Raw genomic sequence first — 60948 nt, 5'->3', positions numbered from 1 at the left:
TTCGTTTAATTTCTTGGGTTTTACATCATGATTTGATATAGCTTCTCATAGGTCAAGTATTACTGGCCCACTTTGCAAATTAATTAGTTGTATAAGTCTTGATTACACGTTAAAAGCAGGAATTCAAATCAACAATCTAATTTCACCACTACTTTAAATGGGGAATCGAACACGATTTCACCACTATTTTAAATGGGGAATCGAACACGATTTATAACAGTGCCTCTTTGCCACCATCTATTGGCAATAAATTGGACAATCCTTAGAAGAGAGATTTTTCCATGTACATTTGACAGTCCTTAGAAGAGAGATTTTTCCATATACCCATAACACAAGTCGGTGCATTACATGTCATAAGAGAAGAGGGAAGAAGTTATTTTTTTCAAGTATTATTCTACTTATATTATGACACGTGATATACCAGTCCATATTTTGTGTACACTACAATATACATATGGATTAGGTTGGCGTGACCAAATATAGAGGGCTATGTTTGTGTGAAAGAGTATGCACTATTGCTCCAACTCTTGGAAACCTTTGCTGATAGTCATGTCAACTGGCACATACTCCAAGTCTTTTGCCAACGTTCGCTTTCAATAGTTCTGTTAGGTATCGTTTGGTATGCAGACAGGACGAGACGGAATGGAACGGAGCGGGAGCAAAGATGCCCTCGGATGGAAACAAGGAGGAAGAAGAAGGAGACGGAGAGGTTATAATTTTGTGTTCCACGGATGTGGAATGAGTCGTTCCAGGGGGATAAGGTGGAACGAAAATTTACTCAAAACTCATCCCGTGGAACAGCTCGTTCCATCCGTTTTAGGCACACCAAACGTGGGACGGAACGCCTTGTCCCACTCTGTTCCGTCCCGCCTCATGTACCAAACGGTACCTTAGTGTTGGGCAATTCAACCATGCGTCAATGATTACGATAGCCTTAGGTGTGGATCCACCATCCAGCATGTTGTTCTGCGTGAGTCAACTTCCCTATTTATTATAGCTTTGTAATTGGGGATTTCATGTACCTAGATATCCTTATACATGTGTACTTATTTTCTCCTTGAGAGAAGAATACAACACAAAAATACAAACCCAAAAACTCTCATCAAGTTTTACACTTTTTAGTCGTGTGATTTCGATCCTTATTGGCATCTTCGTAAGCAATGGTGTATTTGTTTGGACCGCATTCGGAAAAAGGAAATCTAACGAAAAGTTCAAAAATACTTTAGTTTTAAAGAAAAATGACAAATAAAGGTATAACGAATAGTACTAGGGAAAGGTAAAAATGTAGTTTTTCGTTAAAAGTGAATAGTACCGGGGGTGTTTCGTTAAAACTCCCTTTGGAAAATGACTTACTACGCAACTCACATATATCATGAAGGAAATTTTGTTGCAGACAATTTTGCTAACTGGGGCTTGTCTTCTTCAACTTTAATTTCGGAAAATGATAAAGTGTAACTTCTTTTTTCGTTATCAATAAAATTTCCCTTGTACCGTCAAAAAAGAAAAAAAGTTTTACACTTTTATCTTGGTATCAGATTGGTCATTGTAACTCTTTCTATGTAGAATTATCAACAATTATTATTGGAGTAGAGTTTGCATATTAGCGGGGATGACATTGTCTTTGGTTGGAAAGTGACTATTCTAGTGTTATTTTTGCTTTCCAATCGACTGCTTTTGACACTCCTTGGCCTCTTCGTACGCAATGGTCTATTTGTTTAGATCACATTCGAAAGATGACTTTCTACATCTCTCACATATATCTCGAAGGGAATGTTGTTGCAGACAATTTTGCTAATATAGTTTCATCTTCTCCAACTTTGGCATGGCATGATTCCCCTCTGCTGGTGGCTCGTACTACTTTGTTTTCAGACTATGCTGGCTTTCCTCGCTTCCGCTTCTCAAATCAATATGCATCTCGACATACAGATTTGTCTCACTTTCTTATTTTATTTTCTTAACCCTGTGATCTTACTTAATTTGTTTTACAGGTTTAGACCTTTAGGTTTGGCTATAGAGGGGTTAGATTTCAAGTCCCCCCACCTCTTTTCCTTGTATCATTATTGTTTTCGTTTCTAGAAGGGTAAAAGATTATGTCCCCCTTCCTTTTCATGTGCTTTCTATCCTTTTTTTTATTTTTTATTTCTTCTTGTATTATGAAGGGTTAGGTTTACATCTCTCTTGACTAGGTAGAACTTTTTTTTATTATCAATAAAATTCCACTCGTACAATCAAGGTTTTCTATAATAAAAAATAAAAAAATAAAAAAAAACAACCTAAACCCAAAAAACTATTCATGTCGTGTAGCTTCCTTGGATGTCAGTGCCCTACACTTTGTTGATTGTCTTGTGTTTTGGACAATCATTAATCCTACACAGAACCAAAATTTACCCCGTGCCTGTTTGTGTGTTTTAAGTAGCACAATAATCCTAATTCTTGTCGTGTGGCTTATTCTTGGCAATCGATATTGAAAATCTTAAACCTAAGCCTACTACAACCATGGGAGAGAAGACAATATTGTCTTTTTTTTTTGTTTTTTGTTTTTTTTTTTATCAAGTATCTCTCTCTGTTGATTGGGATAATTCAGCAAATTCGAGAAGTGTCTAAATTGCTTCTAGAGATTGTGACCACATGCCACATGATGAGTCTCTCTTTCATCCATGATTCATCCTCCAACAGAGAGTGTTGTCATTGCCAATGGAAATATTATCTCAGATTAGAGGCTGGTCCAATTGCACTCACCTCATCTTTATCCTTACACAATACCTTGCTTTTTCCGGAATTATCAAATCATCTTTTATCAGTCAGTCATATTATCGATCAATTGGGTTATATCGTACTAATGTTTCCATTTTTTGCTTACGTCCGGATATCCAAACTAGGGTTGTAATTAGGCATGGTACTAAGAGAAGGGGGTTGTATTATGTCGACGATGTGGTTCCTAGGCTCCTAGCAGAGTAAATCAAGTACATAGTGGGAATGGTGACAAGATTAAGAAGATTTAGTTAAGGCATCGGCGACTTGGGCATGCCTTGTTTGGCTATTTACGGAAGTTGGTTATGTTATTATTTACTAGTATTTCAGACTCTGATAGCAGTCTACGTGTCATTCTTTCCCTATACGAGTTGCTAGAAGAAACAGAAAGAATTAAATTTCAGGTGGTTCAGTTGGATCTTTTTCAACCACTACGGGGTGACCCAGTGGTTGGGGATGAATTGTAGACCCGTATTCCACATGACATGTCCTGGGTTTGATTCCTACGTTGGTGAATTGCACGATGGTGGCTAAGGGGAGGCTGAAATGCCTATGTGAGTCTTCCCTACCCCCGGAAGAAGGGACTGTTGTGGCAAAGTCACCAGCTGGTCCCCTTTTATTAAAAAAAACAGTTGGATCTTTTTCTAATGACTCATAGTGGTTAGATGCGGCTAGAGAACAGGAAGTGGCTCTGATCACTTCATTAGTACCAATCCTAAGACCAAATGCTATCTCAAAAAAGTACATAGAAAGTTTTGAACGCTAACCTCGGGACCCTTAGCTTCATCTTACCCCTTTAGACAATACGGCTTGCTATAATCTTGCGACTCTCTTTGTTTCCTTTTTTTTTTTTTTTCCTAGAGAATCTTGACGGTATATTATAAAGAGTACACAATGAGATTTTATAGTACTAATATTTTTTTTTTAATATAAATATTATTTTAAAGTCCTTTCAAATAAATTTGGGACCATGTACAATTGCACCTCTTGGTCCCCCAAAGCCGCCTCTGCCGCAGTGGTTGTTTGGTCTCAGCCTTGCCCATACCTAAGTTCCCATTACCTATTCTTTTGTGTATATCCTCAATCCATTCACAAGACGCAAGCACGCAGCCAATCTGGAACTAGAGGAGTGAGGACGAACATTATTTGTTGGCATAAACAAATGACACAATAATGCACCAAAATTAGGAATTGTCATTGTACAATACCAAAGCTAACTATTGTTTTATTGGCAGACTATCGATATGAACAGGAACAAGCAATTTTTTATGTATTCGAACACAATCATATGGTGTTATTATTTCACTCAACTTATAATTTTGTTTTTTTTTTTTTTTTTTTTATCAATATACATAAGAAGTAAGATATATCAACCATGTTGTCCACCTTTATTATAACACGTAGAATAATACGCCACCTAACTTGTATTTTTAGTACCCATAAAAATTTCTCAACAAGAACAGCACATTCATCAATTTAGTCGTTGTGTCATACGGTTTATAATCAAAGAGAAATTTCATACAAAACTAATATCTCTCTTTTTTCATTTGTTTTAAGTTAAAGAATGAATACAATAATTTCAAAAAAGTGAACACTCCTAATATTAGGTTCACAAAATTAGATTTATATTGAATTTATTCATAAAATTAAGAGAAAAAGATATATTTTTTTGTCAGGACATCCCTCATCAAGTCCGATAGCGTTTGGGGTGGCTGATCCACTACGTTCAGAGCACTCTGATTATGATTATAAATTGGATGCTGCTAAAGCTGCTAGACAAACAATCAATACAGCTCAACTTTTTTACAACTCCATTTCAATTTTCGCACAAAACAAATATCATCATCATGGGGATGGGGTTTTACAACTCCATTTCTGCAGTGTTTTTGTCATCCTTTTTTATTCAGGCCTTCATTCTTCACTCTTGCCTTCCTTGTTTCGCCCTTCCGGGAAATGAGACAGATAGACTCGCTTTGCTTGAAATCAAAGCTAGCATAACTCATGACCCATTTAAAGTCCTGACTTCATGGAATGAAACCATCCACTTTTGCTCTTGGCATGGCGTTACATGTGGTCGTCGTCATAAGAGGGTCACAAGCTTGAGCCTGCTGTCCTTGGAATTTTTTTAATTTTGGTCTCCTTTTTCTCTGTTTAGCGGTCGATGAAAGCAGAGTGGGTAAGATCAGTTGCGCTGCAGCCTCACCCTCCAAACGCTACCCCATCACTTTGCTTCCCGGCGATGGCATTGGCCTCAACCTCGCCCCCTCCATCGATGGTTTCTTCTAATTCTGCTTCCGTTTTCTTCCTTTTCTCAATTTTATTTCAGGTGCCTGAGAAACGGTGGGAAAATTAAAAGGAAAAGTCTTTTAATTTTCCCATATTTCCTTTGGGTTAATGTTTAACAATTTGAGCTGCTCTGTGTGTTGTATAATCGAGAAATTTTGTTGGGAAATTAGTAATTATATAACATTTGGATATTTGTATAACTGAATATGTTTACATAAACTAGAGATTGATTTTAAGTATGAAGAAGTACCTATTGGTGGAGCTGACTTAGATTTGACTGGAGTGCCATTACCTGATGAGACCCTTTTGTCAGCTAAGCAATCGACGCAATTATTCTTCTCGAAGCAGTTGGGGGTAGGCCATGATTGTACTTCTCAATCCGTTTTATTTCTTAGTGATTATCCTTTTCAAGTGATATAATTTAGTTAATTCGATTATGGTTTTTGTTTCAAATTTTGGCTTCAATCTCTTTACTTTGATTCTAATGAATGAAGCGAATTGTTCTCAAAATTTCAAGTTTTTCATGAATATATGTTGCATTTCTTTAAAGCATGATTTGATTTTTTATTGTAAATTCAACATTTTGGATCTCTGTATGCCTTTTTATTATATTATTGCTCATTGGATCGGATTGATTTGGTTGCAGAATTTGGAATTTGTTGAGGGGGCCTAATGTTACCATTTATGAAGTCTGCGCTTTTTGAAGATAAGTAGTGATATTTAATTATTGTTTATTGCATTTTGTCAAATTTTATGGGAAATTTTCTGAATTAGGTATGTGCTTGATCCGAAAAAGTCTCTGAACATTGCAATTCTTGCTTATTGCATTGTGTCCAATTTGGAAGGTAAGTTGTGATTCTGTAAGGATGTATTGAAGGGCCATTTGTTTAGTTCGTTAGTGGAATTTCATTATTTATGTATTTCCGATATACTTGGTATAATTGATAATTAAGGTTTGAATGTCATAAGGTTCCCTTGGTTTATGATTGACAAATAAGAAGGAATTGAAGAAGTGGGTTTAGTCTTTTAGGTTAGTGGGGAGAACTGTTACAAAATTGTACTTCTTGTTATTGCAGGGAAATGAAACAGAATTGTCCCTTTTGCAAAATTATCGAGTGGTAGCAAATTTGCAGATTCCCTATTCAATTGAAGTAATTTGTTTCAAATTTTATTTGTCTTCCTCTAATTTTCTAAAAAAAGGATTGTTCTGTTGCAAAAAGCAAGGCGATGCTCCCATCTCTTCAAGACTTGAAGTTTTCTATATTCCCTGGCTTTATCTTCGAATTCAGGTATTTTGTTATTTGATTGCGTTGTATTTCTTGATTTGAATGAAATGGATGCATCTAGTCCCGCAATTAAACATGAATTCCATGGAGTCCCGTAAACTTAATCATAATTGGTACTTTTGAATAATTTTTTAAAGTTTTGACTGATCAAAACAGTTTCAATATACTTATTGTAAGTGCTATGGATAGTTGGTTTGATGTGGTTTATCGCTACTCAAATGACTACAAAACACTCAAGTAACATGTACAAATTTCTTCTGATTTCACAATTTCCATGAATAATTTATGCCTTTTGTTATGTTTACTTGATTTCTAGTATCATCATGGTACTCGCCAAATTGTGAATTCTGTGTTTTTCCACATCCAATTTCTAAAAATGATTTCCATCCGTCCAGGAATAAAAAATGAAAAGGCTTTTTAACCAAAATGGTTCCTGAGATTTGCATAACTCCTCACTTTGATCCCTGAGATTTCAAATCAATATAAGTGGTCCCAGAGATTGTTCACCATCCATCATTTTGGCCCTACTGTTAAGTGTCCCAGAGCTCTTGGCTGGAAGTTTGGGCAATTTTCAAAGATTCGTAACTCAATCGTTTATTAACCAAATTCGACTTATAATATATCAAAATGAAGATAGGAAAGTGTAGAATAAGATTATACATATTTGGAAGCCCAATGGTTGCCGGAGATGGTCGGAAAATAGCCTCAAATTTGACTAATCCGAGGGAAAACTGGAAAACTCGCTGGAAACTAGGTAAGCTCTAAACATTCATAACTTCATCAATACTCAACGAAAACAAGTGATTTAAAAAACGAAAATCATACTTCTCAATGAGACGAAGAGAATGATTTTTTTTTTTTCAACGGCTAACTTGCTGTGGTTTGGCCGAAAAATGGCTCGAAAGTCGCTGTCTTGGTCTCGAGTTAGCCACTTTCAAGCCATATTTCGGCCAAACCACGGAGAGTTAGCGGTTGAAAAAGACACCATGCTCTTTTCCTTGTCGAGAAATATGATTTTCGTTTTTGAATCACTTGATTTCGTTGAGTATTGAAGAAGTTATGGACGTTTAAAGTTTACCTAGTTTCAAACGAGTTTTCCAGTTTTCCCTCGGACCAGTCAATTTTGAGGCTATTTTCTGAGCATCTCTGGCAACCATTGGGCTTCCAAATAGGTATAATCTTATTGTACACTTTCCTATCTTCATTTTGATATATTATGGGTCGAATTTGATTAAAAAACGATTGAGTTACGAAGCTTTAAAAATTGCCCAAACTTCCAGCAAAGAGCTCCAGGACACTTAACATAGTTTTTAACGGAATGACCAAAACGATGGATGGTGGACAATCTCAGGAACCACTTCTATTGATTTAAAATCTCAGGGACCAAAGTGAGGAGTTGTGCAAATCTCAAGGACTATTTTGGCTAAAAAACCAAATAAAAATAAATAAATGATTTCCATATTGCACAAAATAAAATATAAGTATCCCGAATGAGATTGTAAATTTGGCTAACTTAGTGGTTTTGGGGATGCTGAGAACCAATTTTCAGGTCACATTCCCCCGGGTGTAGGAAAGCTTCACAAGTTATATCTATTAAATTTGAGTAGGAACTCTCTCTCTGGCAATCTTACATCCTCTTTCGGAAATTTAAGTCAATTAAATGAGTTAAGCTTAGAAGGCAACAACTTCCAGGCAATATCCTGCCAATTTTAATAGTGTGTCAGAATTTGAGGCTTTTATATCTTGGTGAGAACAGTTTTAGCGGTATCATATCGTAAGAAATCATTGGTCTGTTGAACTTGTATATATTTAGTTTACCTCAAGATCATTTTCTCGGCTCCCTACCAGAGGACGTAGGAATTTTAATAAATCTTGAGTATATAGATATCTTTGAAAACATGTTATTCAGTGAAATTCTGGCAAGTCTTGCTAGTTGTATAAACTTAGGGTACCTAGACATGCATGGAAATTTCTTCCATGGGACAATTCCATCAACTTTGAGTTCACTAAGAGTTCTTACATAATTGTATCTTTCTGACAACTTGTCAGGAGCAATTCCAGAATTCTTAGAACGTTTGAATTTTTTGGAATCTCTGAATCTATCTTATAACAATTTTGAGGGCATGTTGCCAATCAAGGGAGTGTTGAAGGAAATAGCAAGCTTTCGGGGGGCATATCTGAATTTCATTTGCCAAAGTGCAACTCTCCAGCATCCAAAAAAGGAAGGATTGAGCTTAACCATGAAATTGGTTCTGTCTCTCATTTGTGGGAATTTTGGAGTTATTTTTGCACTAACCTTTTTGTACCTTTAGGGGGCGTTTGTTGCGCCGGACTATCTCGGACTGGATTAGCTTCAAGGACTAAGCTGGACTGGCTTAGACTAGACTAAACTGGACTAACTTAGTGAAGCGTTTGGTGCAGTATTGGACTAAGAAGCTGGATAATAACAAATTCTAATATTATTTTATTTAATATATAAATTATTAATATTTTATTATGATCTTATCTTTTTCTCCATCTTTTCCTACCATTTCCGTCCCACTATTTTCCTCTCCCTTTTTTTTTCCTCTCAAACCTCTCAATTCATGTCTCTTTCTCATTCCTGGTCAAACTCCTTATTGATTCCAGTCTCTATTTCTCTGTCCTCCCTCCTTCTCTAGCTATGCGTTGTTCGAATGGAACCTCACGGCTCCAATTTTCCCGACGAGTTGCAGGTTTCCTAATGTGTTTTTTGGCCAACCCTCATTAAATTGGATGAAGTTAGCACCGCCAAAAAATTCATCACCATCCCTGGACCGAGATCTTAGCTTTGCATGCTCGAATTTGTCATGGATTTGAAGAAGCCCAAATAGGCCGAGACTTCCAGGCCATTTTTCGGCCACATTCGACCACCTTTTGGCCTCGATTCAAGTAAAATCGTAATCTTGTCACTCCCAGCTTCAATTTGGTATATTTTATATGAAAGTTGGTTGTGAAATGGATCTGAAAGAGAGTCGGGAAGTTAATGATTGATTTAGGTGACCGGCGATGACGAGGAGTCTGTCGGGAGTGGTCGTTGAGCATGACAAAGACGAGAAATAGAGGATAGTCTTAGCTAGTCCCATGGTTATTGGGGGGTCTCACTAAGACCTCTTAGTGAAGGGTTTTGTCCATGCTAGTCCCCTTTAGTCTCATTAATGTTAGTCCCAGCATGGAACAAACACAGTATTGGACTAATAGCTAGTCCAGTCCAGTCCGAGTTAGTGAGGGCAAACAAACGCCCCCTTATTGCTCACGGAGGGATAAAAAAGATCGCACTTCAAGTCATTTAGACAAATGTCCCCCGGTGTATCATAACAAAGTCTTCTAAGAGCAGTTTCACCGGAGCAACAAGAGGCTAGCACCCAGTGGAAAAAACAGGCTGGGACTCAGCCAATCCACTCCAGCCCGTGTGTTTGCCTGGCACCCAGCCCAAACTGGTCTCCAGACCAGCCCATTTTTGACAGACCTGGGGACCGGCCTGTTTGTGTTGTTAAGCCTGGCGCGTGTCCTACACGTGCGCGTCCTAGCGAGTATCAGACAACAAAATCAGAGATAGGGCCCAGCAGCGCAGGCGCATTAACCTCTCCCCCGGGTGGGCGACGTGGCCCAATTTCTACCGTTGGATTTCCAACAGTAAAAAAAATTTGAATTTCACTTTTAAACTGGACCGTCTGATCACAGATCAACAGTCCATGTTTTTTCCCCCAAAAAATTAAGAATTTCGCTTTTAAAAAATACAGAAAATTTTTAATAAATTCAGAAATTATTATTATTATTATTATTAATATTTTATTTTTTATAAATTCAGAAATTAAAAATAAAAATATTATTTTTTATTATTTTATAATAAAAAATAATAATATTTTAATAAAATGAACTAGGCTATTTTTTTAGGAGTGGAGATGCTTCTGTTCACTGTGGTCTATTACTGTTCACTTGAGTGGATAAATGGGCTGGATGCTAGCGCAAAGTCTTTAGGGGTGGAATTGCTCTAAGAGCAACAAATGGATTATCCTCAACCAACTTGGTCGGTATAGGTAGTTTTGGGTCCATTTATAAGGGAATACTTGAGCAAGGTTAAACTACAATTGCGATCAAGGTACTCAACCACTTTCGTTTAGCAGGGCTTACAAAAGTTTTATTTATGAGTGCGAGGCTTTCCGAAATCTTAGACACCGTAATCTTGTCAAAATAGTCTTAGTATGTTCTGGTTTTGATTATTGCGGTCACGACTTCAAGGCCTTAATTTACGAGTTCATGGCTAACGGGAGCTTGGAGGAATGGTTATATCCAATTCATACAATTGGTGAGACAAATGAGAGGCCAAGGAGCTTAACAATTTCTCAGAGTTTGAATATTGTTTTTGATGTTGCTATGGCATTGGATTATCTTCATCGTCATTGTGAGACGCCAGTAGTTCATTGCAACCTCAAACCTAGCAATATTCTTCTCAATGAGGATATGATTGCACATGTAGGTGACTTTGGGTTGGTGAGGTTCCTACCAAAAGTTGCTGAAACACTACGAAAAATATGGGCTTTGGTGTACACAAATGAAGAGTTTGTGTCTTTGAGAACACTGATATGGTGGAACAATGTTCATTCAATAAAGGATACAATGTATTGTGCCCAGTGTAAAAAAAAATGGATACAAACACATTATTGGGCACAAAGCCATGCCAAGTAGCACACATATATATAATTATTGGTCTGACAATTGTATGACAAAATACAGGCACAAAAACTTTTGGGTAAATTACACTTTCATACCTCAGGTTTGGGGTTTATTTCAATTTCTTACAACATCTTCAAAACATTTCACTTTCATACCTTAAGTATTATTTTATTTCAAAATAATACATCTGTTACATTTTCCATCCATTGATTCGTTAAGGGCTGACGTGGCTACCACATTTGTGCCATGTGGCTGCCAAATGTGTGCCACATGGCAAATTTTTTTTTTTTTTTTTTAAAAAAAAAACCTGAATCTTCTAAAAGAAGAAGAAGAAGAAGAAGAAAAAAAAAAAAAAAAAAAAACCCAACCCCCACTTCGTCTTCCCTCCTTATCCCCCACCCAACCTGCAACCTAGAAGAAGAAGAAGAAGAAGAAGTAGGAGGAAAAAAAAAAAAACAAAAACCCATGTTCATCTTCCCCAACCCCCCTTCCTTGCATCCCACCCCTTTCTTCCCCCTCCCGTCTTCCCCAAACCCACCACACCCATCCTTGGCACCCACCCTCGCACCTCACCCTCTTCCCTCCTCTATAAACCCCACTCCTTAAATCCACACCCATTGGGGAAGACGGGATCTAGGTTCATGGGTTTTTTTTTTGTTTTTTTCCTCCTTTTCTGGGTTGCAGATGGGATGTGTTTTTTTGTTTTTTGTTCCCCTTCTTTTCTGGGTTGCAGATGGGAAACATGAATGGGGGGAAGACGATTTTTTTTTGGGGGGGGGGGGGGGGGGGGGGGGGGGTTGGGGGGGGGGAATCAGGATCCTCTCCTGATCTAAAGATGAGGATCCTTTTGACCAAGGAATGTGGGCCGTTGAATGAAAATCCAACGGTTATAATTATTATAACTTTAAAGGGACCCCCTGTTCGTAGCCGTTGGATTTTCATCCAATGGCCCACACTCCTTGGTCAGGAGGATCCTCATCCTTAGATCAAGAGAGGATCCTGATCCGAGTGAGGGGGGTGGTTGGGGTGTGTGTGTGATGGGATCTCGGTTTCCTAGGTTTTTTTTTTTTTCTTTTTTTTTTTTTTGTTGAAGATTCAAAATAAAAAAATAAATAAAAATTTGCCACGTGGCGCACATTTGACGTGGCACAAATGTGGCAGTCATGTCAGCGCTTAACGAATCAATGGATGGAAAATGTAACGAATGTATTATTTTGAAATAAAATAGTACTTAAGGTATGAAAGTGAAATGTTTTGAAGATGTTGTAAGGAATTGAAATAGACCCCAAATATGAGGTATGAAAGTGTAATTTATCCAAAACTTTTAGCGTCTATAAATAGACAGTGGCACACAATTTGTTTGTGTATGTGGAACATGCGAACATCTTTTTGACGAATTGTGATGTTTCCATTTCTACTACTTGATCCTTCTTACAGTTGAGACATTGGATTTTGTTGTGTGTTCCATCTTGATTTTATGAAATTTTTTGATTTCTTTCAAATTTTGACATTTTCATTTTCAAAATAGAACGTATTGGGCACAATAACAAAAATTGGGCTAATATGGATGGGGAAAGTCATCTGATAACTTTTTCAGAACAGAGGCACATGATTTTTTTATTTGTGCTTACCACTTTGAGCACAAAACACCATATTGTACTCTATGATCAAGGGGCACACCCATAGAAGCACATATAAATACCGAGTTACAAACCATAAGCGTTCTCACTCCGGCGACTTGCTCTGTGTGAAGTATTTTGCAACAATGACAGACGATTGATACTTGACAGTTGACCTACACAAAGTCTATAATGAGATTTTACCGAAGGCTTTTAGTCAAGAAATGAGTAATCTCGAACCATTGATTGAGTGAGTTGAAAGAAATTCCAAAGTTGTTACTTGCACTTAAAAAAAAAAAAAGAAAAAAAAAATCATTATGGACTACTTTAAGTGCTATTTCTTCGTATATTTAAACTCATCATTAGTGTTGGAAAATAACAGATATTGGATACACAAACTAGTGCTTGACTGATGCCAAGTCCAGTAGGACTTCTGAGTAAGCAATTTGGTAGGCCTATAATAATTGGCAATGGAAAGCTATTTATGGGTCCGGATCTCTCCAACCAAATCCAATGATCCAGGTCCTTGAAATTTGATCAAACAGCTAAAAACAAGGGTCCCATTTAAAAGTTATAATAACTTTAGCCGTTAAATCAAATTTCAAAGGTACGGATCACTGAGTTTGGTGGGAGAGATCCGGAGAAGATCTCTTCCCCCATCTATGCATCCATTTTCCAACACTGAGAGACCATCAATAATTGACTGGACTAAATTATGCAGAAGAAATTTTCCAACACCAGCTAAAGTAGTTGTAGGCCAGTGCTATATATATTCCAAAAAGCAAGTTGAAGGCTGAAAACAGATGCATTTTAGCCAAACTAGTTCATCTGAAAATGATGATTTCATTTAATTTCTTGGGTTTTACATCATGATTTGATATAGCTTCTCATAGGTCAAGTATTACTGGCCTACTTTGCAAATTAATTAGTTGTATAAGTCATGATTACACGTTCAAAGCATGAATTCAAATCAACAATCTAATTTCACCACTACTTTAAATGGGGAATCGAACACAATTTATAACAGTGCCTCTTTGCCACCATCTATTGGCAATAAAATTTGACAATCCTTAGAAGAGAGATTTTTTCATGTACCCATAATACAAGTCAGTACATTACATGTCATAATAGAAGCGGAAAGTAGTTTTTTTTTTTTTTAAGTGTTCCTCTATTTATATTATAACACGTGATGTACCAGTCTATATTTTGTGTACACTAAAATATACATACGGATGAGGTTGGCGTGACCACATATAGAGGGCTATGTTTGTGTGAAAGAGTATGCACTATTGCTCCAACTCTTGGAAACCTTTGCTGACAGTCATGTCAACTGACACATACTCCAAGTCTTTTGCCAACGTTCACTTTCAATAGTTCTGTTAGTGTTGGGCAATTCAACCATGCGTCAATGATTACGATAGCCTTAGGTGTGGATCCACCATCCAGCAAGTTGTTCTGCGTGAGTCAACTTCCCTATCAATTATAGCTTTGTAATTGGGGATTTCATGTACCTAGATATCCTTAATCTTGTATACTTATTTTCTCCTTGAGAGAAGAATACAACACAAAAATACAAACCCAAAAACTCTCATCAAGTTTTACACTTTTTAGTCATCTGATTTTGATCCTTATTGGCCTTTTCGTAAGCAATGATGTATTTGTTTGGACCGCATTCAGAAAAATAAAAACTAACGAAAAGTCCAAGAATATTTTAGTTTTAATGAAAAATGACAAATAAAGGTATAGTGAATAGTGCTAGGGAAAGGTAAAAATGTGGTTTTTCATTAAAAGTGAACAGTACTAGGAGTGTTTCATTTTTGGAAAATGACTTACTACACATCTCACATATATCACGAAGGAAATTTTGTTGCGGACAATTTTGCTAACATGGGCTTGTCTTCTCCAACTTTAACTTCGGAAAATGATAAAGTGTAACTTCTTGTTTAGTTATCAATAAAATTTCCCTCGTATCCTCAAAAAAGAAAAAAAGTTTTACACTTTTATCTTGGTACCAAATTGGTCATTGTAACTCTTTCTATGCAGAATTATCAACAATTATTATTGGTGTAGAGTTTGCATACCAGCGGGGATGACATTGTCTTTGGTTGGAAATTGAATGTTCTAGTGTTATTTTTGCTTTCCAATCGACTGCTTTTGACCCTCCTTGGCTTCTTCGTACGCAATGGTCTATTTGTTTAGATCGCATTTGAAAGATGACTTTCTACACCTCTCACATATATCTCGAAGGGAATGTTGTTGCATACAATTTTGCTAATATAGATTCGTCTTCTCCAACTTTGGTATGGCATGATTCCCCTCTGCTGGTGGCTCGTACTGCTTTGTTTTCAGACTACGTTGGCTTTACTGGCTTCCACTTCTCAAATGAATGTGCATCTCGACATACAGGTTTGTCTCACTTTCTTATTTTATTTTCTTAACCATGTGATCTTACTTAATTTGTTTTACAGGTTTAGACTTTTAGGTTTGGCTATAGAAGAGTTAGGTTTCAAGTCCCCCCTCCCCCCCCCCCCCCCCCACCTCTTTTCCTTGTATCATTATTGTTTTCGTTTCTAGAAGGGTAAAATATTATGTCCCCCTTCCTTTTCATGTGTTTTCTATCCTTTTTTTTTTTTTCTTCTTCTTGTATTATGAAGGGTTAGGTTTACATCTCTCTTGACTAGATGGAACTTTTTTTATTATCAATAAAATTTCACTCGTACAATCAAGGTTTTCTATATAAAAAAAAATTTAAAAATAAAAAGAAAAGGATCTCGGCTTGTCTCTTTTCTGGAAAAAAAAAAAAAAAAAAAAAAACACCTAAACCCAAAAAACTATTCATGTCATGTAGCTTCCTTGGATGTCAGTGCCCTACACTTTGTTGATTGTCTTGTGTTTTGGACAATCATTAATCCTACACAGAACCAAAATTTACCCGGTGCCTCTTCGTGTTTTTTAAGCAGCACAATAATCCAAATTCTTGTCGTGCGGCTTGTTCTTGGCAATCGACATTGAAAATCTTAAACCTAAACCTAGTGCAACCATGGGAGAGAAAACAATAGTGTCTTTTTTTTATCAAGTATCTCTCTCTGTTGATCGGGATAATTCAGGAAATTCAGAAAATGTCTAAATTACTTCTAGAGATCGTGACCACATGCCGCATGATGAGTCTCTCTTTCATCCATGATTCATCCTCCAACAGAGAGTGTTGTCACTGCCAATGGAAATATTATCTCAAATCAGAGGCTAGTCCAATTACACTCACCTCATCCTTATCCTTACACAATACCTTGCTTCTTCCGGAATTATCAAATCATCTTTTATCAGTCAGTCAAATTATCGATCAATTGGGTTATATAGTACTAATGTTTCTATTTTTTTGCTTACTTCCGGATATCCAAACTAGGGTTGTAATTAGGCATGGTACTAAGAGAAAGGGGTTGTATTATGTCGACGATGTGGCTCCTAGGCTCCTAGCAGAGTAAATCAGGTACGTAGTGGGAATGGTGACAAGATTAAGAAGATTTAGTTAAGGCATCGGTGACTTGGGCATGCCTTGTTTGGTTATTTACGGAAGTTGGTTATGTTATTATTTACTAGTATTTCAAACTCTGATAGCACTCTATGTATCATTCTTTCCCTATACGAGTTACTAGAAGAAACAGAAAGAATTAAATTTCAGGTGCTTCAGTTGGATCTTTTTCAACCATCACGGGGTGGTCTAGTGGTTAGGGATGAATTTTAGACCCGTATTCCACACGACATGTCCTGGGTTCGATTCCTAGCGCTAGTGAATCGCACGATGGTGGCCAGGGGAGGGTGAAATGCCTATATGAGTCTTCCTTGCCCCTGGAAGAATGGACTGTCGTGGCAAAGTCACCAGCTGGTCCCTTTTTATTAAAAAAAACAGTTGGATCTTTTTCTAATGATTCATAGTGGTTAGACGCGGCTAGAGAACAGGAAGTGGCTCTGATCACTTCATTAGTACCAATCCTAAGACCAAATGCTATCTCAAAAAAGTACATAAATAGTTTTGAACGCTAACCTCGGGACCCTTAGCTTCATCTTACCCCTTTAGACGATACGGCTTACGTGAGTAATACGGCTCGTTATAATCTTACGATAGCGTTTGGAGTGGCTGATCCACTACGTACAGAGCACTCTGATTATGATTATAAATTGGATGCTGCTAAAGCTGCTAGACAAACAATCAATACAGCTCAACTTTTTTACAACTCCATTTCCACTTTTGCACAAAACAAATATCATCATCATGGGGATGGGGTTTTACAACTCCATTTCTGCAGTGTTTTTGTCATCCTTTTTTATGCATGCCTTCGTTCTTCACTCTTGCCTTCCTTGTTTCGCCCTTCCGGGAAATGAGACAGATAGACTTGCTTTGCTTGAAATCAAAGCTAGCATAACTCATGACCCTTTTAAAGTCCTGACTTCATGGAATGAAACCATCCACTTTTGCTCTTGGCATGGCGTTACATGTGGTCGTCGTCATAAGAGGGTCACAAGCTTGAGCCTGCCGTCCTTGAAACTTGCAGGATCTATATCGCCGCATGTTGGGAACTTGAGTTTTTTGAGAGTGATTGATCTCCGAAACAACAGCTTAGGCCATGAAATTCCCCCAGAATTCAGCCGCCTGCACAGATTGCAACACCTACGGTTAAACAACAATTCACTAAGCGGAGAAATTCCCACCAACTTGTCTCGTTGCTCTCAGCTCCTCTGGCTCGCTGTTAGTTACAATGTGCTGATGGGAAAAATTCCAAATGAGCTTGGCCTCTTGTCAAGGTTAACAGTTTTTGGCATACACTGTAACCACTTTACAGGGGGAGTCCCTACCTCTTTTAGCAATTTATCATCTCTTGAAGTGTTCGCCGTATATTCTAATTATTTGAGTGGCACTGTCCCGGATATTTTTGGCCGAATGACCAATCTTAGCTTTCTTGCTTTTGATGAAAATAGCTTTTCGGGTATGCTTCCTCCCTCAATCTTTAATCTCTCTTCTCTCATAGACCTTTATATGGGAGAGAACGAAATCCAAGGGAGTCTACCCTCAAACTTAGGTATGGTCTTTCCGAGTCTCCAAACATTTTTCATTTCCATTAACCAATTCAGTGGATCTATTCCTGTTTCATTATCAAAGGCCTCAAATCTATTTAGATTGGGGATGGAAGGTAACCACCTGCATGGAAAGGTCCCTCCGTTGACGAATTTGCATAAGCTTGAGTGGTTAAACCTTGCTGACAACCATCTCGGAAGTGGGGGAATTGATGACTTGACCTTTCTCTGCGATTTGAGCAATGCCACCCATTTAGAACTTCTCATCATATTTACCAACAATTTTGGGGGCACGTTACCTCAATGCATAGGAAACCTGTCTTCTTCTCTTAAAAATTTCCATATTGCTCAAAATAAAATATTAGGAAGCATCCCGAATGAGATTGCAAATCTGGCTAACTTGGATGTTTTGGTGATGGCTGAGAACCAATTATCAGGTCACATTCCCCCAGGTGTAGGAAAGCTGCACAAGTTATATAAATTAAATTTGGGTAGGAACTCCCTCTCTGGCAATCTTCCATCCTCTTTCAGAAATTTAAGTCAATTAAATGAGTTATACTTAGAAGTCAACAAACTTCAAGGCAATATCCCACCAAGTTTAATAGAGTGTCAGAATTTGAGGATCTTATCTCTTGGTGCCAACATTTTTAGCGGTATCATATCGCAAGAAATCGTTGGTCTGTTGAACTTGTATCGATTAAGTTTGCCTCAAAATCATTTTATAGGCTCCCTGCCAGAGAACATAGGAATTTTAATAAATCTAGAGTATTTAGATATCTCTGATAACATGTTATTCGGTGAAATTCCGGCAAGTCTTGTTAGTTGTATAAAATTAGAGTACCTAGACATGCATGGAAATTTCTTCAATGGGACGATTCCATCAACTTTGAGTTCACTAAGAGTTCTTACAAAATTGTCTCTCTCTCACAATAACTTGTCAGGCACAATTCCAGAATTCTTAGAACGTTTTGTATTTTTGGAATCTCTCGATCTATCTTATAACAATTTTGAGGGCATGTTGCCGATCAAAGGAGCGTTCAAGAATGCAACGGCGACATCAGTTGAAGGAAATAGCAAGCTTTGTGGGGGCATACCTGAGTTTTATTTGCCAAAGTGCAAACTCCAGCATGCAAAAAAGAAAGGATTGAGCTTAACCATGAAATTGGTTCTCTCCCTCGTTTGTGGGATTCTTGGAGTCATTTTTGCACTAACCTTTTTGTACCTTTATTGCTCACGGAGGGACAAAAAGGGTCAAGCTGCAAGTGATTCGGACAAATTTCCCCAGGTGTCTTACCAAAGTCTTCTAAAGGCAACAAATGGATTCTCCTCAACCAACTTGGTCGGTATGGGCAGTTTTGGGTCCGTTTATAAAGGACTACTTGAGCAAGGTGAAACTCCAGTTGCCATCAAGGTACTCAACCTCGTTTGTCGCGGAGCTTACAAAAGTTTTATTGCTGAGTGCGAGGCTTTCAAAAATATTAGACACCGTAATCTTGTCAAGGTACTCTCAGTATGTTCTGGTTTTGATTATCGCGGTCATGACTTCAAGGCCTTAATTTATGAGTTCATGGTTAACGGGAGCTTGGAGGAATGGCTGTATCCAATTCATACAATTGGTGAGACAAATGAGAGACCAAGGAGCTTAACAATTTCTCAGAGGTTGAATATTGTTATTGATGTTGCTATGGCATTGGATTATCTCCATCATCATTGTGAGACGCCAATAGTTCATTGCGACCTCAAACCTAGCAATATTCTTCTCAATGAGGACATGGTTGCACATGTAGGTGACTTCGGGTTGGCGAGGTTCCTACCAAAAGCTGCTGAAAATTCTTCGGGAAATCAATCAAGTTCTTTAGGGATAAAGGGAACTATTGGTTATGCTCCTCCAGGTAAATACACTTGGTAGTTTATTTTTTCTTAGCTAGTCTTTTAAAATTGGGAAGTATTTATTTTAAATTTTTCAAACATGAAATGAGCTTTTAGGCACTTCACTAGAAAATTAGAATCTAATGTTCTGAATTGTGGAATGCAGAATATGGCATGGGACATGAAGTGTGGACACAAGGTGATGTGTATAGCTTTGGCATCCTCCTGTTGGAAATATTTACAGGAAAAAGACCGACCGATGACATGTTTCAGGGAACTTCAAACCTCTATAGCTTTGTGAAGGCAGCTCTGCCTGAGCAAGTGGAAGAGGTTTTGGATCCCGTTCTTGTTCAAGAACTCAATCATCCTAATGCGGGAAGGGCAAGGAATCGCGTCCTAATCATAGACAATTTAATCTCTGTTTTAGAAATTGGTCTTGCTTGCTCAGCGGAGTTACCTAGAGAAAGATCGAACATCTGTGATGCTGTGGCACATATGTGTTGGATCAGAAACAAACTTCGAGCAAATGGGATATGTGAATAGAAGCTTATTGTTAATATGTGGTATAGTATGTAATAGTATTGATGTTATGCGAAAGCGTTATCGTATTTGTTGATCAATGCTTGCCAAGCAAACTTATTTGCATCGAATTATGCTTGAACAATGACATTCTAGATTTACCAAAGATTACAGGACGAACACTCTGAAAGAATTAAAAATTAAAATTAAAAAACAAAGTTGTGGAAAGTATTCATCAAATTTCAAACCTATGTTGGAGTTCCTGCTCTATGTTGATATGAAAATGTTCCATGGTAGTTTATTGCTTCTTTTTTTTTTTTTTTTTCCAAAAACCTCGACAGTACGAGGGAAACTTTAATAATAACAAAAAATAAATTACACCTAAGCGGGGAAACATAAACCTAACTCCTCGTAATACAAGAAAAAAGAATAAAAAATACATGAAAAATAAGGGGGACATAATCCTTACTCTTCTATAAACGAAACAATAAAGATACAAAAATATGCATTCATCAACATTTATCCGAGCATTCATCATCTACACAAATGCAGAAAAGAATTTGAGGCTGAGTTCAGTCATACTTACAGTGGGGATTGCCGAGAAGACCCCTGTGTTGCATGGAAATCCCCTTCGCTCACTCACTCTCATATTTCATTAAAATATTGTTTCACATATAAGTTTGGGGGTGGTCCAGGAGGAAAGGGATCCTCTACGGATCCCTGTTGGGAACCAGAACAAAAATACCAAGAGCAATACTGCAACTGACTTAAGCAAACTGGGAGAATAACTTATTTATTGAATAGAAACGTTGGCTATTATATAGCCTTACATAGTTAACGAAACCCTAAAAACAGCCCACGATCCACACTAACAGAAAGTGGTAACGTGCACGAGGAAATAGTCTACGTAGAACAAGTCTTCCTACATAATAGGAACTTATTGAAAACAAAACAATCCTAAGTAATAGAGTCCTACAACGAAAAGGACAATCAAACTTATCAATCCCTCCCTTAAACTTATTGTCATCAAACAGTTAGTTTATACTAACAATCTCACAAACCCCCAGCATATTTCGAACCTTTAACGGCTTAGTCATTATGTCTGCCACCTGATCCTCGCTCCCACAGTGAATCAAAGCAATCGAACACTCCTTTGTGAGATTCCTCAAAAAGTGATATCTCACGTCAATATGTTTACTGCGACCATGCATCACCGGATTCTTTGACAGCTTAATGGTTGAACTGTTATCACATCTAATTAGAGTACACGCCTCATTGTTGTACTCAAGCTCCTTCAGCACCCTCTTCATCCATACTGTTTGACATGCACACACTGCAGCTGCTACAAATTCTGCTTCTGTAGTAGACAGTGTAACAATAGGCTGCTTCTTTGAACTCCATGTCACAGCACCCGAACTTAGCAAGAACACATAACCACTGGTGCTCTTCCTATCCTCCACATCTCCTGCATAATCACTATCTGTGAAAGCAAACAGTCCATCATCTCCACCTTTCTTGTACTGAATACCATAATTCACCGTCCCCTTTAAATATCGAAGAGCTCTCTTTGCAGCCTGTAGATGAAGCTCAGTTGGTCTTGCCATAAATCTACTTAAGAGACTGGTGACAAACATCATGTCTGGTCTTGTGGCAGTGAGATACATTAAGCTTCCCACCAATTGCTTAAAGTATGTCTCATCCACAGTAATTCCATTCTCATCCTTACTGATCTTAAAACCTGGGACAATCGGGCTGCTTACTTCATCATTTTCCAACATTCCAAATCTCTTTAGGACCTCCAGGGCATATTTTTTTTGATATATGAAAATACCATCTGTTCTTTGAAGTACTTCAATGCCAAGAAAAAATCTCATGCTTCCCAAATCAGTCATATCAAATTCTCTCAACATGGACTTTTTGAATTCACACATCATGTCATTGTCATTACCAGTAAAAATTAAATCATCAACGTAAATACTTACAATGATGATCTTTCCTGCTTCATTCTTCTTTGTGAACAAATTTTGCTCACTGTCACACTTCTGAAAACCTTCCTTGATAAAATGAGCCTCGATCCGACTAAACCAAGCTCGTGGAGCTTGTTTTAATCCATACAATGCTTTGTGTAGCTTGTAGACCAAGTGCTCCCTTCCTTCCTTCTCGTAACCCCTTGGTTGCTCAATATAGACCTCTTCACTCAGCTCTCCATGAAGAAATGCTGACTTGACATCTAATTGGAAAATCCTCCAACCCTTTTGTGCTGCCAAGGCGATAATCATCCTTACCGTGTCCATTCTTGCCACTAGTGCGAAGACCTCTGTGTAGTCTATGCCATGCTTCTGTGAGTAGCCTTTGGCTACTAAACGTGCTTTGTGTTTGTCAATCTTTCCATGTTCGTTGTACTTGGTCTTGTAGACCCATTTGACGCCAATCTTTTTTGCTCCAATCGGCAACTCGTTTAAAGACCATGTTCTATTCTTCTCTATGGAGCTGATCTCACTGTCCATAGCTTGCTTCCATTTCTCTTCTTTCACTGCTTCTTCAAAATAGAGAGGATCTTCGGTTGGCACGATTTGAACCATGTGTACCTCGTCGTCACTTAGCCCTTCTCCAGTGATATAATCACTTAAGTAAGAAGGAGGACGTCTGACTCTTCCTTCATAAACCCTCCCTTCATCCTCGCCAAGTTCATTAGAACTTCTCTCCTCATTACCCTGTGTGTCTTCATTGCTCTCACCCACATTTCTTTCTTCTCTAGCCCCACTGCCATTTTCATCTTCATTTTCACTCACCCTTTCTTCTCCCTCACTGTTTTCTTCATTTTCTCCCCATTCTAAATCTAACATGATCTGTCCCTCATAACTCACATCCCAATCCCACTGTTTTTCTTCCTCAAAAATAACATCCCTGCTCACAACAATTTTCTTGGCTATAGGATCAAACAATCTATATCCCTTGGACTCCTCACTAACTCCCAATAAAACACAAGGAAAACTTTTATCATCTAATTTACCTCGCTTGACATCTGGAACGTGAACATGTGCTAAGCTTCCAAAGACACGAAAATGCTCGACTGAGGGTTTATTCCACTCCAAGCCTCTTGTGGAGTGATATCCTTCACTGATAATGTGGGACATCTATTCAGAACATAGATAGTCCAGTTCACCGCCTCTGGCCAGAACGTTTTTGGGAGCTTCTTATCAGACAACATAGAACGAACCATATTCATGACAGTTCGATTTTTCCTTTCAGCCACCCCGTTTTGGTGCGGCGTGTAGGCAGTGGTTAACTGCCTCTTCATTCCATTTTCTTTGCAAAAATTAGTGAATTCAGTTGAGGTGAATTCACCCCCTCTATCTGTCCGTAGACACTTGACACTTAGCCCTTTCTCCTTTTCCACCATTCTTTTGAAAAATTGGAAGCAATGCAGTGCCTCACTCTTTGCTGTCAACAAGTACACCCATGTTTTACGACTAAAATCATCAATAAAACATAAAATATACCTCCTTCCACTATTTGATATGGGAGAGATGGGCCCACAGATGTCTGCATGAATGAGCTCCAAAGGCTAACTTGCTCTCCACGTACTTCTTGTTGGCATGTCATTACGATGCTGTTTACCTTGAATGCAGTCTGTGCATATGATATTTGAGGTTTGAAGCTGAGGAAGTCCACAAACCATCCTCTTCTGTTGCAATGTTCTCAATCCCTTGTAGCTTAGGTGACCATATCTTCGATGCCAAAGATAAAATGGATCTTGCGAGCTTGTGTGAAGACACCTTTCTGGTGGGGCACTTGTAGAGACTGGAGTCTGAGCTAGCAGTATAAACATCATGTTCTTACTCATCTTAGTCTGAATAATCAGACCCTTAGTCGGATGATATATTTTGCAGGCTCCTTCTTTAATTAATATAGCCAAGCCCCTTTCTTGAAGTTGTCCTATGCTCAAGAGATTGTTTTTGAGCTCTGGAACATAGTACACCTCATTGACAACATGATTGATTCCATTTAAAAACAGCGAGACACTTCCCTTGCCAACCACATTCATCCTACTGTTGTTCCCCAATTTAACTGAATGAACAAAACTTTCATCTGGGTTTGTGAAGATATCTCGATCGCCACACATATGGTTGGAACATCCGGAGTCAAGAAACCAAGCATCAGTCCGTTCATGTACCTCAACATATGACATCAACAACATATCTTCTCCATTCACTTCTGCATAATTAGCCTCCTTATCCCATTTAGGACATTCATACTAGAAGTGCCCAAGATTATGACACTTGTAGCATTCCACCGTATCCTTGTTGAACACCTCTTGGCCTCCTCTTCCACGTCCTCGTCCTCTATGATTGTTGAAACCTCCCTCAGTTTTGGCATCAGTTGTTGCCTTCAGAGCTTGCTCCACACCGCTGCTTCTGTGAAACTTTTGCTCATGTACAGTGAGCGAGCTTTGAAGCTCATCAATGGTAATTGCATCCAAGTCCTTAGATTCCTCAATCGAACAAACTATATAATTAAATTTTTCCGTGAGAGATCGCAGGATTTTTTCACAGATAGTGACGTCAGTCATAGGCTCCTCATACACTCTCATCTTGTTTGCTACTGTCATCACTCTAGCAAAATAGTTAGTGATTGTTTCACTAACCTTCATCTCAAGTGTCTCAAAGTCTCTCCGTAGGGCTTGAAGAGTTGAGCGCTTCACTCGTGCATTCCCTTCATATTTCGTCTTCAGGGAATCCCAGATCTTCTTGGAGGTGTCTTTTTCCAACATCGTCTCTAGGATGCCCCTATCAATTGCCTGGAAAAGATAGTTTTTGGCTTTGAGATCCTTGAGTTTCACTGCATCAAGCTCTTTCTGTCGTGCTTCTGATATAGGTTGCGCCCCCTTTGTTGGTTCTTCATAACCAGTTTCAATCAAACTCCAATACTCCTTGCTGCGAAGGAAATTTTCCATGAGCATGCTCCAATGGTCATAATGACCATCAAAACGTGGAATGGAAGGCTGCACGAAGCTTCCTTCAGAAGTCATTTTTCCTTTCTTTCTCTCTTGTGTTTGAAGTCACTCAAAAGCTGCAGCTTTCCGGTTCTCAGGCCCCAGTGAGGGGCTCTAATACCAGTTTGTTGGGAACCAGAACAAAAATACCAAGAGCAATATTGCAACTGACTCAAGCCAACTGGGAGAATAACTTATTTATTGAATAGAAACGTTGGCTATTATATAGCCTTACATAGTTAACGAAACCCTAAAAACAGCCCACGATCCACACTAACGGAAAGTGGTAACGTGCACGAGGAAATAGTCTAAGTAGAAAAAGTCTTCCTACATAATAGGAACTTATTGAAAACAAAACAATCCTAAGTAATAGAGTCCTACAACGAAAAGGACAATCAAACTTATCAATCCCTTCCTCTTAATCCACCAAATCAGGAAATATGTGCCATTGAAATTTGATCCAACGGTTAGGGCCCATTTAAAGCTATAATAACTTCAACTGTTTGATCAAATTTCAATGGCATGGATCCCCTGATTTGGTGGATTAGGAAGAAGGGATCCGCAGAGGATCCCTTTCCGGTCCAGGCAACACAAAGGTGGACATTCATCAAATCCATGTCACAGATCCAGTATTTTTGCTCAATATATGTCACATGGAGGCATGCAAGCACACAGAAAATTACATGAGCATTGACAAAATTTTAGGTCTGTGAATGCATGAGAGAAACATTTCACAAATCCGTATGACTTTCAGAGATATTAAACCATGCTTAATTTTAACGCAGTGGAGGGATTTGATTTACCTTTCATTTTGTAGATCCGAGTTCTTGCAGCCATCTTTGCTGTGTGTACAGCAGCTCCATGTGTAAGCCATTGCTCCTTGCAGTTCCTATTCCCCTTGGCCTTACTCGGATTCCCAAGTCTACCTACAGAAAACATGCATGCATTAGTCAGAATTTCGTTTTCATTTGACCTTTGGTCATGAAAACGAAAGGGAGAAATGGTTGGATGTATTTTTATTTCAGATATCGCCAAGTGGAGACCATAATCGCAGAGAGAATGAGAGCTCTTTACTTTACCTCGGTTTTCAGAGAGGAATGCACGATGGTGACAATTTGGGTTCCCTTTTTGACAGAGACGGAGATGGATTCAAGTTTTGACGTTCTGGGTTGAAGATAGAAGCTAGGGTTTCAGTTCTATGACAGAGAGAGAGAGAGAGGAAATGAAGGAGATAGCCTTCACGGCTCTGGGCTCGTGGGTAGACAGAGAGGGGTTCCCAAACGGCGCTAGTTAGGACAGATGAAGAAATGGGCCTCTGGTTCATGCTCCCTGTCACGGGTTCAACTCTCCAGAGCAATGAAATTCTGCTTCTTTTCCCAATATTTTGAACGAATGGACGTAGTAGAGATAAATCTCACAATAGAGTCTTTTCTATTTATTGTTGTTTAGGCACTAATTCATGAGTTATTCTTTCACAATTAGCACGTTCACACCAACATGATTTGTGGGGGTAAGATTGAAGCACTTGCTTTCCGTCTGAGTTTTTTTTTTGTTTTTTTTTTTTTGTTTTTCTTTTTTTGTTTTTTTTTTTTGTTTTTTTTTTGTTTTTTTGGTTCTAAAGAAAGCAAAGTTTAGTTCTTGTTATAAATAGAGTAATAATTGTTCCACCCGAGACTTTGCTTAATAACCGCGTTAGTCTTGCCTAATCAACAATGATTATTGCGTCAAACAGTAAAGTCTTAGCATGGGGCAAGGTGATTAGTTGGTTTCGTATCCTTTTCCACTCAAGTTAGTAAGTCCTTAGGGGTGTTCTACACTAGTGCCCTAAAGCCCTTGTGGTTTGGGAGTCATTGACCTAAAACTCATTACATGGGTTGGATCGAAAGTTTAAGTGAACTAACATTGCAAAACCACCACTATTACTATAAAAAAAATTGAAAAATCGAAAAGAAGAAAAAAAATATTTATGTTTGAAGTTAGTAAGTATTAAATAAAAAGGATGAGTGGTAAGAGTTTTAGTCGAGTCTCTTTAACCATGTTAGTTCACTTTACACCAAAGGAAGTTCATGAGTTCTTTTCTAATTAATTCTAAATGGTTTAGACTCTGTGGTGGTATTGGTTGGAATTTTTGAAAAGATGTTCTAATTTTAACATTTTCTATGGATTGCAACTTGAAGGTGAAATTTGTCTTAATCAAGTTTAGTTAAAGTTTTTAGTTTGTTAGTTTTTATTTTTTTGTTTTTGAGTTTTGTTTTGCTTGAGGACAAGCAAAAAGCTAAGTTTGGGGGTATTTGATGAGTCCATATTATACCATATATTTTACTCTATTCTTAGTTATAGTTTATTGGTCATTTTGGTAGATTTTTGATACTTTGTTATGTATTTTCAATGTAGGGCATGCGACATCCTCTTGAGCAACAAGTGATCAAACGGATGAATTTTAGAGTGATTCCAATTGAAGGATGTTTGTGAGTCTTTCAAGATGATTGTTTCAAAATTTCAGATTTTTCTAGCAAGCCATTTGACCATGGCAAAGAAAAGAAGGCCCAGTGCGCAGCTTTTCCAGATTGACGTTTTTGAACGTTTTGCGTATTTTGGAGGTCAAAATAGAATATTCGGAGGAAGATTCGTTCCAAGGATTTCATGGGGACGATTTAAGCTTTCAAAAGAGACCTTTTGGGACCAAATCGAAGTTGATTTGGTTGGTCAAAAGTCTGATTTTGTGAGAAGTCCGAATTTCAGTTCACTTTTATTTGCTAGTTTATTATTTTTATTATGTTTCCTATTTTTATTCTTATACCTTTTCTAGGTAGTCTTTTATTTTGTAGCTTTAGCCATTAGGGTTACAAATGCATTATTTTGGAGAATTTTAGACCTTTTACCGACAAGGTGTTTTCTATCCATGTTCTTAATAATATTTTGTTTTATAATTGTTTGTAACTAATTTCTTTTGCTAGAGCAGTGCCTTGAGCCTTAGCATGAATATGTAGTCTTTATTTAATTGTTTATGATTTTATGCATGCGTGCTTTGAATTATTAATCATTGTGTTTAAATTGTCTTTGTGCTTAAATTGTATTTGTGTCTTAATGATTCGCGGCCATTAGGATGTTTAGATAAGTACTTGGATGTAATTTCTGTTGGAATGTCACCCTGAAATTCAGAAATGCTTCTTATCGTAATAATTGTTATTTCACTTAGGATGAACACCACGTCTTAATTGTTGCATAGTTTTTCAAAGGGTTTTCATAAAGCTTAATGAGTCTTTTATGTTCATATTTGATCCAAACTTCTAGACGGGTTGCATGTTAGATATACGTTATATGTTAGAGGTTCCAAATAGGACATATATTAGGAAAACCTAATCTTAAATATGTATGGGTAATTCATAAGTAATTGGAAGAACTACATATGATTGTTAAGACGACAACAGAACACCTCTTCTTTCATTCAGGAAAACAAACTTTCACATCTAGCTAGAACAAACTCCATCCCTTTTGTGCAGCCAAAGCTATCAAAGTTCTAAACTGATGCAAATGTTTCATTGTAGTTGATGAATCAATTTATATCATATATTTTACCCTATTCTTAGTTATTTTATTGCTTATTTTGGTAGAATTTTGATACTTTGTTATGTATTTTCAATGTAGGACGTGCAACTCCCTCTTGAGCATAAAGTGAACAAATGGATGAATTTTGGAGTGAGTCTAATTTGAGGATGTTCGTGAGTTTTTCAAGATGATTGTGTCAAAATTCCAGATTTTTCTACCAAGACGTTCGGACGGCAGAGAAAATCAGACTTTTGACCGACCAAATCAACTTCGATTTAGTCTCAAAAGGTCTCTTTTGAAAGCTGAAGACGTCCCCAACCTTAGCTTTGTATGTTAATTGTTTGAAAACTTAACTAGCTAGCGTTTGTGATCAATTTAATTATGGATTAAAGCACAATATGTTATGGGACATGAAGTTTGGACACGAGGCGATGTGTGCAGCTACGGCATTCTCTTATTGCAAAATGTTTAAAGACCAACAGATAACATGTTTCAACGATCTTCAAACCTGCATAACTTTGTTAAGGCATCTGGTAGATACTGTCGATCCCTCTCTTGTTCAAGAAAATGTTAAGAGGGTGATCAGATGAATGCTAGTCATCACATTAACGAGGATATCACCAGCATTGGCATATAATTTGAAGAAATCATTGTTTCGATTTTAGAAATCTGCATTGCTTGCTCTGCAGAGTTGCCTAGAGAGAGGCTGGACACTAGTGACGCGGCACAATTGTCTCGGATCAGAAAGAAGCATACTGAGCAGCATTGGCATGTCAAGTTAGTAATGTTTCTTATGTAAAACTAACTTTTCCTTCGTATTTTGTTTGATCAATAAACACAGAATTACTATTTGCTCGCAGATTACAATCTGTTCCCTTCGATCAATAAAAACAGTATTACTCAAATCTTTGTAACTACATTCTGAACCGGATGCCTTCTCACTTTCTACTGTCTAGCTAAATTACCTAAATGCAATACACATCAAAACATACATTTCCAACATGTAAATGAAAATCGAGAGTTAAAACTCAAATAAGCGCAACTCAATCATCCCTTCTTTTCTTTTTGGGGAATACCAAGCAACGACCTTCCCTTATCGTAAAAGTCTCAAGGAGTAGCTCAAGCTGTATGTGAAATCCTCAATATGCGGAGCTTGTTTCCCGCGCAAAGAGTCAAGTGCAACCCTGGAATCCGCTCTAAAGACAATAGGCCCATAAATCTACAAAGGAAAGGTAATGTGTCAATAACAATTGGATTTTCATCCCAGTAACCAAAACATTCACCCAAGCCGCGCATGTTAATAGCCATATAAAGGAGCTCAGCTTTTCATCCTCTCATTTTAAAGTTTACGCTGATCTACTAGTCATACATTAAAGCACGTGAGCAGTAAAACAACGTACAGATACATCAGCACAAAAATGATTGCAGACTATCGAAATCAGACAGGGCAGACACGTTTCCACAAGTACCAATTAGCAAATGACTATGCAGGCTTTGTAACACATTGTGCGTAACTGCATTTAAAATCTCTCTTACAACTTAAGGTGCGAAACATTTAAAAAGTTAGGGAATAAATAGAAATACCTGCTGCTGAAAGATTAGATTGATCCTAGGTGAGGACATCAGATCTTTTGCAATAATAGCAGAGGAACTCTTCAAACCATTAATCACCCTTTTAGCCAAAGCTGAAGCAGAACAAATATCCACCCGAGCATCAATCCTGGTCAGATAACCGTAGACTCTCTAAATTTCCCGTGCTGGAAAGTATAGCAGAGAGAGCCGAAAAAATCAGCACTGAATGGACTTCTTTTCTTATTGCTCCTAGAATTGTCCTCGTCCCCCTTCATATCAACTGCCACTGGGTTGTACCCATCCTGAAACCAGGCAGTGCAGCTTCCACCTAAAATGTAATGCCACCATTGACCAGAAGAAGTGAGAATGGCATTACAATTTCATTTTGCAAACAAAAGGGAACTATAACACTAACAATGATTAATGTTGACAATAATAGAATTTCGTATCTGGCCTTACCAGGGGCAAACGTAAAGAAGTAGTTAAACTAAAAACCTAAAGATATTGCATACTGTCGGCAACGGTTCTGGACTCATGAACACAAAATAAAAATATTGAATTTTTCTGTTAGAATTTGTCTCTAGAATTATTTTTTATTACTATTATTTTCTTTTACCGCAGTCACATGGTATACATGTATAAGCTACACACATACAATATAAATGAAACTAAGAGGTACCTAAACACGTATACATGTATAAGCTAAAAATTATAAGATACACCTGAGTATTGGTATGAAACTTCCAAACAACTGTAACGAGATAATACAAGTTATCACAGAAATTATGAGTAACGTGTAAAATTACCAAAAATTCCAGAAAATGCAGCATGAGGTTCTTTAAGACGCACATCATAAGATGGCCTCCAAAACCAACCCTTTTCTTTCTGTATCATGATGTCTTTTCGTGCCTCATTTTGCCTCCAAAGATCTTGGCTTTTTCCATAAGAAAAGGCAGCCTTTGCGCAGAATCCAGGCATTAGAGAAGTAGGTGCCTCATCATCTATGGAATTAACTGCCTGGGGATGACCACTGTTTTTATGTACACCAATGTGGTACCACAATCCAGATTCGGAAACAAGTGATGACATATCTAAGGAAATTGACTCAGGCACATCCCAGTATTTTCCTTTATGGTGAACAGTTCAGGCCATCCAGCCTCAAGTGTAATATCATGGTAAGGAAGCTGCAAACATCTTAGAGGTTGAGAAAATTTAATACATGGCTCATAATTTAAACAGGAAGATAAATAAAGGAAATAAAGATACAGACATGAACTTTTTCACTAAAACAGCTTAGGCAGCACATGTGCAATGTTAAAGGTACAGATATTAACTTTTTCAGTACATGGATCTTAATTTATAGACCTGAAACTTTCCAATTTTATCTATGTGCCGTGCAGTGCATATGTGCAATGTTATAAAGTCATGTAACCTATAAATAAAAGTGGTAAACAGAAGAAACTTGTAAATTAAGATGTTTGAAGCATGTTGATATACATGGACAACCCACTATATTCAAGGTATGTTGACGAAAGAAATGAAAAAATTGTGGCCTACTTGAAGGTAGATGGATTATTTTCCATTCCAAGCCACCAAAATGGTAAGGATCAGAAGGGATTATTTTCCATATCCCCTTCTAATCACCTCAATATGAAAAATCATTCACCTCCATCTTATTCAGTAGTTTGTCCATTCCATTCCAATCCTAGAGATCAAACAAGGCCCTACTTTTCAACAATTAAGAAATTAGGAAACAATACTTTAAGATTATACATGCTGACAGAATCTGGCAAAGTTCAAGTGATACATCCCTATAATTACTTATTTTTAACTTCAATTCCTATAAGAGAAATTTGTCATATGAAAGAAAGAAAAAAATCGCAGTTGGATGATACTACAACCTGGCATGAACAAACCCAAAAAAGAACTTTAAACCTAACAACTCCAATCAGTAAACAAATTATCCACCTAGCCATAGTAATTGTACAAAAAATGAAGAAATTTTTTTTTGAGAAGAAACTATAACAGTTATATTAAAAAAAGAAAAGAGAAATACACAGAAGTGGATAAGAAATCCACCAAGAACAGAACAAGAAAATCTCTCAAGAGGATCTGATTACAAGTAGGAAAACCTCAACCAAAATCACTTTACAACTGCTAACATATCCCACAGTATGTGAGAAAGAGAGTAATTCTTAAAATCATTTGAAACTGAAGCCCAGAGGGCTGCCCAATATCTTACTCTTCCCCATAGATCTGCTACCCCCACACCAGTATAATCCTGAAAAATTCTTTTGTTACGCTCCAACCAAATGTTCCAAAAAACTGCCGACACCAGACAACCCCACAAAGCTTTAGCTTTCCTCCCAATTCCTAGAGCCTCAAAATTGGTGCTTAGAAGCTCGAAACAACCCTTTGGAATGACCCAACTAACTCTAACCTCCTAAAACAATTTCCACCACAGTTGAATCGTGTAAGAACAATGAAGAAAAATGTGGTTAACACTCTCCTCCTTAGCTTTACACAAACTGCACCAATGGGGAGAGAAGCAAATAAAAGGACTTCTCCTTTGAATTTGATCACAAGTGTTGAGCTTCCCAATAGCCACTAGCCACACAGGAACTTTGACCTTCGGAGGAACTTTTGATTTCCAAATCTGAGAAGAGGGTGGAAAATGTTGCACAATCCCATTGTTGCTCAAGAAAGAGCGATAGGATTTGCAAGTGAACAATCCTGATAATTCCAGTTTCCACCTTCTGTCATCCGCTCTTGATTGAGACAAGCGAACATTTTCCACTTTCTGTAATAATCTAGCCGCCTCTTCTATCTCCACCTCGTTCAAATTTCTCCTGAAATCAAAATTCCAGCTCAAAGAATTGATAGAAAGATCCACAAAACTTGCGATGTTCTGGTTGTGCTTTCTCGATAGCAAGAATAATCTAGGATATTGTTCTTTCAATGGTCCCCCTTCCAACCAACCATCCTCCCAACACCTCACCCTCTCCCCGTTGCCCACCTCAAACTTGCAACATTGTAGAAATGATTGGAGACCACACGAAATATCTTTCCAGGGGCTTCGACTTGAACCCCGCAATGGAGGATTTGCATTCCACCCATTATCCTGCAGCCCATACTTGCTTCTTATCACCTTGTGCCAGAGAGAATTTGGTTCCTTTGGGAATCTCCACAACCACTTAGCCAATAACGCTTCATTCTGATTCCTCAAATTCCCCACACCTAAACCCCCTTCTTCCTTACTTTTAATAACTATCTCCCATTTCACCCGATGGTTTTTCTTTTTTTCTCACCATGCCCTTCTGTGCTCAACTTTATGGATGATGACAGAGACAAAAGAAGCTGTGTGCATATTGCATAATCCAAACGAATAAAGTGACTTGTCCAAGACATGCTTCGCCACATCTTTCAATGTAGGGACCTCCATCTCATCGGTAAATTCAGCTTTAATAGAAGAAAAGAGTTTCTTCGGGCGGAACTGCCCAATTAATCTAAGCCACCTATTTTCACGCAGATCATGTAACAAGGGAATTAGTATGTCGGACAACTAAGAATGCCAACCGGATTTGATTAATGTGAGATGACTTTGGTCTAAGCATAAGCATAGTAACTCTTAATTCACTCCTCCAACAGAAAACATGCTCAAGGAATTAGGACATTAAACTCAACACATTTGGAACAGTAATTTCAAAAATACAATGCATTTACACAGTACATTCATTAGCGACGATATTGTTCAGATTTCAAAACATCGAAACAAACTTTTTCACCTAAGAAATCCCATAAAAAAAAAAAATTGGATAATCCCAACCGGTGCTCTGATAAACCTGATAAAGCTTTGATGCTCTGGAAAAACATAAGAACCCGCTTGCAAATCAGTAAAATAACAAGGCAACAAAAAATTCATGCTTTATGTGCTATACCACTAGAACTAGGCAAACAAGCTTTGTTCGGCTGTCAAGCTTTCCATTCAAGCTCTCTTTCTCACATCAAGTAATTCACTAATAACCCAAAGTTTATACAATATACCAACATCTTCCTAAATATCAAACAAAGAACAAACCAAACCTAGAAGCAGAGGCTCCTTAGCAATTAGTAACATAAAAATCGTTTACAAAAATACGAATTTGGAGAACAAAAAATTATCTTTCCTAACCTTTTTCCTTTACCCAATTCAACCCCATAACAACAATTTCAATTGCTTTTCTCTCCAAACTTTCCCGGCAACCAAACAAACAACAAACGAATCACACCCATTTCCCATCATTTTCTCAGTAACCATACAAACCACAAACCAATCCACGGAAACACGTAAAACGAAAAAGAATATCCATTAAACGAAAAACAAAATAAATTTGAGAAAACCCAATAGGCAATAGTCAAGCAAAGAAGTTGTAGCAGTGTACCAGTTTAGAGGTAGCTGGTCTGAGCAAGAGGGACTGGAGACAGAAAGAACCCAAGTCCCTGTTAGAAGTGGGGGAGTAGGAAGGTATAACACCCAAAGGGAACCCATTTCCCAGAAGAGAGAGTTGCTGAATCCTAAGGGCTCGGCTGGCTCGAGCACCGTCGAGAGGAAATGGGTCGCCGGGAACGGCCTTGGCGGAGCCCTCAAGGGTCTGAGGCGAAGAAACGTCCGAGTCCCAGAAGGCTGAGTCCATTGCCTCCGCAGGTTCACCATTGTTGGCTGTCGAAAGATTTATTATATCCCACATTTCTCATATCCCACATTTCTCTCCGACTTCTCTTTATTTCCTATATATTTTTCTGTTTAAATTTTTATATTTATTATTTACACACATGGTGCACCGCTCCATCTAGTCTATTTTATTGAAACAATAATTTTCAATCCAAGGCATTTAGGATTACGGTGAAATAATATTCATTTTTATTTGTAAATGAGATATTTTGTGTTCGATTCTCGTCAAATGCTAATTTGAACCACATTATTGGTAATCCATTATGAAATTAAGTTCACTCATTCCCCTTAGTGTAAATAATATCGTTTGATAATAATTTTCAATCCAAGTGTGCAAGCATCCCTTCCCATAATTTCAGAAAGGGTGATGCTAGAAAGATCATATTTTAAAGTTGAGAGTTGGATTACTTAATTAAGATGGCATGTACACATCACTTTCCGCATCAAACGGTACATGAAAGTGCCCTAAAGCCCTTGTGGTTTGGAAGTCATTGACCTAAAACTCATTATATGGGTTGGATCGAAAGCTTAAGTAAACTACAATTGCACAACCACTACTATTACTATAAAAATCTTGAAAAATCGAAAAGAAGAAAAAAATTAGTTATGTTTGAAGTTAGTAAGTATTAAATAAACAGAACGAGTGGTAAAGGTTTTAGTGGAGTCTCTGTAACCATGTTGGTTCACTTTACATTAAAGGAAGTTCATGAGTTCTTTTCTAATTAATTCTAAATAGCTTTTAGACTCTGTGGTGGAATTAGTTGGAATTTTTTAAAAGATGTTCTAATTTTAACATTTTCTATGGATTGCAAGGTGAAGATTGTCTTAGTCAAGTTTTGTTAAATTTTTTAGTTTGTTAGTTTTTATTTTTTGTTTTTTAGTTTTGTTTTGCTTGAGGACAAGCAAAAATTTAAGTTTGGGGGTATTTGATGAATCCATATTATACCATATATTTTACTATATTCTTAGTTATAGTTTATTGGTTATTTTGGTAGAATTTTGATACTGTGTTATGTATTTTCAATATAGGGCATGCGATTTCCTCTTGAGTAAAAGGTGATCAAACGGATGAATTTTAGAGTGATTCTAATTGAAGGATGTTTGTGGGTCTTTCAAGATGATTGTATCAAAATTCTAGATTTTTCTACCAAGCCGTTTGACCGTGGCGGAGAAAAAAAGGCCCAGCGCGCAGCTTTTCCATATTGACTTTTTTTAACATTTTGAGTATTTTGGAGGTCAAGATGGAACATTTTGAGGAAGATTCGTTCTGAGGATTGGATGGGGACGACTTCAGCTTTTAAAAGAGACCTTTTGAGATCAAATTGAAGTTGATTTGATCGGTTAAATCTGATTTTTTAAGAAGTCCGAATTGCTTTTCCACCAACTCTGTAAATTGCTTTTCCACCTGTTCACCCAAATTCGACGACTAGCTCACACGCGAGAACCGCGACGCACCACCACTCCATCCTCGCATTTTCCATAACCCTCTATACGGAAGGTGAACAGTTTATCCTACTTCAGATTTTTTAAAATTCTTTAAAAAACCAAGTGAGCTATCCATCGTTGAAGCAGAGTGGGTAGGATCAGTTGCTCCTTTTACAAATTGTAATCACCGCCAATTTTCCCACTTTTACAAATTTATTTATACGAGAATTTTTTTAATTTTTATCTCCTTTTTCTCTGTTCAGCGGTCGATGAAAGCAGAGTGGGTAAGATCAGTTGCTCTGCAGCCTCACCCTCCAAACGCTACCCCATCACCTTGCTTCCCGGCGATGGCATTGGCCTCAACCTCGCCCCCTCCATCGATGGTTTCTGTTAATTCTGCTTCCGTTTTCTTCCTTTTCTGAATTTTATTTCAGGTGCCTGAGAAACGGTGGGAAAATTAAAAGGAAAAGTCTTTTAATTTTCCCATATTTTCTTTGGGTTAATGTTTAACAATTTGAGCTGCTCTGTGTGTTGTATATTCGAGAAATTTTGCTGGGAAATTAGTAATTATATAACATTTGGATATTTGTATAACTGAATATGTTTACATAAACTAGAGATTGATTTTAAGTATGAAGAAGTACCTATTGGTGGAGCTGGCTTGGATTTGACTGGAGTGCCATTACCTGATGAGACCCTTTTGTCAGCTAAGCAATCGACGCAATTATTCTTCTCGAAGCAGTTGGGGGTAGATCATGATTGTACTTCTCAATCCGTTTTATTTCTTAATGATTATCCTTTTCAAGTGATATAATTTAGTTAATTCGATTATGGTTTTTGTTTCAAATTTTGGCTTCAATCTCTTTACTTTGATTCTAATGAATGAAGCGAATTGTTCTCAAAATTTCAAGTTTTTCATGAATATGTTGCATTTCTTTAAAGCATGATTTGATTTTTTATTGTAATTTCAACATTTTGGATCTCTGTATGCCTTTTTATTATATTATTGCTCATTGGATCGGATTGATTTGGTGTGCAGAATTTGAAATTTGTTGAGGGGGCCTAATGTTACCATTGATGAAGTCTGCGCTTTTGGAAGGTAAGTAGTGATATTTAATTATTGTTTATTGCATTTTGTCAAAATTTATGGGAAATTTTCTGAATTAGGTGTGTGCTTGATCCGAAAAAGTCTCAGAACATTGCAATTCTTGCTTATTGCATTGTGTCCAATTTGGAAGGTAAGTTGTGATTCTGTAAGGATGTATTGAAGGACCATTTGTTTAGTTCGTTAGTGGAATTTCGTTATTTATGTATTTCCGATATACTTGGTACATTGATAATTAAGGTTGAAATGTCATAAGGTTCCCTTGGTTTATGATTGACAAATAAGAAGGAATTGAAGAAGTGGGTTTAGCCTTTTAGGTTAGTGGGGAGAACGGTTACAGAATTGTACTTGTTGTTATTGCAGGGAAATGAAACATAATTGCCGCTTCTGCAAAATTATTGAGTGGTAGCAATTTGCAGATTCCCTATTCAATTGAAGTAATTTGTTTCGAATTTTATTTGTCTTCCTGTAATTTTCTGAAAAAAGGGATTGTTTTGTTGCAAAAAGCAAGGCTATGCTCCCATTTCTTCAAGACTTGAAGTTTTCTATATTCCCTGGCTTTATCTTCGAATTCAGGTATTTTGTTATTTGATTGCGTTGTATTTCTTGATTTGAATGAAATGGATGCATCTAGTCCCGCAATTAAACATGAATTCCATGGAGTCCCGTAAACTTAATCATAATTGGTAATTTTGATTAATTTTTTAAAATTTTGACTGATCAAAACAGTTTCAATATACTTATTGTAAGTGCTATGGATAGTTGGTTTGATGTAGTTTATCGCTACTCCAATGACTACAAAACACTCAAGTAACATGTACAAATTTCTTCTGATTTCACAATTTCCATGAATAATTCATGCCTTTTGTTATGTTTACTTGATTTCTAGTATCATCATGTTACTCGTCAAATTGTTAATTCTGTGTTTTTCCACATCTAATTTCTAAAAATGATTTCCATCCGTTCAGAAATAAAAAATAAAAATAAATAAATGATTTCCATTTTGCACAAAATAAAATATAAGTTTCCCGAATGAGATTGTAAATTTGGCTAGCTTGGAGGTTTTGGGGATGTTGAGAACCAATTATCAGGTCACATTCCCCCGGGTGTAGGGAAGGTTCACAAGTTATATCTATTAAATGTGAGTAGGAACTCTCTCTCTTTGGCAATCTTACATCCTCTTTCGGAAATTTAAGTCAATTAAATGAGTTAAGCTTAGAAGGCAACAACTTCCAGGCAGTATCCTGCCAAGTTTAATAGTGTGTCAAAATTTGAGGCTTTTATATCTTGGTGAGAACAGTTTTAGTGGTATCATATCGCAAGAAATCATTGGTCTGTTGAACTTGTATATATTTAGTTTACCTCAAGATCATTTTCTCGGCTCCCTACCAGAGAACTTAGGAATTTTAATAAATCTTGAGTATATAGATATCTTTGAAAACATGTTATTCAGTGAAATTCCAGCAAGTGTAGTTAGTTGTATAAAATTAGAGTACCTAGACATGCATGGAAATTTCTTCCATGGGACGATGCCATCAACTTTGAGTTCACTAAGAGTTCTTACAGAATTCTATCTTTCTGACAACTTGTTAGGAGCAATTCCAGAATTCTTAGAACATTTGAATTTTTTGGAATCTCTGACTCTATCTTATAACAATTTGAGGGCATGTTGCCGATCAAGGGAGTGCTCAAGAATGCAATGGCGACATCAGTTGAAGGAAATAGCAAGCTTTCTGGGGGCATATCTGAGTTTCATTTGCCAAAGTGCAACTCTCCAGCATCCAAAAAAAGGAAGGATTGAGCTTAACCATGAAATTGGTTCTCTCTCTCATTTGTGGGATTTTTGGAGTTATTTTTGCACTAACCTTTTTGTACCTTTATTGCTCACGGAGGGATAAAAAAGATCGCACTTAAAGTGATTTAGACAAACTTCCCCAGATGTGTCATACCAAAGTCTTCTAAGAGCAACAAATGGATTCTCCTCAACCAACTTGGTCGGTATGGGCAGTTTTGGGTCCGTTTATAAGGGAATACTTGAGCAAAGTTAAACTACAATTGTGATCAAGGTACTCAACCATGTTCATTTAGCAGGGCTTACAAAAGTTTTATTTATGAGTGCGAGGCTTTCCGAAATATTGGACACCGTAATCTTGTCAAGATAGTCTCAGCATGTTCTAGTTTTGATTATCGCGGTCACGACTTCAAGGCCTTAATTTATGAGTTCATGGCTAACAGGAGCTTGGAGGAATGGCTATATCCAATTCATACAATTGGTGAGACAAATGAGAGGCCAAGGAGCTTAACAATTTCTCAGAGTTTGAATATTGTTCTTGATGTTGCTATGGCATTGGATTATCTCCATCGTCATTGTGAGACGCCAATAGTTCATTGCAACCTCAAACCTAGCAATATTCTTCTCAATGAGGATATGATTGCACATGTAGGTGACTTTGGGTTGGTGAGGTTCCTACCAAAAGTTGCTGAAACACTACGAAAAATATGGGATTTGGTGTACACAAATGAAGAGTTTGTGTCTTTGAGAACACTAATATGGTGGAACAGCGTCCATTCAATAAAGGATACAATGTATTGTACTCAGTGTAAAAAGAAATGGACACAAACACATTATTGGGCACGAAGCCATGCCAAGTAGTGCATATATATATATATATATATATATATATATATATATATATATATATATATATATATATATATATATAATTATTGGTCTGACAATTGTATGACAAAATATAGGCACAAAAACTTTTAGTGTCTATAAATAGACAGTAGCGCACAATTTGTTTGTGTCTGTGGAACATGCGAACATCTTTTTGCTGAATTGTGATGTTTCCATTTCTACTACTTGATCCTTCTTACAGCTGAGACATTGGATTTTGTTGTGTGTTCCATCTTGATTTTATGAAATTTTCTGATTTATTTCAAATTTTGACATTTTCATTTTCAAAATATAACCTATTGGGCACAATAACAAAAATTGGGCTAATATGGATGGGGAAAGTCATCTGATAACTTTTTCAGAACAGAGGCACAAATTTTTTTTATTTTTGCTTACCACTTTGAGCACAAAACACCATATTGTACTCTATGATCAAAGGGCACACCCATAAAAGCACATATAAATACCGAGTTACAAACCATAAGTGTTCTCACACCGGTGACTTAAGTATTTTGCAACAATGGCAGACGATCGATACTCGACAGCTGACCTACACAAAGTCTATAATGAGATTTTACTGAAGGCTTTCAGTGATGAAATGAGTAATCTCGAACCATTGATTGAGTGAGTTGAAAGAAATTCCAAAGTTGTTACTTGCACTCAAAAAAAAAAAAAAATCATTACGGACTACTTTAAGTGCTATTTCTTCGTATATTTAAACTCATCATTAGTGTTGGAAAATAACAGATATTGGATACACAAACTAGTGCTTGACTGATGCCAAGTCCCGTAGGACTTCTGAGTAAGCAATTTGGTAGGCTTGTAATAATTGGCAATGGGAAGCTATCTATGGGTCCGGATCTCTCTCACCAAATCCAGTGATCCGGGCCCTTGAAATTTGATCAAACAGCTAAAAACAGGAGCCCCTTTAAAAGTTATAATAACTTTAGCCGTTGGATCAAATTTTAAGGGTCCGGTTCACTGAGTTTGGTGGACAGAGATCCGGAGAGGATCTCTTTCCCCATCTATGCATCCATTTTCCAACACTGAGAGACCATCAATAATTGATTGGACTAAATTATGCAGGAGAAATTTTCCAACACTAGCTAAAGTACTTGTAGGCCAGTGCTATGTATATTCCAAAAAGCAAGTTGAAAGCTGAAAACAGATGCATTTTAGCCAAACTAGTTCATCTGAAAATGATGATTTCATTTAATTTCTTGGGTTTTACATCATGATTTGATATAGCTTCTCATAGGTCAAGTATTACTGGCCTACTTTGCAAATTAATTAGTTGTGTAAGTCTTGATTACACGTTCAAAGCATGAATTCAAATCAACAATCTAATTTCACCACTACTTTAAATGGGGAATCGAACACGATTTATAACAGTGCCTCTTTGCCACCATCTATTGGCAATAAAATTTGACAATCCTTATAAGAGAGATTTTTCCATGTACTTATAACACAAGTCAGTACATTACATGTCATAATAGAAGCAGGAAGAAGGTTTTTTTTGAAGTATTCCTCTATTTATATTATGACACATGATGTACCGGTTCATATTTTGTGTACACTAAAATATACATACGGATTAGGTTGGCGTGACCAAATATAGAGGGCTATGTTTGTGTGAAAGAGTATGCACTATTGCTCCAACTCTTGGAAACCTTTGCTGACCGTCATGTCAACTGACACATACTCCAAGTCTTTTGCCAACGTTCACTTTCAATAGTTCTGTTAGTGTTGGGCAATTCAACCATGCGTCAATGATTACGATAGTCTTAGGTGTGGATCCACCATCCAGCATGTTGTTCTGCGTGAGTCAACTTCCCTATTTATTATAGCTTTGTAATTTGGGGATTTCGTGTACCTAGATATGCTTATACTTGTACTTGACAGAAGAATACAACACAAAAATACAAACCCAAAAACTCTCATCAAGTTTTACACTTTTTAGTCGTCTGATTTTGATCCTCATTGGCCTCTTCGTAAACAATGGTGTATTTGTTTTGAACACATTCACAAAAATGAAAACTAACGAAAAGTCTAAAAATATTTTAGTTTTAATGAAAAATGACAAATAAAGGTATAGTGAATAGTACCAGGGAAAGGTAAAAACATGATTTTTCGTTAAAAGTGAACACTACCGGGAGTGTTTCATTTTTGACTTACTACGCATCTCACATATATCACGAACGAAATTTTGTTGCGGACAATTCTGCTAACATGGGCTTGTCTTCTCCAACTTTAACTTTGGAAAATGATAAAGTGTAACTTCTTTTTCGTTATCAATAAAATTTCCCTCGTACCGTCAAAAAAGAAAAAAAGTTTTACACTTTTATCTTGATATCAGATTGGTCATTGTAACTCTTTCTATGCAGAATTATCAACAATTATTATTGGTGTAGAGTTTGCATATCAGCAGGGATGGCATTGTCTTTGGTTGGAAAGTGACTGTTCTAGTGTTATTTTTGCTTTCCAATCGACTGCTTTTGACCCTCCTTGGCCTCTTCGTACGCAATGGTCTATTTGTTTAGATTGCATTCGAAAGATGACTTTCTACACCTCTCACATATATTTCGAAGGGAATGTTGTTGCATACAACTTTGCTAATATAGGTTCGTCTTCTCCAACTTTGGTATGGCATGATTCCCCTCTGCTGGTGGCTCGTACTGCTTTGTTTTCAGACTATGCTGGCTTTACTGGCTTCCGCTTCTCAAATGAATGTGCATCTCGACATATAGGTTTGTCTCACTTTCTTATTTTATTTTCTTAACCTGTGATCTAACTTAATTTATTTACAGGTTTAGACTTTTAGGTTTGGCTATGGTTTCAGGCCCCCCCCCTTCCCTTTTTTTCCTTGTATCATTATTGTTGAAGGGTAAAATATTATGTCCTCCTTCCTTTTCATGTGTTTTCAATCTTTTTTTTTTTCTTCTTGTATTATGAAGGGTTAGGTTTACATCTATCTTGACAAGGTGGAATTTTTTTATTATCAATAAAATTTCACTCGTACAATCAAGGTTTTCTATAAAAAAAAAAAAAAAAAAAAAAAAATTAAAAAAAAAGAAAGAAAAAAAAGGGTCACGGCTTGTCTCTTTTCCGGAAAAAAAAAAAAAGAAGAAGAAAAAACCTAAACCCAAAAAACTATTCATGTCATGTAGCTTCCTTGGATGTCATTGCCCTACACTTCGTTGATTGTCTTGTGTTTTGGACAATCATTAATCCTACACAGAACCAAAATTTACCCAGTGCCTCTTCGTGATTTTTAAGTAGCACAATAATCCTAATTTTTGTCGTGCGGCTTGTTCTTGGCAATCAACATTGAAAATCTTAAACCTAAGCCTACTGCAACCATGGGAGAGAAGACAATATTGTCTTTTTTTTATCAAGTATCTCTCTCTGTTGATCGAGATAATTCAAGAAATTCGGGAAATGTCTAAATTGCTTCTAGAGATTGTGACCACACGCCGCATGATGAGTCTTTCTTTCATCCATGATTCATCCTCCAACAAAGAGTGTTGTCACTGCCAATGGAAATATTATCTCGGATCAGAGGCTGGTCCAATTGCACTCACCTCATCTTCATCCTTACACAATACCTTGCTTCTTCCGGAATTATCAAATCATCTTTTATCAGTCAGTCAAATTATCGATCAATTGGGTTATATCGTACTAATGTTTCTATTTTTTTGCTTACTTCCGGATATCCAAACTAGGGTTGTAATTAGGCATGGTACTAAGAGAAAGGGGTTGTATTATGTCGACGATGTGGCTCCTAGGCTCCTAGCAGAGTAAATCAGGTACATAGTGGGAATGGTGACAAGATTAAGAAGATTTAGTTAAGGCATCAGCGACTTGGGCATTACTTGTTTGGCTATTTATGGAAGTTGGTTATTTTATTATTTACTAGTATTTCAGACTCTGATAGCAGTCTACGTGTCATTCTTTCCCTATACGAGTTGCTGAAAGAAACAAAAAGAATTAAATTTCTGATGGTTCAGTTGGATGTTTTTCAACCACCATGGGGTGACCCAGTGGTTGGGGATGAATTTTAGACCTGTATTCCACACGACATGTCTTGGTTTCGATTCCTAGCGCTGGTGAATCGCACGATGGTGGCCAGGGGGAGGCTGAAATGCCTATGTGAGTCTTCCCTACCCCCGGAAGAATGGACTGTCGTGGCAAAGTCACTAGCTAGTCCCCTTTTATTAAAAAAAACAGTTGGATCTTTTTCTAATGACTCATAGTGGTTAGATGCGGCTAGAGAACAGGAAGTGGCTCTGATCACTTCATTAGTACCAATCCTAAGACCAAATGCTATCTCAAAAAAGTACGTAGAAAGTTTTGAATGCTAACCTCGGGACCCTTAGCTTCATCTTACCCCTTTAGACAATACGGCTTTCGTGAGTAATACGGCTTGCTATAATCTTGCGACTCTCTTTGTTTCCTTTTTTTTTTTTTTTTTCTAGAGAATCTCGGCATTTTATTATAAGGAGTACACAATGAGATTTTATAGTACTAATAAAAAAAGTTTTTTTTTAATATAAATATTAAAGTCCTTTCAAATAAATTTGAAACCATGTACAATTGCACCTTTTGGTCCCCCAAAGCCGCCTCTGCCGCAGTGGTTGTTTGATCTCAGCCTTGCCCATACCTAAATTCCCATTACCTATTCTTTTGTGTATATCCTCAATCCATTCACAAGACGCAAGCCCGCACCCAATCTGGAACTAGAGGAGTGAGGACGAACATTATTTGTTGGCATAAACAAATGACACAATAATGCACCAAAATTAGGAATTGTCATTGTACAATACCAAAGCTAACTATTGTTTTATTGGCATACTATCGATATGAACAGGAACGAGCAATTTTTTATGTATTCGAACACGACCATATGGTGTTATTATTTCACTCAAGTTATAACTCGTGAATTTGTTTTTTTGTTTTTTTTTTTATCAATATACATAAGAAGTAAGATATATCAACCTTGTCGTCCACCTTTATTATAACACGTAGAATAATACGCCACCTAACTTGTATTTTTAGTACCCATAAAAATTTCTCAACAAGAACAACACATTCATCAAGTTAGTCGTTGTGTCATACAGTTTATAATCAAAGAGAAATTTCATACAAAACTAATATCTCTCTTTTTTCATTTGTTTTAAGTTAAAGAATGAATACAATAATTTCAAAAAAGTGAACATTCCTAATATTAGTTCACAAAATTATATTTATATTGAATTTATTCATCAAATTAAGAGAAAAAGATATATTTTTTTTGTCAGGACATCCCTCATCGAGTACGATAGCGATTGGGGTGGCTGATCCACTACGTACAGAGCACTCTGATTATGATTATAAATTGGATGCTGCTAAAGCTGCTAGACAAACAATCAATACAGCTCAACTTTTTTACAACTCCATTTCTACTTTCGCACAAAACAAATATCATCGTCATGGGGATGGGGTTTTACAACTCCATTTCTGCAGTGTTTTTGTCATCCTTTTTTATGCATGCCTTCATTCTTCACTCTTGCCTTCCTTGTTTCGCCCTTCCGGGAAATGAGACAGATAGACTCGCTTTGCTTGAAATCAAGGCTAGCATAACTCATGACCCTTTTGAAGTCCTGACTTCATGGAATGAAACCATCCACTTTTGCTCTTGGCATGGCGTTACATGTGGTCGTCGTCATAAGAGGGTCACAAGGTTGAGCCTGCGGTCCTTGAAACTTGCAGGATCTATGTCGCCGCATGTTGGGAACTTGAGTTTTTTGAGAGTCATTGATCTCCAGAACAATAGCTTAGGCCATGAAATTCCTCCAGAATTTAACCGCTTGCACAGATTGCAACACCTATGGTTAAACAACAATTCACTGAGTGGAGAAATTCCCACTAACTTGTCGCGTTGCTCTCAGCTCCTCGGGCTCGATGTTGGTTTCAATGTACTGATGGGAAAGATTCCAAAGGTGCTTGGCCTCCTGTCAAAGTTAAGATATTTTCGCATACACTTTAACCACTTTACAGGGGGAGTCCCTACTTCTTTTAGCAATTTATCATCTCTTGAAGTGTTCTCCGCATCTTCTAATAATTTGAGTGGCACTGTCCCGGATATTTTTGGCCGAATGACCAATCTTAGCTTTCTTGCTTTCGACCTAAATAGCTTTTCGGGTATGCTTCCTCCCTCAATCTTTAATCTCTCTTCTCTCACAGTCCTTGCTATGATATACAACGAAATCCAAGGGAGTCTACCCTCAAACTTAGGTATGGTCTTTCCGAGTCTCCAAATATTTTCCATTAACGGCAACCAATTCAGTGGATCTATTCCTGTTTCATTATCAAATGCCTCAAATCTATTTAGCTTGGCGATCGGAGTTAACCACCTGCATGGAAAAGTCCCTCCATTGACGAATTTGCATAAGCTTGAGTGGTTAATCCTTGCTGACAACCATCTCGGAAGTGGGGGAATTGATGACTTGACCTTTCTCTGCGATTTGACCAACGCCACCCATTTAGAAATTCTCCAAATGTTTACCAACAATTTTTGGGGCACGTTACCTCAGTGCATAGGAAACCTGTCTTCTTCTCTTCAAAGCTTCATTATAGCTCAAAATAAAATATTAGGAAGTATCCCGAATGAGATTGTAAATCTGGCTAACTTAGAGCTTTTGGGGATGGAGGAGAACCAAATTTCAGGTCACATTCCCCCTGGTCTGGGAAAGCTGCACAAGTTATATAAATTAAATTTGGGTATGAACTCGCTCTCTGGCAATCTTCCATCCTTTTTCAGAAATTTAAGTCAATTAAATGTGTTAGTCTTAGCAGGCAACAAACTTCAAGGCAATATCCCGCCGAGTTTAGCAGAGTGTCAGAATTTGAGGATCTTACATCTTGGTGCCAACAATTTCAGCGGTATCATATCGCAAGAAATCTTTGGTCTACTGAACTTGTATAATTTGAGTTTAGGACAAAATCAGTTTATAGGCTCCCTGCCAGAGAACATAGGAATTTTAATAAATCTAGAGTATTTAGATATCTCTGATAACATGTTATTCGGTAAAATTCCGGCAAGTCTTGTTAGTTGTATAAAATTAGAGTACCTAGACATGCATGGAAATTTCTTCAATGGGACAATTCCATCAACTTTGAGTTCACTAAGAGGTCTTTCAGAATTGTATCTTTCTCACAACAACTTGTCAGGCACCATTCCAGAATTCTTAGAAAATTTTGTATTTTTGGAATCTCTGAATCTATCTTATAACAATTTTGAGGGCATGTTGCCGATCAAAGGAGTGTTCAAGAATGCAACGGCGACATCAGTTGAAGGAAATAGCAAGCTTTGTGGGGGCATACCTGAGTTTCATTTGCCAAAGTGCAAACTCCAGCATGCAAAAAAGAAAGAATTGAGCTTAACCATGAAATTGGTTCTCTCCCTCGTTTGTGGGATTCTTGGAGTCATTTTTGCACTAACCTTTTTGTACCTTTATTGCTCACGGAGGGACAAAAAGGGTCAAGCTGCAACTGATTCGGACAAATTTCCCCAGGTGTCTTACCAAAGTCTTCTAAAGGCAACAAATGGATTCTCCTCAACCAACTTGGTCGGTATGGGCAGTTTTGGGTCCGTTTATAAAGGAGTATTTGAGCAAGGTGAAACTACAGTTGCCATCAAGGTACTCAACCTCGTTCGTCGCGGAGCTTACAAAAGTTTTATTGCTGAGTGCGAGGCTTTCAGAAATATTAGACACCGTAATCTTGTCAAGGTACTCTCAGCATGTTCTGGTTTTGATTATCGCGGTCACGACTTCAAGGCCTTAATTTATGAGTTCATGGTTCACGGGAGCTTGGAGGAATGGCTGTATCCAATTCATACAATTGGTGAGACAAATGAGAGGCCAAGGAGCTTAACAATTTCTCAGAGGTTGAATATTGTTATTGATGTTGCTACGACATTGGATTATCTCCATCATCATTGTGAGACGCCAATAGTTCATTGCGACCTCAAACCCAGCAATATTCTTCTCAATGAGGACATGGTTGCACATGTAGGTGACTTCGGGTTGGTGAGGTTCCTACCAAAAGCTGCTGAAAATTCTTCGGGAAATCAATCAAGCTCTTTAGGGATCAAGGGAACTATTGGTTATGCTCCTCCAGGTAAATACACTTGGTGGTTTATTTTTCCCTAGCTAGTATTTTGAAATTGTGCAGTATTTATTTTAAAATTTACAAACATGAAATGAGCTTTTAGCATTTCACTAGAAAATTAGAATCTAATGTTCTGAATTGTGGAATGCAGAATATGGCATGGGACATGAAGTGTGGACACAAGGTGATGTGTACAGCTTTGGCATCCTCCTGTTGGAAATATTTACAGGAAAAAGACCGACCGATGACATGTTTCAGGGAACTTCAAACCTTTATAGCTTTGTGAAGGCAGCTCTGCCTGAGCAAGTGGAAGAGGTTTTCGATCCCGTTCTTGTTCAAGAGAGCAATCATCCTAATGAGGGGAGGGCAAGGAATCACATCCTAATCATAGAAAGTTTAATCTCTGTTTTAGAAATTGGTGTTGCTTGCTCAGCGGAGTTGCCTAGAGAAAGATTGAACATCTATGATGTTGTGGCACATATGTGTCGGATCAGAAACAAACTTCGAGCAAATGGTATATGCGAATAGAAGCTTATTGTTAATAATGTGGTATAGCATGTAATAGTATTGATGTTATGTGAAAGCGTTCTCATATTTGTTAGATAAAAAATGCAGTGCAAATGGCTAGTTGATCAATGTTTGCCAAACAAACTTATTTGCATCGAATTATGCTTGAACAATGACGTTCTAGCTTTGCCAAACATTACAAGACGAACACTCTGAAAGAATTAAAATTAAAAATTAAAAAACAAAGTTGTGGAAAGTATTCATCAAATTTCAAACCTATGTTGGATTTCCTGCTCTCTGTTGAGAGGCTTATCCCTGGTTGAAAATGGGAAGCGTTCCATAGTAGTTTATTGCTTTTGTTATTTTATTTTTTTAGAAAACCTAGTCAGGAGAATATAATAACAAAAAGTAAGTTACACCTAGTCAGGAGAATATAAACCTAACTCCTCGTAATACAAGAAGAAAAAAAAATACATGAAAAAGAAGGGAGATATAAACCTTACTCTTCTATAAACGAAACAATAAAGATACAAAAATACGCATTCATCAGTCATCCATTCATCAACATTTATGTGAGCATTCATCATTCATTCATCAACATTTATCTTTCGCTCACTCACTCTCATATTTCATTAAAATATTGTTTTACATATAGTTTGGGGGTGGTCCAGGCAACACAGAGGTGGGCATTCATCAAAGCCATGTCACAGAAAATTACATGAGCATTGACGAAATTTTAGGTCTATAAATGCATGAGAGAAATATTTCACAAATCCGTATGACTTTCAGAGATATTAAACCACGCAGTGGAGGGATTTGATTTACCTTTCAATTTGTAGATCCGAGTTCTTGCAGCCATCTTTGCTGTGTGTACAGCACCTTCATTTGTGAGCCATTGCTCCTTGCATTTCCTATTCCCCGGGGCCTTACTCGGATCCCCAAGTCCACATACAGAAAACATACATGCATGAGTCAGAATTTCGTTTTCATTTGAGCTTCGGTTGTGAAAACGAGAGGGAGAAATGGTTGGATGCATTTTTATTTCAGATATCGCCAAGTGGAGACCATAATCGCTGAGAGAATGAGAGATCTTTACCTCGGTTTTCGCAGAGGAATGCACGGTGGTGACAATCTGGGCTAGAATCAAAGATCGCCATGGCTGGGTTCCGTTTTTGACAGAGATGGAGATGGATTCATGTTTTGACGTTCTGGGTTGATGATGGAAGCTAGGGTTTCAGTTCCATGAGAAATGAAGGGAAAGAGGAAATGAAGGAGATAGCTTTCACGGCTCTGGGCTCGTGGGTACGGCGCCAGTTAGGAGAGATGAGGAAATGGGCCTCTAGTTCATGTTTCCTGTCACGGGTTCAACTCTCCAGAGCACTGAAATTTTGCTTCTTTTCCCAATATTTTCCAGCGCCTCTGTTTCTTTCTTGTCAGCAGGTCACCACTTCGAATCCCAGGTGTGTCGCTTTCATTGTCTTTTCTTTTATTTCTGTTCCTGTTTCCATTGTTATTTTATATTTTCTTTTATTGTTTCTTTCTTTTATTTTCTTTTGTCTTTGTTAGCTATTTTTCAGTTTTTAAGGTTTTAATATTTTTGTTTTCTTTCTTTATTTTTTCCACACCTTGAGGATAATGTGCGATTTAAGTTTGGGGGTGGGAAGGCAAAATTTTTAGATTTTTAATTTTTAAGTATGCTAAAATTTTTCATTCTTTTTAAGTTAATATTCATAGATTATTTTAAACATTCGAACAAATGGACATGGTGGAAATTAATTCCACAGTAGAGTCTTTTCTATTTATTGTTGTTTTGACACTAATTCATGAGTTATCATTTCACAATTAGCACATTCACACCAACATGATTTGTGGGGGTGAGATTGAAGCACTTGCTTTTCGTCTGAGTTAATTTTTTATATTTTTGTTCTAAAAAAAATAAAGTTTAGTTATTGTTATAAATAAAGTAATAATTGTTCCACAAAGACTTTGCTTAGTAACCAGGTCAATCATGCCTAATCAGCAATGATCTCGCGTCAAATAGTAGAGTCTTGGCATGGGGCAAGGTGGTTAGTTGGTTTCGTAGCCTTTTCAGCTCGAGTTAGTAAGTCCTTAGGGGGATTCTACACTTAGTGGCCTAAAGCCCTTGTGGTTTGGGAGCCATTGACCTAAAACTCATTACATGGGTTGGATCGAAAGTTTAAGTGAACTAACATTGCACAACCACTTTTATTACTATCTTCTTCTTTTTCTTAAGCCTTTTCCTACCATGTGGGGTCGACTGTGAGGGATGCAACACGAGGACTTTCTAGGCGGTCACCCATCCTAGTACTACTCTTGTCCAAACTCGTTTAACTTTGGAGTTCGGATGGACTAGACTTTGTGGTGGTAATGGTTTTAGTCAAGTCTTTTTAACTTCAAAATAGTTATGTTTGAAGTTAGTAAGTATTAACTAAAAAGGACAAGTGGTAAGGGTTTTAGTCGAGTCTTTTTAACCATGTTGATTCATTTTATACCAAATGAAGTTCATGAGTTCTTTTCTAATTAATTCTAAATGGCTTAGACTCTGTAGTGGTATTGGTTGGAATTTTTTAAAAGAAGTTCTAATTTTAACATTTTTTATGGATTGCAACTTGAAAGTGAAAATTGTCTTAGTCAAGTTTTGTTAAAGTTTTTAGTTTGTTAGTTTTTATTTTTTGTTTTTGAGTTTTCTTTTGCTAGAGGACAAGCAAAAAGCTAGGTTTGAGAGTATTTGATGAGTCCATATGATACCATATATTTTACTCTATTCTTAGTTATAGTTTTTTGGTTATTTTGATAAAATTTTGATACTTTGTCATGTATTTTCAATGCAAGGCATTCGACTTCCTCTTGAGTAAAAAGTGATCAAACGGATAAATTTTAGAGATTTCAATTGAAGGATGGTCGTAAGTCTTTCAAGATGATTGTACCAAAATTTCAGATTTTTCTACCAAGTCGTTTAACCGCGGCGAAGAAAAGAAGGCACAACGCGTAGCTTTTCCAGATTGACGTTTTTGAACATTATGGGTATTTTGGAGGTGAAGATGGAATATTTTGAGGAAGATTTGTTTTGAGGATTTGATGGGGACGATGCAGGTTTTGTAACACATTGTGCATAACTGCATTTAAAATATCTCTTACAACTTAAGGTGTGAAACATTTAAAAAGTTAAGGAATAAATAGAAATACCTGCTGCTGAAAGATTAGATTGATCCTAGGGGAGGACATCGGATCTTTTGCACTATTAGCTGAGGAACTCTTCAAACCATTATCACCCTTTTAGCCAAACCTGACGCTGAACAAATATCCAAGCGAGCATCAATCCAGGTCAGATCACCGTAGAGCTCTCCAAATTTTCCGTGCTGGAAAGTATAGCAGAGAGAGCCGAAAAAATCAATACTGAATGGACTTCTCTTCTTACTGCTCCAAGAATTGCCCTCGTCTCGGCTCATATCAACTGCCACTGGGTTGTACCCATCCTGAATCCAGGCAGTGCAGCCTCCACCTAAAATTTAATGCCACCATTGACCAGAAGAAGTGAGAATGGCATTACAAATTAATTTTGCAAACGAAAGGGAACTATATCACTAACAATGATTAATTTTGACAATTAAAGAATTTCGTATTTGGCCTTCCCTGGGGCAAACATCAGGAAATAGTTAAAAGTAAAAACTAAAGATACTGCATACTGTCGACAACAGATCTGGACTTTTAAACACAAAATAAAAATATAGAATTGTTCTGTTAGAATTTGTCTCTAGAATTATTTTTATTACTATTATTTTCTTTTACTGCAGTCACACCTACTAAAAGGAGGTGACATACTCCTTAAGTCTACTGGCTTTTAATATACTAAAGTAGAAAACTACACACATACAATATAAATGAAACTAAGAGGTACCAAAACATGTATACATGTATAAAAACATGCAAATGTATAAACTAAAAAATTATAATATACACCTGAGTATTGGTATGAAACTTCCAAAAAACTGTAACGAGATAATACAAGTTATCACAGAAAATATGAGTAACGTGTTAAATTACCAAAAACTCCATATACTGCAGCATGAGGTTCTTTAAGACGCACATCATAAGATGGCCGCCAAAACAAACCCTTTTCTTTCTGTATCATGATGTCTTTTCGTGTCTCATTTTGACTCCAAAGATCTTGGCTTTTTTCATAAGAAAAGGCAGCCTTTGCGCAGAATCCAGGCATTAGAGAAGGAGGTGCCTCATCATCTATGGAATTAACTGCCTGGGGATGACCACTGTTTTTATGTACACCAATGTGGTACCGCAATCCAGATTTGGAGACAAGTGATGACATATCTAAGGAAATTGACTCAGGCACATCCCAGTATTTTCCCTTATGGTCAACGAACAGTTCAAGCCATGCAGCCTCAAGTGTAATATCATGGTAAGGAAGCTGCAAACACCTTAAAGGTTGAGAAAATTTAATGCATGGCTCATAATTTAAACAGGAAGATAAATAAAGGAAATAAAGGTACAGACATGAACTTTTTCACTCAAACAGCTTAGGCAGCACATGTGCAATGTTAAAGGTACTGATATTAACTTTGTCAGTACATGGCTCTTAATTTATAGACATGAAACTTTCCAATTTTATCTATGTTCCCTGCAGTGCATATGTGCAATGTTATCAAGTCATGTAACCTATAAAGAAAAGTGGTAAACAGAAGAAACTTGTAAATTAAGATTTTTGAAGCATGTTGATATATACGAACCTATATCCAAGGTATGTTCAGGAAAGAAATGAAAAAATTGTGGCCTCATTTAGTCTCTAAGATTGGATTGAAATGGACAACCCACCATATTCAAGGTATGTTGACGAAAGAAATGAAAAAATTGTGGCTTACTTGAAGGTAGGAGATGGATTATTTTCCATTCCAATCCACCAAAATGGTAAGGATCAGAAGGGATTATTTTCCATATCCCCCTTCTAATCACCTCAATATGAAAAATCATTCACCCCTATCTTTAATATACCCTCAATATAGTAGTTTGTCCATTCCATTCCAATCCTAGAGACCAAACAAGGCCCTACTTTTCAACAAGTAAGAAATTAGGAAACAATACTTTAAGATTATACATGCTGACAGAATCTGGTAAAGTTCAAGTGATACATCCCTATAATTACATTTTTAACTTCAATTCCTATAAGAGAAATTTGTCATATGAAAGAAAGAAAAAATCGCAGTTGGATGATACTACAACTTGGCATGAACAAACCCAAAAAAGAACTTTAAACCTAACAACTCCAATCAGTAAACAAATTATCCACCTAGCCATAGTAATTGTACAAAAAATGAAGAAATTGACACCCATAAATCCCTCAAACTAGCTTCAAAAACCCGGCAAACAAGGGACAAAAGGAATTCTGACTGTTTAAACATTTGATTAAAGGTCAAAACAAGAAAGTAAATGTGTGCCTTATGAAAGAGCATCAATTTGTTGCGGCGTCCTTTTTTCTCACCATGTCCTTCTGTGCTCAACTTTATGGATGAGGACGGAGACAAAAGAAGCTAAGTGCATAATCCAAACGAATAAAGTGACTTGTCCAAGACATGCTTCACCACATCTTTCAAAGTAGGGACCCCCATCTCATCATTGGTAAATTCAGCTTTAATACAAGAAAAGAGTTTCTTCGGGCGGAACTGCCCAATTAATCCAAGCCACCTATTTTCACGCAGATCATGTAACAAGGGAATTAGTATGTCGGACAACTAAGAATGCTAACCGGATTTGATTAATGTGAGATGACTTTGGTCTAAGCATAGGGATAATCCCAACCAGTGCTCTGATAAACCTGATAAAGCTTTGATGCTCTCGAAAAACATAAGAACTCGCTTGCAAATCAGTATAATAACAAGGCAACAAAAAATTCATGCTTTATGTGCTATACCACTAGAACTAGGCAAACAAGCTTTGTTCGGCTGTCAAGCTTTCCACTCAATCTCTCTTTCTCACATCAAGTAATTCACCAATAACCCAAAGTTTATACAATATACCAACATCTTCCTAAATATCAAACAAAGAACAAACCAAACCTAGAAGCAGAGGCTCCGTAGCAATTAGTAACATAAAAATTGGGGTTGTAGGAAGGTATAACACCCAGAAGAAAGAGTTGCTGAATCCTAAGGGCTCGGCAGGCTCGAGCACCGTCGAGAGGAAAGGGGTCGCCGGGAACGGCCTTGGCTGAGCCCTCAAGGGTCTGAGGTGAAGAAACGTTCAAGTCCTAGAAGGCTGAGTCCATCGCCGTCCTCAGGTTCGCCATTGTTGGCTGTCGAAAGAGAGAGGGAGCGCGAATTCTTTTTGGTTTCGGTTTTAGGGTTCAAGTGGTGGGTTTGTGAAGGTTTTATTTGTCTCTTCCCTTGGGTCCTTATCTGTCTTGAAATGAGTTTGAACATGGTGTATCCTCTTTATCGCATTTGTGCTAATGACATGATATTAAGTAGAGAAAAACTTATGAGTTATAATTGTTTCATTGGCTTGAGACTTTACCATGGCGATGGATCATTGTCATAGAAGTACTTTGCGAGAAAGAGATTGATGGTTGGGAAATCCGCAAAATCCACCATGGTGTGAAAGGAGAAAGTGGTGATGGAGTGCTCATATGTTATATTTCAATGAAGGAAGATGCTAGTTTAAGGGAGGTGAATAGGTTCCAATTTATAAATTTAATGTTAATATCGATTCTCAAATTTCACATTCGCATCATATGAAATATCCTACATAATAAACAAATAAATGTACACATAGACGTAGGAAAATCCTCCGGCTCCCTCCCAAGTCAAGACAAATGAGGACGGAAAGACTTGCAAAACTCATCAACTAGTAGGCAATTTTATCTCCAAGCTTTGCTACTCAAACTTTCTTCAACCTTTAAGTGGAAGTGGCACGATACTAACGCAGTCAAGTGCAATCCTGGAATCCGTTCGAAAGACAATTGGCCCTTAAATCTACAAATGAAAGGTAATGTGTCAATAACAATTGGATTTTCATCCCATTAACCAAAACATTCACCCCAGCCACGCATGTTAATAGCCATATAAAGGAGCTCAGCTTTTCATCCTCTCATTTTAAAGTTCTACGCTGATCTAATAGTCGTACATTAAAACACATGAGCAGTAAAACGACTGTACAGATACGTCAGCAGAAAAATGACTGCAGATTATCGAAATCAGACAAGGCATACACTATCACATCCCAGTGTCGACTTCGCCGTAACACAATATTGTCCGTTTTGGGCTCCGATCACGCCCTCATGGTTTTGTTTTTGGGAACTCACACGAGAACTTCCCAGTAGGTCACCCATACTGGGATTGCTTTCGCCCAAGCTCGCTTAACTTCGGAGTTCCGATGGAACCTAAAGCCAGTAAGTTTCCAAAAGGCCTTGTGCTATATGGAGGTGCGCATGTACATATAAGGCATGTCACTCTCTCTCCATTGGTCGATGTAGGATGTTACATACGCGCTTCCACAAGTACCAATTAGCAAATGACTATGCGGATTTTGTAACATATTGTGCATAACTGCATTTAAAAATTCCCTTCCAACTTAAAGTGCACAACATTTAGACAGTTAAGGTATAAATAGAAATACCTGCTGCTGAAGGATTATATTGATCCTAGCGGAGGACACCGGATCTTTTGCACTATTAGCAGGGGAACTCTTCAAACCATAAATAACCCTTTTAGCCAAAGCTGAAGCTGAACAAATATCCAGACGAGAATCAATCCTGGTTAGATCACCGTAGAGTTCTATAAATTTCCCGTGCTGGAAAGTATAGCAGAGAGAGCCGAAAAAATCAGCACTGAATGGATTTCTCTTCTTATTGCTCCTAGAATTGTCCTCGTCTCCCTTCATATCAACCGCCACTGGGTTGTACCCATGCTGAAACCAGGCAGTGCAGCTTTCACCAAAAATGTAATGCCACCATAGATTAGAAGAAAAAGTGGGAAATGGCATTACAATTTCATTTTCCAAATAAAAGGGAACTATATCACTAATAATGACTAGGTTGACTACCCATTATTTTTTACAATTATAGAATTTTGTATCTGGTCTTCTCTGGTGCAAACATCAGGAAATGGTAAAGTAAAAAACTTAAGAGCACTTCCAGCATGGAACCCCTCAGGTAATAAACTATGTTATCCACCTAGTGAACAGTAACTGCCCTTAATGAACAGTAATCGCCTTTTGCATCTCCACTGTTGCATTTCAATAGCCCTGGCAATGGGCAATAAAATATTATTATTTTTTTTATTTATAAAATAATACAAAATAATTTTATTTGTAATTTCCGATAAGATTTTTAATCGTTCTCGTTGCGCCACGTGTTATTTTCTGAAAAGTTATAAAATAAAATAATATAAAATAATTTTATTTGTAATTTCAGATAAAATTTTTAATCGTTCTCGTTGCGCCACGTGTCATAAAATCCGAAAAGACAATTATTGGTGATGGATTTCCGATAAGATTTTTAATCGTACTCGTTGCGCCACTTATCATTATCCGAAAATGCAATTATTGGTGATGGATTTCCGATAAGATTATTAAACAATCACGTCGCACCACGTGTCATAATCTATTTACAATCTTTGAGGATAGATTTCCATTAGATTTTTAACAAATGACGACATGCCACGTGACATTATCTACAGCCTAATCCTTTCTGAATCCTCCATATAATCCACCATCCATCATCACAAATCTCATACCAATTTTCTCAAGATCTCTATCATTATTCATAGTTTCTACTTCCTTCTTCACCAAAATCTCTATCATTATTCATAGTTTCTGATTCATTTTTACAATGTCTTCTTCTTCAAGGATGATGTGGGAAATCGATTAGCAAGAGGAAGAATTATTTAACCAATCAGAAGAAATGTTCAATCTCCAAGTGGCCCAAAATGAGAAAGAATAGGATGAGGAGCGTAAAAGGAGAGATGACAAAGCAAGAATGGGTAGAGCCTCACATTTCCGTCAAGTCATCCAAGCTATGGGTTAGATATGCTGGCCCAGCCGTTCTAGAAACCTTGATAGAAGCTGTGGTGTAAGGTAGATGATAATGAAAACGTATTTATAGAAAAGTAAAAAAAAAAAAAAAATTTAAATTTCAAATTTTTTTTTTGGATTTTTATTCATTTTTTACATTTAAATTTTTTTTTATTCAACTAATTAGTCTCTGCCGTTGGATTTTTTAAAAATTGAATTCCAACGCTCCAGATTGTGCCACGTGGCACAACGGTAACATTTCTGAATTTTAAAACCTTTTTTTTTTATATTTATAAAGGAGAATAATATCAACCATTGATCTCAAATCCAACGGTTGATATTAAATAAGATTTTTATTATGTTTTTTACCGTTGCAAATCTGATGGTCCACATTTTCTTGTCGTTGAGATCCAATGGACCATGGGAAGCGACGTGGCTTCCCAACGGTAACAATTTGAAACTGCGTCGCGGGCCCCATTCGCTGAAAACATGTCGGGTGACGCGCCCCCACACGCGGGCGCAGTGCACGCGCCTGACAGAAAAAAAAATAAAAAAGGGGTTGACGCCTAGCTGACGTCAACCTTGCGTCAGATAGCCTTTGGGCTCGCGGCTGGCAATTCGTGACAGGCCTGGTGCTCGGGCCTGCCCTGTTCCTCGGGCTCCCACACACTGGAGTCAATAGGTCGGGCCCTCGGGCCCTGTTTGCTGGCCTGTTTCCCGAGCAAAAGCCAACGCTGAAAGTGCTCTAAGAGATTGCATACTGTCGACAACAGACCTGGACTCATAAACACAAAACAAAAATATTGAATCGTTCCGTTAGAACTTTTGTCTCTAGAATTATATTTTATTACTATTATTTATGATGTTTCTTTTACTGCAGGCACATCTACAACCATGGAACAGATGAAAGGAGGTGACATACTCATTACATGTACTGGGTTTAATACTAAAGTAGAAAACTACACATACAATATAAGTGACACTAAGAGGTACCAAAACATGTATACATGTATAAAAACAGGCAAATGTATAAGCTAAATGTTATACAATATTGCACCTGAGTATTGGTATGAAACTTCCAACAAAAATGTAATGAGATAATACAAGTTATCACAAAAAAATATGAATAACGTGTAAAATTACCAAAAATTCCAGATACTGAAGAATGAGGTTTTTTAAGACGCACATCATAAGATGACCGCCAAAATCAACCCTTTTCTTTATGTATCATGATGTCTTTTCGTGTCTCATTTTGCCTCCAAATATCTTGGCTTTTTTCATAAGAAATGGCAGCCCTTGCGCAGAATCTACGGAATTAACTGCCTGGATGTTTTTATGTACACCAATGCGGTACCGCAATCCAGATTCGGAAACAAGTGATGACATATCTAAGGAAATTGACTCAGGCAAATCCCAGTACTTTCCTTTATGGTCAACGAACAGTTCAGACCATGCAGCCCCAAGTGTAATATCATGGTAAGGAAGCTGCAAACATCTTAAGGGTTGAGAAAATTTAATACATGGCTCATAATTTAAACAGGAAGATAAATGAAGGAATAAAGGTACAGACATGCAATTTTTCACTAAAACAGCTTAGGGAGCACATGTGCAGACATGAAACTTTCCCCTTTTATCTATGTTCGGTGCAGTGCATATGTGCAATGTTATCAAGCCATGTAACCTATATTTAAAAGTGGTAAACATAAGAAACTTGTAAATTAAGACATTTGAAGCAAGTTGATATATATGACCTATATCCAAGGTATGTTCAGGAAAGAAATGAAAAAATTGTGGCCTCATTTGGTCTCTAAGATTGGATTGAAATGGACAACCCACTATATTCAAGGAATGTTGACGAAAGAAATGAAAAAATTGTGGGTTACTTGAACGGAGGAGAAGGATTATTTTCCATTCCAATCTGCCAAAATGGTAAGGATCAGAAGGGGTTATTTTCCATCATGTCTTATCCCCCTTCTAATCCCCTCAATATGAAAAAGCATTCACCTCTATTTTTAATATACCATGAATACAGTAGTTTAACCATTCCATTCCAATCCTAGAGACCAAACAAGGCCTTATTTTTCAACAATTAAGAAATTAGGAATAATACTTTTAAGATTATACATGCTGACTGAATCTGGTATATGTTCAAGTGATTAATAGCTCCTATAGATAAATCCTTAGAATTACATATGTTTAACTTTAATTCCTATATGAGAAATTTGTCGTATAAATCCTTAGATTATACATTTAATTTTATTTAACTTTAATTACACATCGACATCTTATGAAAATATCCTAGATATATGCATTTAAATAAACAAATGGAGTGTACTAAGTCAGGATAAACACTGAGGGCGCGTTTGTTTGCCCTTGCTAACTCTCATTGGATTGGACTGGACTAAGTGTTAGTCCGGTCCCCTATTTGTTACCCATTGGGACTAACGTTAATGACACTAATCTTCACTCGCCTTGACTAACCATGGGATTAGCCGGTTATAGTGAACCCCCTCAAAAACCATGGGATTGCTAGCCCCGTTTCCAGAACTGCATACGATGTTTGCATTGCAAGTCTACAAGCATGCTTCTGGGCAACTCTGTTTGCCCACCCATGGCCGGATCTGAAACTCAATCCCACCCACAACCTAAATCTCAAAATCTAGCCACCAAAATTCGAAAAGAAAAAGCAACACAATAACAATAACAATCTCAATAGAAAAATTCTTCATTATTCCCGAAACTTCCTAGAAATCTCCCAGATAATTTTTCTTTTTCCCAAAAAATTTCGGAGAAAAATGGATAGAGAAGGGGAGAGAGTAGCTTTGGGGATGAAAAGAGATGGAGAGACGGAGAGGGAGGAGAGAGTAGCTTTGAAGATGATTTTGCAAGAAAATGATTTTGAAGTGTTTTGCAGAAAAAAATGGAATTGAACTTTGAAGCATTTTGAAGGAAAAAAGATGGGAGGAAAGGAAATAATGGCGATGAAACCAAAGAGGAAGAAAGTATTCTCTAGAGAGAGGTAGAACTGTAGAAGAGTGTTTAGAAGGAAAAGCTTGATCTCATAATTTAATATTATTAGACATATATTAAATATTATAATATTATAATATATTAATTA

The 60948-nt window shown here is 37.3% G+C and overlaps 3 protein-coding genes, 1 long non-coding RNA gene and 1 pseudogene across 5 annotated transcripts; 3 read left to right on the top strand and 2 right to left on the bottom strand.

Annotated features, from left to right (window-relative positions):
* The first annotated feature begins 16894 nt into the window (after nucleotides 1-16894).
* Nucleotides 16895-20119, top strand: LOC148695569 (LRR receptor-like serine/threonine-protein kinase EFR). Its single transcript, XM_088697838.1, has 2 exons — nucleotides 16895-19599; nucleotides 19743-20119. The coding sequence occupies exons 1-2, from the start codon at nucleotides 16908-16910 to the stop codon at nucleotides 20117-20119; spliced, it is 3069 nt and encodes a 1022-aa protein (XP_088553964.1). The 5' UTR covers nucleotides 16895-16907.
* A 4234-nt stretch (nucleotides 20120-24353) lies between these two features.
* On the bottom strand, nucleotides 24354-25127 carry LOC148695568 (uncharacterized). The gene has a single exon (XM_088697347.1). The coding sequence runs from the start codon at nucleotides 25125-25127 to the stop codon at nucleotides 24354-24356; it is 774 nt and encodes a 257-aa protein (XP_088553473.1).
* Nucleotides 25128-29622: 4495 nt separating this feature from the next.
* On the bottom strand, nucleotides 29623-34945 carry LOC148695567 (protein TRIGALACTOSYLDIACYLGLYCEROL 4, chloroplastic-like; annotated as a pseudogene). The gene is made up of 5 exons (XR_015963944.1): nucleotides 34634-34945; nucleotides 33496-33727; nucleotides 31019-31406; nucleotides 30225-30540; nucleotides 29623-29859 (listed from the first exon to the last, which is right to left on the bottom strand). The product of XR_015963944.1 is annotated as a protein TRIGALACTOSYLDIACYLGLYCEROL 4, chloroplastic-like (transcript).
* Nucleotides 34946-36615: 1670 nt separating this feature from the next.
* LOC148695566 (uncharacterized) lies at nucleotides 36616-38179 on the top strand. Its single transcript, XR_015964577.1, has 2 exons — nucleotides 36616-37096; nucleotides 37388-38179. It is a non-coding gene; the product is annotated as an uncharacterized LOC148695566 (long non-coding RNA).
* A 7422-nt stretch (nucleotides 38180-45601) lies between these two features.
* On the top strand, nucleotides 45602-48814 carry LOC137733187 (LRR receptor-like serine/threonine-protein kinase EFR). The gene is made up of 2 exons (XM_068472345.2): nucleotides 45602-48293; nucleotides 48436-48814. The coding sequence occupies exons 1-2, from the start codon at nucleotides 45602-45604 to the stop codon at nucleotides 48810-48812; spliced, it is 3069 nt and encodes a 1022-aa protein (XP_068328446.2). The 3' UTR covers nucleotides 48813-48814.
* The last annotated feature ends 12134 nt before the right edge of the window (nucleotides 48815-60948 follow it).

The sequence above is a fragment of the Pyrus communis genome, chromosome 7, assembly GCF_041283825.1.
Source record: "Pyrus communis isolate YQ-2024b chromosome 7, ASM4128382v1, whole genome shotgun sequence".
NCBI lineage: Eukaryota > Viridiplantae > Streptophyta > Magnoliopsida > Rosales > Rosaceae > Pyrus > Pyrus communis.
Note: the sequence above shows the minus strand (reverse complement) of the source record. Positions and strands in the feature narration are given on the sequence as shown.

Excerpts from the sequence above, each read along its gene's own strand:
- LOC148695569 (XM_088697838.1), top strand. The coding sequence starts at position 16,908 with ATGGGGATGGGGTTTTACAACTCCATTTCTGCAGTGTTTTTGTCATCC. Across the intron at positions 19,600-19,742 it reads TATTGGTTATGCTCCTCCAG|AATATGGCATGGGACATGAA; the intron begins GTAAATACACTT and ends TGTGGAATGCAG.
- LOC148695568 (XM_088697347.1), bottom strand. The coding sequence starts at position 25,127 with ATGACTTCTGAAGGAAGCTTCGTGCAGCCTTCCATTCCACGTTTTGAT.
- LOC137733187 (XM_068472345.2), top strand. The coding sequence starts at position 45,602 with ATGGGGATGGGGTTTTACAACTCCATTTCTGCAGTGTTTTTGTCATCC. Across the intron at positions 48,294-48,435 it reads TATTGGTTATGCTCCTCCAG|AATATGGCATGGGACATGAA; the intron begins GTAAATACACTT and ends TGTGGAATGCAG.